The sequence below is a fragment of the Nicotiana tabacum genome, chromosome 17 (genome assembly GCF_000715075.1).
Source record: "Nicotiana tabacum cultivar K326 chromosome 17, ASM71507v2, whole genome shotgun sequence".
Classification (NCBI taxonomy): Eukaryota; Viridiplantae; Streptophyta; class Magnoliopsida; order Solanales; family Solanaceae; genus Nicotiana; species Nicotiana tabacum.
In genome coordinates this window covers 26,275,017-26,347,105 of record NC_134096.1, presented here as the reverse complement: position 1 = coordinate 26,347,105, position 72,089 = coordinate 26,275,017, and the positions used below count along the sequence as shown (strand labels likewise).

The following is a 72,089-nucleotide window of genomic DNA, read 5'->3' as shown; positions in this document are numbered from 1 at the left end:
CTGTACATATTGCTAGATTTCAAGTTTGAACTTTTATTTTGTTTTATTTTATTTTGTTTTTATTTTTTGATTTGAGAGACATGACATCTTGGAATTATGAGAGTTTTTATGTTGGTAATTCTACTTTTGATCCTCCTTATGCATATTGTGGAGGAAATCACCCATGGAAAAATTATCAAAATATTCCTGAGAGCGAGTTATCACTACTAGAAATTCGGCAAAATATGTGATGTGTGTGGTAGTCAAAATGGTCACTTTCATAGTTGTGCTTATATTTCTTATTCTCCCCCAATCCCTTACTATGGTGGTTCTTCTTTTTCTTGTGAAGTGAATAGGAACAAAGAACCCGAGGATGATGACCTTAAAGAGATCAAGGATATGCTAAGGTACCTTATGGGAAATAATAATGAGACACAAGTGCAAATACAAAGACAAGAGGCAACTATTCACAACTTGGAGGCCCAAGTGAGTCATCTAGTTGATGCTTTTAATGTTTAGCAAGTTAATATTATGAATAGTAGCCAGGAGCAGTGTGCAGTGTTGAGGTCAGTGTCATTATGGCTCTAGTATCATTATGGATAGTAGAACACCAACACTCTAACCGACTAGAAATTGATGATGTCAGTGTTGAAGAAATGATACTAGAGTCAGGCAAGGAAATTGAGGATACAAATTTAGTTGACTTCGGTATAATTTGTTTTTAGGAGGCCGAAATTCTTGAAGTTCAGGTATTTGAGCATGTCGGACCTTATTCCAAACACTTCTCTACATTATGTTTAGATGGTGAAATAAAAATTGATCATTATAAGCATAAAAAGAGTCAAGGGAAGAGGTAGATGAGCCTTATATTTTGAAATATTCAAGTTCGTCTAGGGGTTCAATTCATAAGCTCGAGGTGGAGGCAGAAAGTGGTTCATATCGTACCGCGATGTTAAATCAAATTCTTGTTGGGAGGCAACCTAACTTTACTGCTTTCTTTTATTTTTAGTTTTTTAAAAATTATTTTATTATTATTATTTTTGTAGTGCCGTTATTTATGTTTTAGGAGCACGGGAAGCAAAGCCATTGGAAGGATGCAACGACAAGCCAGATGGTTAGAACTAAGTGTGGGGTGCCTGCATAAAGTAAAATACCTGGGGAGAAGTGTGAGTACCCCATGAGCTGCTAGTGCTTCGGCCTTTGGCCTACCATAGAATTTCTTTTACCCTCTTATTATTTATGTTGTGCATTGGGGACAATGTCAAATTTTAAGTGTGGGGTGAGGAGATTGTCTAGTTGATATTCTATGCTATTTTAGTTGTGTTAGTTTAGTTGATGATTTTCTAGGGAAAAACTATTTGGACTATTCGCAACGATGGATCTCCTAGACAGTTTTCTTGAGATATTTAAAGTCTAAACAAAAAATATAAAAAAATGAGATAATAGAATAATTCAAAATCATGTCTTTTATTTTCCTAAGGTAGTAATAATCCCCCGTGATTTTTCTTCGTATCTCGGTTCTTTTCCATGGGATGTAACTTGAACCGGGTAGTAGATTATTTTATTTTATTTTTTTACTTTTAGAATAGAATGTAGGAAATAAAGGAGAAGAACTGATGTGATTTGCACCTTTTGACTTGTTTGATGATTGCATACTTAGGTTCTAGAATGTGTTTCACCTTCCCTTAGCTTTAAGTATATGATGATACCTTGGTAAAAATGAATAGCATGTGGTATAACTCTTATTTCTCGATTGCTTGACTTGTGTTTACTTTGTGCTTTATGCTTAATATATCTCTTGGATTTGTGAATACTTGTTTGATTGAGAGCCCGAATGAAACCGTCCTTAGGGAGTCACGTGCCATGTGTGAAGTGAAGTCTTTGCATAGTCCATGTTATTGAATTTGAGTCTAGAACTTACCCGGAATGTGAATCGAATCGAAATCATAGGTGTTTCTCGGTTTGAAAAGTGATGTTAGACTTTCTTTGATCTTTTTGAGTTTTGTTGTCTATCACAAATAAAATCATCCATAGTTACCCTTTTGAGCCTATAAGCCTTTCTTTTGCCACCCGCATTACAAGCCTATCCCAGTTTATTCTTAATTGTATCATTTCGAACCTTAGATCCCTTAAAGCACCTGAATTGTAAAGAGAGCGCTAGAAAGAAGTAATGAGAAAACATGGGGCATCTTTTGAGTGGAACCAATAGAAGGAAGAAATGTGCACTTGTGCTTTAAATAAAAATCCACTAGCGGCAAGGTAAAAAAGAAAAGAAGGAACGAAGAAATAAATAAATAAATAAATAAATAAAGGTTTCTTATTTTTGCTAGTGGATGTGATATGACCACAAAACGACATCCAAAATTGGCCCATTTTTCTGCTTCACTCTGCGGCAGATCTACGGTACGCAGATCAGTTCTGCGGTCGCATAATGGACCGCAGAAACTCCTTGTTCTGCAACAATTTTTCTGCAACTCCCCAATGCACTGTTCAACCCAAAACGTCTGCACCGCAGCGAGGAATTTCTACAATCATCAAACACATAAGCCTACTTTGGCATTATGAAACCCCGGGTTCTAGGTGAAACTTTACGGGGCCTTACACAAAACTGCCAAATGACACCAAAATGCTCCAGAATCATCCCAAAACCCACCTGAGCCCTAGGCTCCAATCCAACTGTACCAACAAGTCCTAATATATTATCCGAAGTTATCCAAATTCTCAAAATGCCACAATGAACAACAAAACTATGAATCGACGATCAAAATCCTTCTCTTAAGTTTCAAACATTCTAACCTTGCGACACCAATCGGATCCCCATAATATCAAAGTCAACTATCGGTCAAACCTACGAACTCTCCAATTTTCGAATTGCCAACTTTTGACAAATTGAGAAAAAACCTTCTAGAAACCTCCAAATCTAAATCCGAACATATGCTCAAGTCAAAATTCACCATACAAACCCATTGAAACCATCAAATTACCAATCTGAGGTTGTTTACTCAAAAGTCAAATCATGGTTAACTCTAGCAACATAAACTTCCAAAATAAGACTAAGTGTCCCAAATCACTCTCAACCCTTCTTGAAGCCAAACCAACTATTCCCGCTAGTCATAAAATAAAAAATACACATACGGTAAGCACCAAATAGGGAAACGAGGCTTAAAAAAGTTTAGAATCATAGCTGAAGTGCCAAAAATATGAGGATATCTGCTCCGCATATCATGCTCGGTACCCCAAGTAGCTTCCTCGACCGGTTGGCCTCTCCATTGAACCTTCACTAATGTAATTTCTTTTGATCTAAATTTTCGAACATGCCTATCCAAAATGGCCATCAATTCTTCGTCATAAGACATTCTCATCCAACTAGCCTGAACTGAAATCCAACACATGTGATTGATCCTTATGATACTTTCGAAGCATAGAAACATGGAAAATCGGATGAAAATACCGCCAAGTTTGGTGGCAAAGCAAGCCCATAAACCACCTCACCAACTCTCTCTAAAACCTTAAACTATAGTCTTTGTTTGTTCAGCTAACTAACTTGAGTCGATTGGGCTTTGTTCTGGGTAGTGCTTAGTCATATGAACCAATATACTGAGGGATCAACTTGCCCTTCTTCCCAAATCTCATCACACCCTTCATAGGCGAGACTCTAAGGAGAACCTTCCCACCTTACAAAAATTCCACATCTCGAACCTTCTTGTCTGCATAACTTTTCTATCTAGACTGAGCTATGCTAAGCCTCTCCTGAATCAACTTCATCTCTCCAAAGCATCACATAACAAATCTGTGCCCAACATCCTAGCCACACTTGGCTCAAACAAACCAATCAGAGAATGACATCACCTCCTATATAAGGCCTCACACGGAGCCATCTGGAACCTAGATTAGTAGATGATGTTGCATGCAAACTCCGTAAATGGTAAAAAGTGATCCAACTTGCCTCTAAAATCAATAATGCATGCTCTCAACATATCCTCGAGGATCTAAATGGTCCGCTGAGACTGTCCATCTGTCTGAGGGTGAAATGCAGTATTGAGCTTCACCCGTGTTCCCAACTCACTCTAAACTGCCCTCCAAAATTGCAATGTAAATTAGTGTGTCGTGGTCTGAAATGATAGACACAAGTACACCATGCAAGCGAACAATCTCTCTAATGTAGATATGAACTAACTTCTCTGAAGCATAAGAATTCATAACCGGAATGAAATGCCCCAATTTGGTCAATCGATCAATAATGGCCCATATGACATCAAACTTCCTCAAGGTCCATGGAAACCCTACCACAAAGTCCATAGTAATGCACCCCCACTTCCACTCTTGTATATCAACCCTTTGAAGCAAACCACCCCATTTATGATGCTCCTACTTGACCTGTTACCAGTTCAAACATCAAGAAACGTGCCCAACAATGTCATTCTTCATATTTCTCCACCAATAATGCTGCTTCAAATCAAGATAAATCTTAGTATCACCTGGGTGAATAGAATACCGTAAACTATGAGCCTCCTCAAGAATCAACTCTCTCAAGCCATCAACATTAGGAACACAAATCCAACCCTAAAGTCGCATAACCCCATCATCCTAGATAACCACCTTCTTAGCACCACCTCATTGCATCATGTCCTAAGTACCAACCAATGTGGATCATCATACTAGAGAGCCTTCATACGCTCAAACAAGGATGATTGTGCAACAACACAAGCAACAACTCTGGTAGTCTCAGAAATATCAATCTCACAAATCTGTTGGCCAAAGCCCGAACAACTATAGCAAAAGGTCTCTCCACTGTTGGAATAAGTGCCAAACTCCCCATACTCTTTGCCTTCCTACTCAAGGCATTTGCTACTACATTTGCCTTACCTAGATGATAAAATATAGTGATATCATAATCCTTCAATAGCTCCAATTACCTCTGATGCCTCAAATTCAATTCCTTCTATTTAAACAAATGTTGGAGACTCCGATGATTAGTGTAAACCGCATATGATACATTATATAAATAGTGTGTCAAAATCATAAGTTCATGCACAATCTCCGCAATTCTAAATCAGCTATCAGATAATTCTTCTCATGGGGCTTCAACTGGCGTGATGCATAGGAAACCACCCTACCATTCTGCATCAACACACTCCCAAGATCAACACACAAAGCATCACAATATACCATATACAACCCCGATCCTGAGGGCAATACCAAAACTGGACTTGTAGTCAAAATAATCTTGAGCTTCTGAATGATCTCCTTACACTTAACAGACCGTATGAATGGAGCGCCCTTCTGGGTCAACTTGGTCATTAGAGCTAAAATAGATGAGAACCCCTCCACAAAGCGATGATAGTAACCAGCCAAAATTAAGAAATGCTTGATATCAGTAGTTGTAGAATGTCTAGGAAAACTCTGAACAGCCTCAATCTTCTTTGAATCCACCTTGATCCCATCACTAGACACCACATGGGCCAATAATACCAATGAATCCAACCAAAACTCACACTTGGGGAACTTAGTATACAACTTCTTCTCCCTTAGAATCTGAAGTAAAATCCTCAAATGCTACTCGTGCTCCTCCCTACTATGGGAATATATTAAGATACCATCAATGAACAAAATAACAAAAGAGTCCAAATAAGGTTGGAATACACTGTTCATCAAATGCATGAAAGGTGCAGGGGCATTGGTCAAACCAAAAGACATTACCAAGAATTCATAATGCCCATAAGGAGTCCTGAAAGTCGTCGTAGGAATGTCTGAAGCCCTAATCCTCAACTGATGATTACCTAATCTCAAGTCAATTTTTGAGAACACCGTGGGAACATGAAGCTGATCAAACAAATCATCAATGTGAGGCAACAAATACTTTTTCTTGATTGTAACCTTTTTCAATTACATATAATTAATGCACATCCTTAGGGAACCATCCTTCTTCTTCACAAACAACATAGTGCACCCCAAGGAGAAACACTCAGCATGATGAATCCCTTATCCAACAACTCCTGTAATTGCTCCTTCAACTCAACTGGAGCCATGCGATATGGTGGGTTTGATATGGGCTGAGTTCCTGGCACTAGATCAATACAAAAATAAATATCCCTATCTATTGGCATGCCTGGTAGGTCTGCAGAAAACACATCTGGAAACTCTCTTACTATGGGAACCGAATCAACCGTAGGAGTATCAACACTAATATCTCTAACCGTAGGAGTATCATGGTCTTAGTGTGACAATTAAGAATAGCATGGTACGAAGATAGCCAATTCATACCCAAAATCACCTCAAAGTCGAACGTATTTAAGCAACAGAAGATCTACCCATGTCTCATAACCCCGAGTAGTAACCACACAAGACTGAGGCACACAATCTACCATAATAGAATCACCAACAAGTATAGACACATGAAAAATGATATCAATAGAACCAGGAGGCTTATCCAAATAAGGAGCAGAATTTGATGACACACAAGAATAAGTGGAACCAAAGTCAATAATATCAAATTATCACTTTGGCACACTGAAATAATACCCGTGATAATAGTATCTAAAGCAACTACCTTTGTCCTGCCCTGGAATGTATAACAATGGGAATATCCTCCAGCGTATTGACTTGCACCTACCTTAAACAGACTGGGATCCACCCTAGATGGCTATGCGGGTGGGGTAGCTGCTAGAACTGGAATCATGGACTGGGTTCCCTAATGTGGTACACTTCTCAAAAGTTTTGGACAATCTCTCATGAGATGATTCAAGTCTCCACACTCAAATAAATCCTTCATCTAGCAAGGCTGCTGGCTCTTTGAATGGCCTTGAGGAACTATATATTTCCCCAAAGAACCCTGAACTGAGGGAGCACTGTATGAGCTTTGTGCTGGTAGTGCAATGAAAGATGACTAGCCTGGGCGAGCACTGTATGAACCATGGTTGAGTGGAGAACCACAAGGAACATGATGGGCTGACTGAGCAAGCCTGAAAATACGGCCTCTACTGTAATCTCCATGGCCTCCATATGAGGCACCACTAAAACTACCTAAACCTCGAAGCCTCTTGGTGTCCCACTCTTATCTCTCCTACCCGCGGATGCACTCTAAGCACCTAGCAATCTCCATTGCCTGATGAAAAGTAGTATCAGTCTCGACCTCTCGGGCCATCCTATACCGAATACCAAAGTTGAGGCACTCAATGAACCTCCTAACCATGTCCCTCATAGTAGGGACCAAGAACACAGCATGACGTGCCAACTCTATGAACCACATCTTCTACTATGTCGCAGTCATACCCTCCTGGCATAGAGGCTCAAACTCACTCATCAGTGCAAGTATGTGGAATAAACTTTTCCAAGAAGAGAATTAAGAACCGAGACCAAGTGAGTGGTGCTACGCTAGATGGCCTACATAACTCATAGGTTTGACTCCATCTATAGGCTGGCACTGACAATTGGAAGGTAGTAAAGTCAACTCCATTTGAATCAACCAGACCCAAAATGCATAAAATCTGATGACACAAATCAAGAAAACTATGTGCATCCTCAGTAGGCTCTTCAGTGAAGTGGGGAGGATGAAGTCTCTAAAATATCTCTATCCTCTTCTCCTCCTCAGCAATCAGAGCTAGTCTACTCTCAGGCTGAACTACTATGACTAGTTGCACCAGTAGAACTCTTGGTGTCTAATAACTATGAACCAGCTGCTTTAGTGCACATGCAACGAGAGTCTAGGAGGCTCCCCAGAATGTGAAGTAGCTAAATAAACAAGGATCATACCTTCCTGAGTCAAACCCTCGAACATGATTAGAAAAAAAAGCCAAAGTCTCCTAGAGTTTAGGTGTAGCAATAGGTCCCTCAGGGCATGAGTTGGTACCACCGGCACATTATGATCAGGAATATGCTCCTCAACTAGAGCCACTTCTGGTTTCATAGTGGATGCTCTAGTAGGGCCCCTAACTACGACACGTGCTCCACCTCAGCCTCTACCTCGGCCCTGGCCTCTCACGGCTTTGGCCAGAAGTATTGGTGCATGCTCAGCTGCTCCAGAAGAACGTGTCCTCACCATCTATAATATAATAGAAGAGCAAAGATTCAAACTTCGGGATAAGCAAATCAATGCGATAGAGAATGAAAGAAAGAAAAGTTTTCCTAATAGTCATGAAGCCTCTAGAGGATAAGTACAGACGTCTCTATACCATCCGCAAGACTACTAGACATGCTCATGACTCATGAGTCCTAAGCAACCTAGTGCTCTGATACCAAGCTATCACAATCCAAAACCACCACCGGCCATGATTGCACCTAACACCACTTGCTAGGCAAGCCAATCATAAAATAATTGTGGAAAATAATAACTAATACAGAATAAATGAGTCTAAAAGTCGAATAATAATAGATAAATACCAAATCAATACAACAAATCCCTAGAAATTAGTAACACTGAGTCATGAGCTCTAATATATGAATACAAGTCTGCTAACACAGTATACTATCTAAAACAATAAAAGTATTGAAACATAGAAGAAGACTGCAGAGACTGCAACTCTACCTTGGGTTTGGACCACAACAACAAGAACCCTCAAAACTCAGCTGGGTCCAACTCCTGGATCTACACAATTAAGTGTATAGTATAGTATGATTACAATCGAGCCTATGTACTAAGTTATGTCACGACCTAAAATCCTACAAAATCACCGGGGCACCTAACTCAACCCGTTAAGTGTGCCAAACAACAAATAACACAACTTGAATGAAATCTCATAAATAATCAATGAATAAGATGGTTGAATTTCATACAATATCTCAAGGATTAGTAGTGCAAGTCATGAGTGACTAAGATTAAGAATACAACTCTGGTATGAAGAATAAATACAACACATGTTTAAAGTTTAAATAAACAAAATTATAAGTCCTAATATACCATGAACAAATTGTAGCTTGAATCTGGATTGCTAATACAACTTTAACGCTAGCCTTCATCATCCACAACATCTCAACTTCAAAATATACAAGCAAGGTGAAAAAGTGTAGTATTAGTACAACTGACCTCGTGTACTCATTAAGTATCAAGACTAACCTCGGTGAAGTAGTGATGAGGTTTTATGTCAAAAGATACTCATTTTACTTAACCCCTACTGCTCAATACATAAACATGTAGCAGCAACAGAACCAATGTCTAAGCATGAAATACAATTAAGTCAATCGATGCACATCAAGAATATATGCACAAGCATCGTAAACCAACTAATAGTTCAGCATATAGAGAAGATATAGATTTGATATCAAATAACTCATCAATAATTGCTTATAGAGAAGATATGCACATTTTTCGCACCATTTTAACAGTTATATTGGGAAGATATGCGCCTAACATAATTAGATCATCAACGGTTTCATATAGAGAAGATATGCATAAATAAGATAGCCAAGTTAACGAGGTTGACATATAGAGAAGATATGTACTGTGTATCAGTTCATCAAGCAAAGCAACATATAGAGAAAATATGCATAAAGGGCATGTATACATTCCAGAGCTAACATATAGAGAAGATACGCAAAGCCCAACCAAAGATCGATTACTCACAACATACGTTTACACCATCAAGAGAGAAACATGAGAAGGCGACCCTAAGGGAGTGGGTCTTTATCCACACGCTGCACAGACAACTCACGTGCAATAATCATAATCACCACATGAGCAACTCACGTGTTATAACCAAAACAAGTGCACGAACAACTCACGTGCCACAATAATAACCATTGCAAGGACAATTCATGTGCCATAATCAGAACAACCGCACGGACAACTCACGTGCCGTAATCAAAATAGCCGCACAGACAACTCACGTGCCATCAAACCAGTTCATATCAAAGAAACCACATACAATAATACATGTATACGAACAACAAATATCAAATCACATATTCATGGACTGACAAAATAGCTTGCTATGGTGTAGGCATGTGCGAAGTGTCCGACTAAAGTTCAGGTTAGCCGAGTACGACATACAATAACGAGCATCATATTTAACAAGAAATCAAGACTTACACATGATCTCTACCATGATTCAAGAAGTTTACGTAGTCATACAAACATATAAGATATGATACCAGGAAGAACAATATCCAAAACAAGGAATGATATAACCCAAAGACTACTCCGATAATAAATCATACACAGCACCCACATATACTCTTGTTACCTCGCATATGCATTTCTCCTCACATATTCATATTAGACAAATAAGGTCATATCCTAAGGGTTATTCCGTCAACAAGATTAAGCAAGATACTTACCTTGTCCGGGCTAGCCTTAAACCTCAAATTGTGTAGAAACCTCACTATATCTCTCGAATCACAAATATTCAAGAAAATTATCAACCAAGGAAGTGAAACAATGATATAGGAAGTGATCCCAATCAATAAAGCTTTGATATTGGAAGAATTCTCAAAAAGTCAACAAAAGTCAACTTGGGCCCGTGTGCTCGAAATCAAAAACCAATACCAAATCCCGATGACTCATAACTTGCCGAGTCCAAATATGTGATTAGATTCCAAAATCAAGTCCAAATCACTGCTCAAATTCCCAAAATACACTCTATTAAAGTGTAGGCAAAAGCCCAAAGGTTCATCTCAAAATTCCAAGTTTTAGGTGTAGAAATTCATGAGAAATCAAGATATATAACGAAATCCAAGTAACAATTACTTACCTCCAATGTAGTAGTGAAATTTCTCTTCAAAATCTCATCCTCTCGAAGTATATGGCTCAAAATATGAAAAATATAGGTGAAAGTCCCGAAATAACATCTTATATGGTCCACCCTGCACTACCCTTCTCGAACACGGTCCACGCTTTGCATTCGCGAAGCACAAAACTCAATTGCCAAAAATATCTCCTTCGCGATTGCAGAAGACCCTTCGCAATCGCGATGTACTGCCTAACCAAACTATGCAAACGCGACAAAACATATGTGAACGCGAAGACTTAACTGCCAGCCTACTCCACGAACGTGACTAATTCTTCGCAAACGTGAAGGCTTCCACCCAACTTCCAGTTCCTTCTTTGCGAACAAGGGAGACTCACTACGAATGCGAAGAGAAAAACTCTCCAACTCCAAAACCTTCATATCGAATGTGTGACTCCCCTCATGAACACGATGAACACCAGACACTAGCACAACCCATACATGCAAACTCATCCGAAGTGGTCCGAAACCACAATAGGGGTCTGATAACACCAAAGTCAACTCCCAGTCAAACGTATGAACTCTCTAATTCTTTAAATTGCCAACTTTCTACAAATAGGGCCAAAATCTTCGAGGAACATCCAAATTCGAATATGAACATACACCCAAGTCCAAATCCACAATACGAACCTATTAAAACCATCAATTCCAGATTCCAAGGTCGTTCACTCAAAAGTTAAACCTTGATAAACTCATCCAACTTAAAGCTTCCAGATTGAGAATCACTCTACCAATCAATCTCAAACCTCTTGAACATCAAAATCAACCATACACGCAAGTCATGGTGCATCATATGAAGCTATTCAACGTCTCAAAATGTCAAACAGAATGCTAAAGCTCAAAATGATCGGTCGGGTTGTTACAAGTAAGTATCATGACTAACCTCGGTGAGGTAGTGGCAAGAGTGGCCAATTATACTCACTTATCAAACCTGTATTATTCATGAATATACATGTACACAATAACAGCACAGAAATCAAAGCGTAAAGTACAGGTAAGGCTAATGGTGCACATAAAGAAGATATGGATATGGGCTCGCATGCCCGAAATTTGAAACCAATACCAAAATCCGATGACTCATAACCTGTCGAGTCCAAATATATGATTAGGTTCCAAAACTGAGTCCACATCGGTACTCAAATCCCAAAAATACACTCTCTCAATATGTAGGCAAAAATCCCAAGTTTTACCTTCACCATTCCATGATTAAAGTGTGTAAATCCATGGGAAATCAACATATATATTAAAATTGAACTAGAATTTACTTACCCATAAAGTACTAGTAAAAATCTCCTCTAAAATCGCCTACTACCTATAACGATCCGACCAATTATTTTACTTTCTAGATCCCCGTTCCCCTATTTAAGAGTTCCCGTATATGCTTTTACTATTTTATGACGTGAGGGGATGATTGGTTTGGTTTTGGAAGGGTTCGGGTTGAATTCGAAACACTTAGTTCCGTAATAGTGGCATAAGGTGGCCAAGTTTGACTTGAGTCAATACATTGAGTAAACGACCTCGAAATTAGGATTTTAAGGTTTTAATAGGTTCTTATGATGATTTTAGACTTGGGCTTATATTCTGATTGAGTATCGGGTGAACCGAGAGCATTTTAGCGCTTATTGTTTGGGGTTGGCACCTTGAAGGTTTTAGAGTTTCCTAAGTTTGATTTGAAGTAGACTTTGGTGTTGTCGATGTCCTTTTGGGATTATAATCCTTATAATATGTTCATATGGTGATTTTTGACTTGTGCGTAAAATTTGGCGTCATTTCGAGTTGTCTGTGTATGAATTGTCGCATTCAGAGCTAATTGAAGAAGCTTGAAGTTCATACGTTAGTTAATTTGATTTTGAGGTGCGATTCTTGGTTTCAATTTGTTTTAGGTATTCTGAGGCTTTGATCAGTTCTGGATCATGTTTATGAACTTGCTGGTACATTTAGACGGGGTCCCAGGTAGCCCAGGTGTGTTTCGTACCACCCGGAGTTAAGTCCAAAATGGAAGATTTTCTACTAGTGGTCTCCTTCTTCGCGAACGCGGAGGGAGTCTCGTGTTCGTGATGAAGGATTTGGGGATAAGGCATTTTTGTGTTTCGCATTCATGATTGTGTGGTCACATTCACAAAGGCTTGAGATTAGTGGCCTTTGCATTCGTGATTTGAGTTTCGGATTGCTCGGCATCAATTTGAGTCAATTAGTGAGGTTGGAGAGCCAAGTAGTGAACTTGGAAGCGAGATAAGTCTCTTTCCTAATCTTGAAAGAGGGAACTAATTTCCCAGTATGTGCTTACATTGTTATTTGCTACTAGTTATGGGTGTTACATACGCACGAGGTAATGAGAGTCCGTACATAGCTAAAATCATGTTTATGACTGGGTAGGCTTAGGACTTTTATCATGCAATATTGGTATTATTTAAACTCAACTAGTTAGTTTAATTACTTAAATTTATAATTGAAATTTTATTAGGGATTATGTTAGTCCAAGCTTCATTACTTTGAGTTTTGACGGAATACTTGATTGTTGATAAAAACTATGCTTTCTTTGTGTGCCATCCTTGAGTTGTGGTTGTTTGACCAGTATTTTGACATGCTTCTCTATATTTGTGGATTGGGCTGAATGTCTTGGATGTATATTTGAGATGTATCCATGGATCGAATGTACGACCTTGGTAGTGTATGTACGGGATTATTATGGAGCGGTCTTTATGACCTCGGCATAACTCGTACGTAAAATCGTTAGGAGTCACAATATATATGATAATTCCTACTTGACTTGAGCTTTGATATTTACTTGATGGTTCTTATTAGTTGAGATATCACATGATACTTGGGGATTTCATATTGTCATTATGTTAAAACAACATGTTATTTACCATTTCTCATTCCATTGTTACTGTTTTATTTCATGCCTAATTGTAGATCTTGTACTTTATTTAATGACCACTAGAAAGTATCGATGTCGACCCCTTGTCACTACTTCTTCGAGGTTATACTAGATACTTAATTGGTACACGTTGATTTACGTACTCATGCTGCACTTTTGCACTAATTGTGCAGGTACTGAGGCAGGTAGATCAGGTGGCCATTTGGGCGCGCATCCCCGTTATTCGGAGGCTTAGTGATGAGATGTTCACCATGCTCCAATCTGCAGCACCCAGAGTCTCCCTTTGTTGCATTACTATTTTTGTCTATTCATTTCAGGCAATAGTTATAGTGGTTTGTATATTCTACTAGATTGCTAGTGCACTTGTGACACAGGGTTTTGGGAATTTCTAGTAGATGATCATGGTTGTACCTGATATTATCATCACTTTGTTTCATGTTTCATTAACACTTAATATATTTAAGGTTTTCTTCACTTAATTTCATTTATTTAATAAAACCAATGATTTCAAAAAGTAATAAATTAATAATTAAGTTGATAGATCCATGTTGGCTTGCCTAACAGCGAAGTTGGGAATTGGATCAAGACAGCTTGGTATCAGAGCACTTGCTTCACATAGGTCTCACAAGTCATGATCAGGCCTAGTAGAGTCTTGCGGATTGATGCGGAGACGTCTGTACTTATCTTCGAGAGGCTATAGTGTGATAGGAAACTTCTCTTTCTTTATCTCCTATCGTGCAGCTGATGTTGTGCTAAGTATCTTTGTCGTATTCTCTCACAGACATTGAGAACACGCGCTATGACTATACCTGGCGGCAGAGGAGTTGCTCCCCTAGTTATTATAGGCTAAGGGAGGGCCACAACTCCTACTAAAGGACGAGGGCATCCAAGAGTTGCTCCTATTGTACCACCAGTGGAGGATCCTGTTATTGAGAAGACGGATGAGGCGTTTGCAGTTGAGCCAGCTCCGACGGATTTTATGACTACACCAGGATTTCAAGAGATCATGGGTCGTATGCTGTGGTTCATAAATTCTAGGACTCAGGCGGTGCTATTTCTGGAAGATCCAACTATATCTCAGGTGGTAGGGGGCACAGACCCCTATCGCTCATACTCCAGGGAACGCTACTGTTGTTTATCAGACCCGCGGTGTAATACCTGTGGGCGAGGTTCAATGGGCTACAACAGTTAGAGAAGAGTCCAGGGAGAGGCTGCATAACATGGGAGTAGTGGAGTCCAATGGGGTGGACTTCATCATATTTCAGTTGGAGGGCAAGGCTCGTAGATGGTAGAAATCTTATCTCTATAGTAGGTTAGTAGGTTCACCTCCCTTGACTTGGGACCAGTTCACACGTCTCGTTTTGGAGAGAGATATTCTACCCTCGTATAGGGAAGAGTTATGGGGTTAGTTCAAGCGGCTCCAGTAGGGTCAGATGTCTGTGCCCCATTATGAGGCTATCACGCTCCGACCTCGGGGAGCGTGACCGATGTTCAACCAAGAAAACCCGGTCAAGTAAGCCTGCTAGATGCTTTCTAACCGACCTTACCCATGAATAGAGTAAAGATGTATTCCATTAATTAGACAATGAGGAGGTTACATGAACAATACCAATTTCATTACCGTTAGAACTTCATTTAAGATTTCCCAAAACATTGCATAACACATTCATAGTTTAGAAGTGGAAACATGTGGTACAAATACAACATCTTTAGTTTGACTTTTCCAAAACCAAGTTACAACCCACACTATGTCTACCGAGCCTCTAACAGATACAAAAGAGTACTATGATAGTGTTGACAATAAGGCCCCGACTATACCTCAAAATATTATACATAAGGCACAAAAGATACAAGACCCCAAAATGAAGTGGGGCTCACCAAGTCAACTGGGAAGAGGGTGTACCGCTATCACTGATTGATGATGCCTGCTGTGGAACCACCTGCATCCATTAAAGATACAGCGCCCCCAGCAAAAGGGATGTTAGTACATATGGAAGAGTATTAATATGTAAGACTAAACACCCTCTCAATAGAACGAGTAACAGTACAATGAGAAAGAACATGGAATCAATGAGAGCCTCAAACAATATAACAATGCCAAGTTAAGAGAAAGATAAATTCCAAGTAAATAACAATGTTTTACGTTGGGAGATCTTTAGTAACGATACACCACCGTGTTTTTAGCATGGAGTTTGATCTCGGCTCGATCGGCTAAGCCGTCTTACCACAATGTCATGTGGGTCGACATCACTTTACGCTAGAATTCATCTCCTCCCAAATAAGTGGAATTATCTCAACACATCAATCCCATCCCATTTAAGGGGAAATAATCTTATAACATCAACACGGGGATTTATCCCTCAATCACTCCTACACTGACACATGTAGTTTCGGGGTTAGATTAATTCAACCTACCCTTCCTCGGTGACTAAATGATATTTCTAAAACATTTTTTATATAAAGAATTTATAGTTCATTTCATAGTCTTTCACACATTCTCTCGATTCCATCGGCACTAGTGGCCACAAGTGTAATTCTCATTCTTGGCATATTGGCCACGTTTTTATATCTCATATTCGCATCTTTCACTTTCAAGCATCATCATAGATTATCGACAACACGAGCATTTGGAACCAAGACTTTAAATATGTACATGACAAACATGAGACTTAAGGACATTGAGTTTTCATTCACAATTTGGCATAATAACTTTTATTTAAAACACGAATTGAAGTTATAACATTTTAACACACAAACCATACTTGAACACATTCCCAAAGGAGAGCATAATATGATAGGAGCAATTGAAACACATTTTGAGCAACAATTTCCGACACAACATTTATTTGGAATAATTGGATTTATTAGGACTAACTCGGAATGTGAGGAATAAGAACATGGGCCAATCACACTTGAGACTTACGAGAACATCATGGGATTCGATTCTACAAGAGAAATCTATCCAACTTACCTCGCCTTGAACTTTCCTTAAATCGCTACAATGTTCCGAAAATCTTAGCAACTTTAATCTATTTAGAGACATAAAAAAATTTAACCATAATTAGGAAGATATTCATGGGCTCAGCTCATTCAAACATTTCATCAAACACTAGGTGGGCATATTCGACTATAGGGTCCTATGGTGATGTTCCTTCACCCCACAAGCAATACCCCTTTCAATAGGTCACCCATACATACTCCACAACTTCCTTACCACCTTCATTGGAACAAGCATGCATCATTCACCAACTCTTATTCTCAAAACCATTTTCCCCATTACCTAGTCCCAACCCAAATTTAGAAATTGAAGGCTAGGGCTAAAACCTTTCTCTTTAGTTGACAATTTTGCAAGCTTTATTTGTGAACTGTCCAAGGCTTGAGCAAGGAATTGAAGTGGGAGGTGTTGGAGCTCCTCCTTCTCTCTCTACTTCCCCCCTCTCTCTTAAAATATCAGAATTCCCCTTCAAAAATGGTCCCTTAAATCTATTTTTTAAAATAGGGTCGGGTAAACTTTTCCCAAACTTAAGCATACTAAACTGGGTCTGTGGTCGCAGACCAGACCATAAAACAAGTATGCGGCATGCAAAGGGGACCGCAAAAATGTTCCCAGAACTGGCCTTAGCCTGGTCAAGTCTGCGACCGTTATGCGACCCGCAAAACATTTATGTGGTCGCAAAATGTGTCGTGAAGTCTCCCTCCAAAATTCATCTTGCTGGATATGCGACGGGTTGTGCATCCTGCAAAATAATTATGCGGCCGCTAATCGAGCACAAAATTCTCTTCAAAATTTGGCTTGGCCCCTGTTGCATTCTGGCGTATCTGCGGTCCGCAAAGTGATTCTACGGCCGCATAGTGGATAACCGAAATGCCCTGTTCTGCAAAAAAAGTTTCTTCCAACACCCCGACGCACTGTATAACCCAAAAAGTCTATACCGCGGAAAGCTAGCTCGCCGCAAAGAATTTTACAATCCTCAAACATATTAGCCTACCTCGGCACCATAAAACCCCAGGTTTTACGTGAAGTTTTACAGGGCCTTACAGAGGCGACATTCTCTTAGTTTTCTCGCCATGCACTTATGATACTCCCCATAGATACCGAGAAAGTACGAAGGTTTATTGCAGTCTTGCATTATGGTATCCAGGTTAGTATGGCCCGAGAGGTTGAGATGGGGACTCCTTACAATCAGGTTGTGGAGATAGCTCGGAGAATCGAGGGTATACGCAGCTAGAGCCAAGTGTATATGAAGGAGGATAAGCAGCATTGCCATTCTAGCAGATTCAGTGGTGCCCTGTCTAGGGGTAGAGGTCAGTTCATGAGGGACCAGTCTAGCAGGACCATGTATTCAACACCACCGTCTGTTCAGGGTGCTCTAGCGCAACCCTACTTTAGAGCCATTCCAGAGAGCACCTACTGCCCATGGCTATTCAGGGTTCCTCTAGTGGGTATTCAGGTCACCAGGGTCATACCTAAGGCCAGTAGTCATCCGCACCGAGTGGCTGCTACGAGTGCGTGGAGCTTGGTCATATAAGGAGGTTTTGCCCCAGGCTTCGGGGCAAGGCAGTACAGCAGGGCCATCAGCCTATGATCACCGTACCAGCTACCTCATCGCCCGTCCGTTTGGCCCTAGGCGGAGGGCAAGTGAGTAGGGGTCGCCCTAGAGGTAGAGGCCAGCCACGTGGCACTCCGGCTAGATTCTATACCTTTCCATCCATACCGATGCAGTAGCCTCAAACACCATGATTAGAGGTATTATTTCTATCTGCAATAGGGATGCTTTGATACTATTTGATTCATGGTCTACTTATTCATATGTATCTTCTCTATTTTCTCCTTATTTTGATGTCTCTCGTGAGTCCTTGGGTATTCATGTTTATGTGTCCACGCCAGTGGGTGATTCTATTGTTGTGGATTAGGTTTACTGGTCCTGGGTAGTGATTATGTAGTTATGAGACCAGAGCAGATCTTCTGTTGATTGATATGCCCAACTTTGAGGTCATCCTAGGCATGGACTATTTGTCTTTGTACCATGCCGTTCTTGATTGCCATGCTAAAACTGTTACCTTGGCAATGCCAGAGCTTCCTAGATTGGAGTGGAGGGGCTCATATATCAGTACATGTAGTCGGGTTATCTTTTTCTTGAAGGTTCGATATATGGTCAAGAAGAGGTTTTTGGCCTATCTAGCTTATGTTCGGGATACTATTATGGAGACTCATATGATTGATTCAGTGCCCGTGGTCCTGGAGTTCTCAGATTTATTTCCTTCTTATCTACCAGGCATGCCACCATATTGTGATATCTATTTCAGCATTGATTTGGCACCAAGATCCCGACCGATCTTTATTTCACCTTATCGCATGGCTTGAAAGGAGTTGAGGGAGTTGAAGGAATAACTTGAGGATTTTCTCGAGTAGGGTTTCATCAGGCCGAGTGTGTCACCTTGGGATGCACCAATATTGTTTGTGAATAAAAAGGATGGATGTATATGGATGTGCATTGATTACTACCGGTTGAACAAAGCCACTATCAAGAATAAGTATTCGTTGCCACACATTGATGATTTGTTTGATCAGCTACAGGGTGCTAGAGTGTTCTCTATGATCGACTTGAGGTCTAGGTATCATCAACTAAGGATTCATGCTTCGGATGTTCCGAAGATGGCTTTCTAGACTAAATATGGGCTTTATGAGTTTCTAGTGATGTCATTCAGCTTGGTTAATGCCCCGACGGCATTTATAGATTTGATGAATTGGGTGTTCAGACCATATCTTAACTCACTTGTCATTGTCTTCATTGATGAAATATTGATCTACTCTCATATTATGGAGGAGCACGAAAAACATTTGAGGATTGTGCTTCAGACCTTGCGGGAATAAAAGCTATATGTTAAGTTCTTCAAGTGCGAGTTCTGGTTGTATTCTGTCGCTTTCTTGGGGCATGTTGTATCAGATAAAGGTATTAAGGTGGATCCCAGGAAGATCAAGGAGGTTCTGAGTTGGCCTCATCTTACCATAGCGAACGAGATCAGGATTTGTCACGCCCCGACCTCGGGGAGCACGACCGTCGCTCAACCGAAATACCCCGGCTAAGCAAGCCTGCTAGATGCCTTCTACCCAACCTTGCCCATTAACAATATAAGAATCAGTACAAGTGATATACATTAGAAGAGTCAAGTGTTCTGCATTATTTTTCATTACTCAAATGATATTCATTTATGATTTCCAAAATATTAAAAGTTTATAGATACAAGGATAAACATGTTTGCCAAATACCAACACTTCTAATCCATTACCCAACATCGAACACTACCCACAACATGTCTACGGAGCCTCTAAGTACAATAGAAGAGTAGTATGGAAGTGTCGTCGATAAGTCTCCGACTATATCTCAAAACACAAGAAACAATGTCAACTGACATAAGGCTCGGAACAGAGTAGGGCTCACCAAAACCTACTGAATAGAGAGTAACTGCTAACGAGGATCAAAGTTGCCCACTGACAAACCACATGCATCCATTGAAGATGTAGCGTCCCAGAAAAAAGGGACGTTAGTACATGTGGAATAGTACTAGTATGTGGAGCTAAATGTCCTCTTTCAAAATAGAACTCCAATATAAGAAGGTAATAATCATGAAAGCAGCAAGTAACAATCAATGATACCCAAATGCCAAGTTAAAACATAACAATTTTCAAAACATGAAAATAACATTATTTTTGGTTGGGACATCATTAGCACTAATATACCATTGTATTTTTAGCACGGAGTCCGATCTCGGTCCGATCGGCTAAGCCGTCTCACCACGAACAATGTGAATTGACATGTGATGCGAAAAAAGAAAGGTGTTACCAAGAGTAGGAACCACCATGCGCACAACATGGCATCCGATAACCACCCGATGGGTCATCTCCCCACATATGTCGTGTGAGTCGACATCAAATCCATGGCTATTAACAATCTCATCCCAATCAAGGGAAATAATCTCAACATATCAATCTCATCCCAAATAAGGGGAATAATCACAATCCACTCCTACACCAGCACGTGTAGTTTCGGGTGTGTAGTTTAATTAGTGCTTTCAACCATTCACAACATCATTATTTCCTTGGCTCTCTTGGCCACACGTATGATTCTTTATTCATGACACGTTCGACTTATTTAATATTCCACACTTTCAGGTATTTACTTTCAAGTATCATCGTCATAAACATCAACACGTAAAATATTCCGGAAATCATAACCTTAAGTTCATCATCAATGAAGCCTTTAAACACAATAGATTTCTTTCCAAAGTACGAAGCAAAATGACTTGCAATCGCAACACAAGTTAAAAATCATAAATGAGTATTACACCGTTTCTTTTGAAATACTCCTCTATAGGATATGACCTTATTTGTCTAATTGGAATGTGTGAGAAGCGACGTATATGCAAGGTGAAGAGCGTATATACTGGTGCTATGTATGATTCATGATCAGGGTAGTCTTTAGGTTGTATCATGCCTTATTTTGGATATTATGTTTCCTGCTATCTTGTTTAATATTTTTGTATAACTACATGAACTTCTCGTATCACGTCAAAGATCATGTGTAGGACTTAATTTCTAGCTTGAACATGATACTCGTTATTGTAAGACATACTCGCTTAACCTGAGCTATAGTTGTACACTTTACACATTCATACACCTTAGAATGCTATTTTATCAGTCCATGAGTAGATGATTTGATATTTGTTGTTTGAATATATGTATTATTCTATATGCTTTCAATGCAATGGACTGGATTGAAAGCATGTGAGTTATCTTTGTGGTTGTTATGATTATGGCACGTGAGTTTTTTGTGTGGTAATAAGATTATGGCACGTGAGTTATTCGTGCATCGCATGGATAAGGATCCATCCCCCTAGGGTAGTCCTCTCATGTTTCTCTTTGATGACATACACACGGGTTACAGAAAACTTATTAGTGGTTGGATTTTGTGTATCATCTTGTCACGACCCAAAATCACAACCCGTCGTGATAGCGCCTAACACACTTGTTAGGAAAGCCAGATATAACAATAAAGAACCAAAATAGCGAAATTACTATAATAACATTAGTCTGATACCTCAATATAATAAAACAATGCTAATACATGATAAATCCCCCAGAACTTGTAAATATAGAGTCATGATCTCTAATACAGAAATACAAGTCTGAAATGACCAAGTACAATATTGTCTGAAATAAAGACAACAGTACACAAGAAAGAGATGCCGAGACTGCGGTCAAAAATGTAGTTCTACCTCGTCTCTCAACAACCAGCTCTACTACTAGCCTTGGCTACTAATGACTGTGTCCGACACATGGATCTGCACAATTAAGTACAGAGTGTAGCGTGAGTACAACGGATCCAATGCACTCATCAAGTATCATAACTAACCTTGGCGAGGTAAAATAAGCAAGAACTATAAATGATACTTGCTATAACCTATACAGTTTCATAAATTCAACAAGTACAAAACAGAAATGTGATCAAGTATAAAGCACAGAAAAGAACTATTTGTGTGTGCGCGCAAAGTTACTGAAGTACTCTTCTCAGTTAATTATACGGCATATAAGAACGATATGCAAATGAATCAGGTAAGTAATCACGGAAATTGCAAGTAAAGATCAAATGCAAAATCCAAAGCAAATGTTGGCCAGATTTTCCTCAGTAATTCCATATTCGAACCAAACCATTGATCCGCTTCCTCAAATCTGTGTGTACACCATCAAGAGAGAAACATGAGAGGGTGACCTTAGGGGGATAGATCCATATCCACACGTTGCATGGATAACTCACGTGCTAATAACATCAACTGCACGGATAACTCACGTTTTGCACGGACAATTCACGTATTGCATGGACAACTCACGTGCTAATAATATCAGTATATGGATCCTCACAGATAACTCACGTGCCAATAATCACAATCCGCCTAGCGTGGTCACGTGCTACCAGTCCAGATCATAACACACAAAAAGCAAATATACGATATTTCATGTACATAATCAATAATTATCAAGTTTCATACACCTGGACTGGTATAAATAACATGCTATAGCGTAGGCATGTGTAATGTGTGCTATAACCGCTAGAACAGATAATTTCATCATGAAAAATCAATATATTAGGTTCAATCGGGATAATAACCTCAACAAAATCTCAAATGTGGTACAATTAACTCACAGAGGGGTACAAATAGGAGAGACATCACAGCTTGAAACTTAGTAGTCAATTCTAAGCATATCATAGAGTAAGCACTACCCCGAGCATGAAAATAGTACCCAGGTGCACGCATATGGGCTCAACCCCTCACATATGCGTCACTCATAGCACGTAGCTATCACATATAATCCACGCAACTAGTGCCTCAACCAAGTTTATGTAAGATGCTTACCTCAAGCAAGCCAAATCACTCCTCTAACAAAACCTTCTCGCGGGTATCAACCTCTGGACGATCCGAATCTAGCAAAATTAACTTAATATAACCAATAAAAGCCATAGGAATAGAATCCAAATGATAAAGCTAAGATTTTTAACCAAAATCAAATAGTCAACCCAAAAAGTCAACCTTGGACTCACACCTCGGAACCCGGCAAAATTCACAAATTTAGAATACCCATTCAATTACGAGTCCTGCCATACCAAAATCATCCAATTCAGATCTTAAATCGACCTTCGAATCCCCATTTTATACTTTAGGAAAGTTTTTACTAAAATCTCTAATTTTTCCAATTCAAATCACCAATTAAATGATAAAAAAAAGATGGAATCATGAATAATGGACAAATCCAAGTCAAATACACTTACCCTAATCAAAATCGTGAAACTCCCCTACAAAATCACCCAAATCTGAGCTCCACAACTCAAAATATATTAAAATGAACAAAACCCTCGAAATAGAGTACTATATAGTCTACCTAGGTATTAAACATCGCGATAGCGAAGAACAAATAATCATAGCCCTCAAAATAGCCTACGCGAACACGAAGACTCAGTCACAAATGCAATGCTTACCAATCGTGCCACTTTGGGAACACGGTCTCCTCTACGCGATTGCATAGGCTTAAAGCTTGATGCCCCAGCTGAACACCTCTTCTATGCGAACACATGACCACACTCGCGATCGCGCTGACCTGCCTCTCAAAGCTTCGCGAACGCGAAGAACAAATTTCACTTGCCAGCAAAATGCCTTCCACGATCGCGACATCCTCTTCGCAATCGCGAAGAAGGAAACCAAAACCTCAGAAGCAGCAGTCCAACAATGAAGAAAATGGTCTGAAACCCATCTAGAACACACCCGAGGCCCTGACCAATCGCACCAACAATTTTCAAAACACAATACGAACTTACTCGAAGCTCAAATCACATCAATCAACACCAAAACCCCAAATCGCACCCCAATTCAAGCCTAATGAAACTCATTACTTTCAACTTCTAAAACTCATGAAGAACCATATCAAATTAACTCCGAATGACCTTAAATTTTTCACTCTAGTCCCAAATGACACAACATGCCTATTACAACTCCCGGAACCAAAATTCGAACCCAATATCAACAAATTCAACTCTCAGTCAAACCTCTTAACCGTCCAAACCTTTAATTTTAAAACTTTTGCCAAAAAGCATCAAATCAACCAACGGACCTCCAAATCAACATCCGTACATACGCCTAAGTCCAAATCACCATACAAAGCTACTGGAACCATTGAAACTTCATTCCGGATCCGTCTACACAAAAGTCAAACTCTGATCAACTCTTTCAACTTAAGCCTTCAACCTTGGGACTAAGTGTCCCAATTCACTCTGAAACACCTTCGAAACCAAATCAACCACCCCAGCAAGTCACATAATCACAAATGAACATAGAAAAAGAAGTGAATAGGGGAACGAGGATATAATACACAAAACAAACGATCGGGTCGTTACACTTCTCTATATGCAAACTCCACGGATATATACATGATTTTTTCTGCGTATCTTCTCTATATGCTAGTTCTGGAATGTATACATGCCCTTCATGCTTATATTCTCTATATGTTGCTTTACTTGATGAAAAGATTCATGGTACCTATCTTCTATATGTGTTAAATTGTGTAAATTGACTTATTTATTCATGCATATTCCTCAATATGCAACTATTGACGGTTATTTAACATTCCATGCATATATCCTCTATACGCAGCTAGTGATAGTTATTTGATACTTCATGCATATTTTTACTATATGCTGCTTTGGTTAAAGAATTGAGTTACAGTACATATCTTCTCTATATGACAACATGTGTAACTTGTCTTGTTCATATATCTTCTCCATATACAATTGTTGATGATTTAATGATTTTAGATATATATCTTCTCTATATGTGGAACTATTAGTTTGGTTTACGATGCTTGTGTATATTTTCTCTATGTGCACTGATGGGCTTATCTATACTTCACGCTTAGATTTCGGTACTGCTATTGTGCACATATTTATGCTATTGAGTTGTACAGGTCAAGTAATGTGAGTATCTTATGACTTAAAAATATTGCTACAATTTTACCGAGGTTAATGTTGATACTTACTGAGTATATATGGTCAATTGTATTCATGCTACACTTCTGCACCTTGTGTGCAGACCTTGGAGCTGAGATGTTGTGCATGATGAAGGTCAGCATTAAAGTTGTACCAGCGATTCTGATTCAAGCTATCACTTGTTCACAGTATTTTAGGACTTATGTTTTTGCTTATGTTAAATTCATACAGATGTTGTATTTATTCTTTGTACCAGAATTGTATTCTTAAACCTAGTTGCTCATGACTTGTACTACCAATCCTTGGGTTAGTTGTATGGATTTCATTCATTTTATTCATTTTTTATTGATGATCTTTCATTCGAGTTATGTTATTTGTTGTTTGGCTTATCTAGAATGTTAGTATTAGGTGCCATCAAAACTTGGTGGAATATAGGGTAATGACACTATGCTTAGAAGTAAATTTAATGTAAGTGTGAAAGTCTATGAATAAAGAAATATTTCAATTTATGCGAGGAATTCTCTTTCATGTGCGACTTGGTGTATACTGGATAAAAAGATAAGACATATATACATGTTATGATATGTGTTGCTACATAGAGTAACTGGTGTTGGAAACGAGCGAAGTGCAGGTATGTAATTATTTAAAGTTGTAAAATTTATATCGATGCACTTCTAGTATATGTGCGGTCGTCTGGGGCCTATAGAGTTTGTTATTTTGCATTGAGGATGTATGCACGACCATGTGGAGCCTAGACATTATACTGTCTTATAGATATTTGGTGATTGAACTTTATTGATGTTGGTTCCCGTATGGGGGCTTGTTCTAGACTGATTAAAACTTTTGGATAGTCCCAGTTACATAGGATAATCTACCAAAACTTTTAAGAATTTGGAGAGTTGGCCAAACATTGGGACCTTATATAAGTTGAAATTTTTGAAGATTGTTTAAGATCCATATGAAGTCAGGAATGATTAAGGATGATGGTTAAGGTAAAAGGAGGATACTCTATGCCTAAGAACGACTTTCAGACATTTGAGGATGAATGTTCTTAAGTGGGGGAGAATGTAACACTTCAAAAGAAATTTGAAGTGTTTAAAGGACATTTTAGAGATCAACATGTGCAAATAACATAAATTTGTATATAATCAAGATTAATGATATTAATTATATCACTTGAATATGATAATATGTGTACAAGGTGCATTATAAATTATTTATAGTCTAAGAAAATCCCTAAGGTTAAGTCAAGTTGAAAACTATATGATGAGCTAAAATTTCAAATGAATTTTCACAAGACCCGACTTTGAATGAGAAAAACTATCAATATGTGAAGATTTATGTGATTAACGACCTATTAGATGAGACGTATATGAGTCTAGTTTCCAATGCTTCAAACCGTTCATCATTTTGACATTCCTGCAAGAAGTTAAAACCTTTTTACTAAAGTGTAGCAGCGCAGCCAACTGAGCGGAGTCAAACTGTGGTGTCAACCGTGTCTCACGGTTCAAACTTGACAAAATCCAAAAGGGTTGGGAAAGTTAGGGCTAGTGGAACCAGGCCAATTGTGGCCAATGGTTGGCAAACTGTGTCACACGGTTGGCCAAACTGTGTCCAAAGGTTACCTCAATGGTTGCTTTGGAGCCTTTAAAATATGGACGAAGTGAGAGAAAGAAACATAGGTTTTGGGAAAGTTTTGGGATTCTAGAGAAAAGGAAGATCATCTCTCTTATCAATATTCTTCTAGGTGAGTTTTTATTCATAATTTGTGTTAATTATTATTGATTGATACTAGTATTAACAAGATTCAACCATGGGAATTTGTTAGATTCTTCCAAATCTTTTAAGAACACCTAAAGGAGAAAAATTGAAATTCTTCCTCAAAGAGGTTATCCTTTTACTTGGGCTTTATATTTTTATATATATTGAAGTAAGGGTAGCATGTTTTTGAAGTTTACTTGAAGTTGTATTAGAGTATTACATGAACCCTAGGAGTGGATCTTGAAAATCGTATTTTGTATTTTAAAAAAAGGAGGTGAATGTGTTGGGTTGATACAAATGGAGTTATTTTGAGTTTTTAATGATTCCATAGAACTTAATTGATGAATTAATTGAAGTGCAATAACCATTTAGTTGATATATAATACAATTTCTTGAAATGGGTATTTATGAACTAAGGTTTGTTGGGGAAGATAATGAATAGTGACTTGGTGATGTTGGGCAGTTAATGTAATATCAATAGTGACTTCAAATGAGTATTTGATGATAAGAATGAATTTGAATAGGCTAATGCGTGAACCTATTTGACGATTTGAGTTGTAGGAGGCTTGTAGCAAATTTGTGAGCCCTAAATGATTGATAAATATTTTAAATTATGTTTTAATGTATTTGGGATAACTAATTGTATATATTGAATAGTTGGTGGCATTTGAACATTTTAATCTTTTGGAGCATCGTAGTACTATTTGGAGCTTGATGCTCGATGTCAGTTAATTAAAACTTATTCTTCTTGAAGAATGTTTTCTAAAATCATACTTTGAGTAAATACATAAGATTGTTTGTAAATGTGCATCCCCACTTGTGCGGACAATCAAGGGAGGATGTCACCATGTGTTTGAGTTGTGTTGCATATAAAAGATCTTGTTATTTTATAAAACATAAATATATATTTTTCAAAGACATGATGGCAAGTGAACCTTGAGAAAAATGCTATAAGTTTTGTATTGGAAAGAATATAAAATATTTGAGTGCAAAAGATGTGTTTTCATGAAAAGTATTTCTTTTGAAACTTGATTAATAGATATCATTTGTCGTATCTTTAAAAGATAGATGTTAAATTGATAAAAGCTTTAACATGAAAAAGATTATGTTTAGTTTGTCCATGATCTATGATTTTATAAAAATAGATCCTTTGAGACTACTGCGATATAAATATTTTTTGAATATCAAATATTTGAGAGGTACTTGTGTTCATCGAGATTGGCTTCGTGTAACGACCTGGCCAATTATTTTGAGTATTTTAGCCATATTCCCCTATTTATTGTCTCCTCTATGTTATATTATAGTTATGTGACTTGTCGGGGTGGTTGGTTTGGTTTCAGGTGAGTTTCGGAGTAAAATGGGACACTTAGTCTCAAAGTTGGAAGCTTAAGTTAAAAGAGTTGACCTTTTGTGTAGACGACTCCGAAATGGAGTTTTGACAGTCAGATAGCTTCGTATGGCAATTTTGGACTTAGGAGGGTGTCCGAATATTGATTTGGAGGTCTGTCGGTCGTTTTTGTTTGAATTGGCAAAAGTTAAAAAGTTGAAGGTTTGGAAGGTTGAGAAGTTTGACCGGGAGTTGAATTTATTGACATCGGGGTAGGATCCCGATTCCAGGAGTTGGAGTAGGTCTGTTACATCATTTATGACTTGTGTGCAAAATTTGAGGTCAATCGGAGTCGGTTTGGTATGACTTGGCGTAGTTTTGGAAGTTGAATGTTCATGGATTCAATAGGTTTAAATTGGGGTGCGATTCATAGATTCGATGTTGTTTGATATGATTATTGTCCTTGAGTAGGTTTGATATATGTTTTGGGATGAGTTGATATGTTTGGATGGGGCCCCGGGGACCTCAGGAATGATTCGGATGCATATCGAATTGATGTTGGACTTAAGGAAATTGCTAAAGCTTGAAGCTTCCAGTGTAATCGCACATGTGTGGTTTTAGCTGCAGGTGCGAGACCGCAGAAGCAATTTGGCAATTAGTGGGTTGTGACCACAGTTGCGGAGTCCACACACAGGTGCGTGAACGCAAATGCAGATTTTCCTCCGCAGAAGTGGAGTTTGGTCTACTGCCTCAGGACCGCAGATGCAGTCAGGAAACAACAGAAGCCGGATTACAGAGGCAAGATTTGGTCCGCAGAAGCAGGACCACATGCGCGGATTTGGTCTATAGGAGCAGAGGTCTCTGGGCCTTAGTGGTGGCCACACCTACGATGACTTTTCCGCAGGTGCGACAAATTGGCCGCAGAAGCGCTAATCATTGGGCAGAAATAGAGAAATCGAGGGTTTTATTTCACTATCCATATTTTGAGTTAGAGAGCTCAATTTTGGGTGATTTTGAGAGATATTTTCAAGGAGTTGATCGGGATAAGTGATTCTAACTCAGATTTGACTATTATACATGAATTCATCATTGTTTTTATCATTTAATTAGTGTTTTGAGTTGAAAAATAAGGGGAATTTTTGAAAACTTCATAAGCTATATTTTGAGTATTTGAAGGTTGATTTGAGGTCGAAATTGAATAATTTTAGTATGATTGGACTCGTTATTGAATGGGTGTTCGGATTTTGTGAGTTTGGCTTGGTTCCGAGACCCGAGCCTAGGGTTGACCTTTTGAGTTGACTTTTTAATTTTCTTTAAAGATTACAACTTTATTATCCAGAATAATTTCCTATGATTTGTATTTATGGTATAAAGTTATTTTGGCTAGATTCGAGTCGTTCAGAGTCGGATATTTGCAGAAAAAGGCTTACTATTAGATTGAGTTAACTTGTTTGAGGTAAGTATCTTGCCTAACTTTGTGTGGGAGAATTACCCCTTAGGATTGGAGTTGTTCTGTCATTTTGGTATGTGAAAGTCGTGTATGCAAGGTGACGAGTGGGTAGATGGGCTATATGTGGCAATTGACTGGTTTAAGCTATGTAGATTATTTTCATGCCTTTAATCAAATTTTCATAACATATTATATCCATCATCGTTAATACATCCTTACATGCTTTATTTGACATAGTTAATCCTTGTCCCATCTCTTACTTGTTATTTGCCTTTACATGCTTAGTTGAGGTTACTGTTTTCCTTATTGCCTTGTTAATTATTTGACTGTTGAGTTACCTTACTTGAAGTTGTTAATTCTAGGAATATTTTATTGCTGAGTTTTGGTGTTAAAGTTGTAAAAGCTGCGATCACATTGAGACAAAGTTGTAAATTGTTGAAATACCATTCTTGTTGAGCTATACACTTTCAGTTGTTATTGTTGAGAATCTTGTACACATTGTGGTTCATCCATGAGCTATTTATTGTGGTAACATTATTATTGTTAATTCTTTTGGCATGTTGTGGTATTGGGCACTTGAGGTGCGAGTTATTATATGTTGTGATATTGATACGCAAGCGGTGATATAAGGATAGAGGTTAATATGCATGCGGTGAGATTAGGTAAGCTTAATACACGTGTTGCTAGTAGGGGAACTACTTAAAGTCACGTAATGTGATACGGTGGGCTAAAACGTGGGTAGCTATTTCGGGAACAATGATCTTTCAAAACTTAATGTAAGGCTCCCACGGTAAGATAAGGAAAGATTTTTATTGTGATTGTGGAATGAGATACGAGGCGGTACCTTGGACTTGATTCTTGTTGTTATCTTTCATTTACATCACTTGTGTTTGTCTACATCATTCCTTGGTGTTCTTATTATGTGTTTCTCCCATAATTCCTTTATTGCCTTAATGTCAGTGTAGTTTATTTGTTGTATTCCTTCATTGTATCATTTCCTTGTTTCCATTATTATATTGTACCATACATGTTCAGCTTCTTTATTTATTCCAGTAGGTGTCTTGACCTGACCTCGTCACTACTCTACCGAGGTTAGGCTTGATACTTACTGGGTACCATTGTGGTGCACTCATAGTACACCTCTGCACATCTTTTTGTGCAGATCCAAGTACTTCATACTAGGCTAGGCACCAGTGAGTTGAGATTTCGGACCAGAGACTTCAAGGTATATCTGTCGGCGTTAGCAGGCCTCAGAGTCACCCTTTGTCCTTGTTTCTCTTCTACTGCTTACTCTTTACTTAGACACTGATTTATTAGGGATTGGTTAATGTAACGATCAGGCTGGTCATTTTGAATATTTTAGCCCCATTCCCCTATTTATTATCTCCTCTATGTTATATTTTGGTTATATGACTTGTCGAGGTGGTTGGTTTTGGTTTCGGGTGAGTTTCGGAGTGATATGGGACGCTTAGTCCTAAAGTTGGAAACTTAAGTTGAAAGAGTTGATCGGAGTTTGACTTTTGTGTAGACGAATATAGAATAGAGTTTTGACGGTTCCGATAGCTCCATATGGTGATTTTAGAATTAGGAGTGTGTCTGAGTATTGATTTGAAGGTCCGTAGGTTGTTTCGGCTTGAATTGGCAAAAGTTAGAAAGTCGAAGGTTTGGAAGGTTGAGAAGTTTGACCGGAAGTTGACATTATTGATATCGGGTCTGGATTTTAGTTCCACAAGTTAGAATAGGTTCGTTGTGTAATTTATGACTTTTGTGCAAAATTTTAGTCCAATTGGAGTTGATTTGGTATGTTTCGGCATTCGTTTTAGAAGTTAGAAGTTCATAAGTTCTTTAGGCTTGAATCAATGTGTGATTTTGTGGTTTAATTGTTGTTTAATGAGATTTGAGGCTTCAAGAGAATTTTTATCATGTTTTAGGACTTGTTGGTATGTTCAGACTAGGTCCGGAGGACCCCGGGCGCGTTTCGGATTGAGTTCGGACCATTTGTTCTTGAAATAGGACTGCTAGTTTTTCTATTCTGGTTTCCTTCTATGCGTTCGCGAAGGTTTTTCCGCGATCGCGTAGAGTCCTTAAGGACTAGTGAATTTTTTACTCTTCGCGTTCGTGAAGTCTGGGAAGTGATCCGGTAAGTTGGGGTGCTTGTTCATCGCGAACGCGAGATTAGGAACGCGTTCATATATAAGGAAGGAGAGGCAGTGGGGAAGCACGCGATGTTCTTCGCATTCGCGTGGCCTGGAACGCAATCGCGTAAGCTGAGGAAGTTGGCCATCGTGTTCGCGACTGAGTTCACGCGATCGCGAAGGAGGTTTTGTGAGCTGGGAGAATTGGTTCTCCGCGATCGCGAGTATGTTTCCGCGATCGGGAAAGGCAATGACTAGGCACCGGTATTTAATTTCAAAATCAAGGGTTTTGTTCCATTTTTAATCTTTTGAGCTAGAGACCTCGGTTTTGGGCGATATTTGAAGAGATATTTAAGGAGTTGATTGGGGTAAGTGATTCTAACTCGAATTTGATCATTTTACATGAACCCATCATTGTGTTTACCATTTAATTAGTCTTTTGGGTTAGAAAAGTTGGGGATAATTGTGAAAACTTCATAGACTATATTTTGAGAATTTGACTGTCGATTTGAGATCGGAATTGAGTAATTTTAGTATGGTTGGACTCGTTATCGAATGGGTGTTCGGATTTTGTATGTTTGGTCTGGTTCAAAGAAACGAGCCTAGTGTCGACTTTTTGATTTTCTTTAAAGATTGCAACTTTATTATTTGGAATAGTTTCCTATGGTTTGTAATTATGGTATAAAGTTATTTTGGTTAGATTCGATCGTTCAGATTTGGATAATCGCGGAAAATTCTTACTAGCGGATTGAGTTAGCGTGTTTTGAGGTATGTGTCTTGCCTAACTTTGTGTGGAGGAATTACCCCTTATGATTGGTGTTGTTTTGTGTTCATTGTGGTATATGAAGGCCGTTTAAGTAAGGTGACGAATAGGTATACGGGCTAAATGTGGTAATTGACCGGTTAAAGTTATGTAGATTCTTTTCATGCCTTTAATTGAATTGTCATAACATGTTATCTTCATCTAATCTATCCTTATGTGATTTACTTGACATCGTAAATACTTGTCTCATCTCTTACTTGTTATTTGCCCTTACATGCTTGGTTGAAGTTATTGTTCGCTCATTGCCTTATTTAATATTTAACTATTGAGTTACCTTACTTGAAGTTGTTATTTCTTGGAATATCTTATTGTTGAGTTTTTGTGTTGAAGTTGTAAAGGTCGTGATTCATATTGAAACAAAGTTGTAAATTGTTGAAATATCATTCTTGTTGAGATATTCACTTTCGGTTGTTGTTGTTGAGACTTGTACACATTGTGGTTGAGCCATTGGCTACTTATTGTGGAAACATTATTATTGTTGACTTCTTTGGCAAGTTGTGGTATTGGGAACTTGAGGTGCGATTTGTGTTATGTTGTGATATTAATACGCATGTGGTGATATAAGGATAGGGGTTGATACGCATGCGGTGAGATAAGGTGGGCTTGACACACGTGTTGCTAGTATGGGAACTACTTGAAGCCACGTGGTATGATAAGATGGGCTAAAATGTGGGTAGCTATTTCGGGAAAATGATTTTCAATATTAAAAGCAAGGCTCCTGCGGTGGTTTAAGGAAACACTGTGAATTTGATTTGTGAAACGAGACTACGAGGCAGTACCTCGGTAGTGATTCTTGTTGTTATCTTTCATTTACATCAATTGTATTGTTCTGCATCGTTTCCTTGGCATTCTTATTATGTGTTTCTTTTGTGATGTCTTAATTGCCTTAATTTCAAGATAGGTATTCTTGTTATATTTCCTCATTGTATCATTTCCATTGTTTCCATTATTATACTGTACTATACATGTTCAATATCTTTATTTATTCCAGTAGGTGTCTTGACCTGACCTCGTCACTACTTTACCGAGGTTAGGCTTGATACTTACTAGGTAACGTTGTGGTGTACTCATACTACGCTTCTGCATATCTTTTTGTGCAGATCCAGGTACTTCGTACCAGCGTAGGTATCTGTGAGTTGAGCTTGGATCAGAGAATTAAAGGTATACTTGCCGGCATTCACAGGCCTCGGAGTCACCCTCTATCTAGTTCCTACTTCAATATCCTTTTTATAGATATTGTTGTATGGGGATGTTCAGTATACTCGTGTAGACTTGTGACTTGGTCTCACCAGATTTTGGGTGTTATATTCAGTTGTATTGTGGAGTCCTTTTATGATAGATGTTGCTTTAAATAGGAGTTTTATTATTATTTCTGTCAAATCTTCATGTATGTTACGCTTACCTAGTCTTAGAGACTAGGTGCCATCATGACATCCTATGGAGCGAGATAGGGGTCGTGTCAGTTCAGTTTATTCATGTAGAGCTTATGACTCAGTCTTTCCAAATTTTTGGGAGTTATTGTCAGTTGTATTATGGAGTTCTTTTATGATAGCTGATTGGTTTAAATTTGAGGTTCTATTATTTTTTCATGTATGTTAGGCTTACCTAGTCTTAGAGACTAGGTGCCATCACTATATCCTATGACATGAAATTGGGGTCGTAACAAGTTGGTATAAGAGTTCTAGGTTCATAAGTGTTACGAGTCCTAAGAAGATTTAGTAGAGTCTTGCGGATCAGTACGGAGAAGTCTGTATTTATCTTCGAGAGGCTATGGAACTGTTAGGAAACTCCACTTCTTTGATTCCTTATCGTGCAAATTCGACTTCGAAATTCTGAATCTTTGTCTTACTATTCTCTCACAGATGATGAGGACATGCACCATTGGATCCGACAATCAGACACCTGCACCCCCTGCTAGAGCTGCGAGAGGCTGGGGCAGGGGCAGAGGCCGAGGAGAGGCACGTGGTGCAGCTAGAGCACCTGCCCAAGCTACGACAGAGGAGCCACCAATAGCTCCAGTTGGGGGACAGATTCCGCCCCTGCACTTCAAGAGACCCTCGCACAGTTCCAGAGCATGTTTGGTACTCTAGCTCAGGTGGGGTTGATTCCACTTGCACCAGCCATATCTCAGGCTGGGGGAGGAGCTTAAACTCCTGCGGCCCGTACCCTAGAGCAGTGGGTCCATATTGACCAGGTCTTAGAGGTTATACCAGTGCAGCCGGTTGTTCCAGTTCAGCCTGAGGTTATGGCAGCAATATTTGAGGAGGAGGAGCTTAGACTTGAGAGGTACAAGAAGTACCACCCTCCTACTTTCAACGGCCTAGCTACAGAGGATGCACAGGGTTTTCTAGAGAAGTGCCACTATATTCTCCGCACCATAGGCATTGTGGAGACGAGTGGGGTTTCTTTTACTACGTTCTAGCTATCGTGACCAGCGTATTAGTGGTGGCGGGCCTATGAAGAGGGTAGCCCAGTTGATTCAGCTTCACTCACATGGGCTCAATTTTCATAGAAGTTCTTGAGAGAGCCCCTAGAGCCTTCGGGATGCATGGCGTGTGGAATTTGAGGAACTGCGCCAAGGTAGCATGACAATGTCAGAGTATGCTATCAGACTCAGTGAGTTGTCCAGACATGCACCTACCTTGGTTTCTACAGTTAGAGAGCGGGTCTGTTGATTTATCGAGGGGTTCAACTATGGTATTAGATTTAACATGACTCGAGAATTAGAGACAAATACCACATACCAACAAGTGGTAGAGATCACACGGAGGTTGGAGAGTATGCAGGGCTGTGAGAGGGAGGACAGGGAGGCCAAGAGGCCTCGAGATTCTGGCGGATATAGTGGTGCATGTGCCCTAGTTGCCGCCCATCATGGCAGAGGCTATGTGAGTTGTCCAGTTCATTTAGCACTTCCAAATTATAGTGGTACTCTGGCTACATCCAGGTTTTAGGTTGCCCATTATGCACCGCCACTGTCTAGTGCACTTTCTACACAGAGTGCTTTCAGTAGTCAGTCTAGTCGAACAGGCCCGAGCCAATTTCAGCTGCCACGTCCTCCGAGAGGTTGTTTTGAGTATGGTGATACCTTCATATAGTGAGGGACTGCCCCAGACTCAGGAGGGGTGTACCTCTACTAACTTTTCAATCTCCATGTATTCCACAAGGTCCCTAGACTTCTCAGGCCATGGTTACTTCTCCAGTTGCCGCTCCGCCTGCACAGCCAGCTAGGGGTGGAGTCCAAGTGGATAGGGTTGCCCTAGAGGGGGAGGCCAGGCCATGCTATATATTATGTTTTTTCAGGTAGGACGAAGTCGGTTGCATCAGACACAATTATCACAAGTATTGTTCTGGTTTTTCATAGAGATGCATCAGTTTTATTTGACCGAGGCTCCACTTATTCATATGTATCATATTACTTTGCTCTGTATTTGGGTATATCTAGTAATTCTTTTAGTTCTCCTATTTATTTGTCCACGCTTGTGGGAGATTCTATGTTATTGACCGTGTGTATCGATCCTGTTTAGTTGTTATTGGTGGTTTTGAGACTAGAATTGATCTATTGTTGCTTAGTGTGGTAGACTTTGATGTTATCTTGGGCATGGACTGTTGTCGCCCTATCATGTTATTCTTGATTGTCACGCTAAGATGGTGACATTGGCTATGCCAAGTTTACCGCGGTTGGAGTGGAGGGGTACTTTGGATTATATTCCTAGCAGGGTTATGTCCTTCCTTAAGGCACAACGGTTGGTTGGGAAGGGGTGTGATACATACCTAGCCTTTGTGAGAGATGTCAGTGTCGATACTCCTACCGTTGAGTCAGTTCCGGCAGTGAGAGACTATCCAGATGTATTTTCGGTAGACCTTCCGGGCATGCCGCCCGATAGAGATATTGATTTTGGTATTGACTTGTTGTCGGTCACTCAGCCCATTTCTATTCCACCATATCGTATGGCCCCAACGAATTTGAAGGAGTGAAATGAGCAGTTGCAAGAGTTGCTTGACAAGGGTTTCATTCGGCCTAGTGTGTCACCTTGGGGTGCTCTGATTTTGTTCGTGAAGAAGAAAGATGGTTCTATGCACATGTATATTGATAATCGGCTGCTGAACAAGGTAACAGTGAAGAACATGTACCCATTGCCACGCATTAATGACTTATTTGATCAGCTACAGGGTGAAAGAGTGTTCTCAAAGATTGATTTGCTCAGGGTATCATCAGTTGAAGGTTCGGGATCCAGATATCCCGAAGATCGCTTTTAAGACTCTGTATGGTCACTACGAGTTCCTTGTGATGTCATTTGGGTTGACCAACGCCCAAACAACATTCATGCACCCGATGAACAGTGTATTCCAGCCCTATCTTGATTCATTCGGCATTATGTTTATTGATGACATCTTGGTATATTCCCATAACCAGGAGGATCATGATCAATATTTGAGGATTGTGCTCCAGGCCTTGAGGGAAAAGAAGGTGTACGAAAAATTTTCAAAGTGTGAATTCTGGCTTGACTCGATGGCGTTTTTAGACCACAGCCAGGAGGATCCGGAGTTTTTTTGGTTTGGTCGGGTATTACCACCATTTCGTATAGGGTTCTCATACATTGTTGCACCTATGACCGGGTTAAACCAGAAGGGTGCTCTTTTCAGATGCTCCGAGGAGTTTGAGAAGAGCTTTCAAAAGCTCAAGACTGCTTTGACTACATCCCCAATGTTGGTGTTGTCTACGAGTTTAGGGTCTTACACTGTGTACTGTGATGCATCACGTACTGGCCTTAGCTTGGTATTGATGCAAGACGATACGGTGATTGCCTACGCATCTAGGCATCTAAAGGTTCATAAGAAAAATTATCATGTCCACGACTTGGAGTTAGAAGCTATTGTTCATGACTTGAAGATTTGGCGGCACTATTTGTACGGTATCCCTTGTGAGGTCTATACAGACCACTAGAGTCTCCAACATCTATTCAAATAGAAGGATCTTAACCGGTGGTAGCGGAGATGGTTAGAGTTGCTTAAAGACTATGATATCACCATTATATATCATCCCAGAAGGCCAATGTTATGGTCGATGCCTTGAGTTAAAAGGCGGAGAGATTGGGCAGTTTAGCATATCTACCGACATCGGAGAGGCCATTAGCATTGGATGTTTAGGCCTTGGCCAACCAGTTTGTTAGATTGGATGTTTTGGAGCCCCGTCGGGTTCTGTCTTATGTGGTTTCTTGTTCTTCTGTATATGATCGCATCAGAGAGCGTCAATATGACGACCCCCATTTTGCTTGTCCTTAAGGACATGGTGCAGCATGGCGATGCCATGGAGGTTTCTACTGGAGATAAAGGTGCGTTGAGGATGCAGGGTAGATTATATGTGCCCAATATGGATGGGTTGCGTACGTTGATTCTTTAGGAGGCCCGCAGTTTGCGGTACTCCATTCATCCGAGTGCTGCTAAGATGTATTAGGATTTGAGGCAGCACTATTAGTACAAGATAATGAAGAAGGACATAGTGGAGTATGTAGCTCGGTGCCTAAATTGTCAGCAGGTGAAGTATGACCGCAAGAGGCCAGGAGGTCTGCTTTAGAGACTTGAAATTCCTGAGTGGAAAGGGGAGCGTGTTACCATGGACTTCGTTGTTGGGCTCCCACAGACTCAGAAGAAATTTGACGCAGTATGGGTGATTGTGGATAGGCTGACTAAGTCGGCTCATTTCATTCCGATGGTGACTACCTATTCTTTAGAGCAGCTGACTAAGGCATATATCCGTGAGATTGTCCGACTTCATGGCATGCTGGTATCCATCATCTCTGATCGGGGCACGCAGTTTACATCGTGCTTCTAGAGAGTCGTACAACATGATTAGGTATACGAGTTGAGTTTATTACAACATTCCACCCCCAGACAGACAGACAGTTCGAGCGCACAATTCAGATATTAGAGGATATGCTTTGTGCATGTGTTATGGAATTCAAGGATTCTTGGGATCCGTTCTTTCCACTTGCGGAGTTTGCCTATAACAACAGCTACCAATCGAGTATTCATATGGCACCTTATGAGGCCCTATATGGGAGACGGTGTCTTTCCACACTTTGTTGGTTTGAGCCGGGAGAGGCTAAGATGTTAGGCACAGATTTTGTTCGATATGACTTGGAGAGGGTCAAGTTGATTCAGGATCGACTTAGTACATCCCAATCTAGACAGAAGATTTATGAGGATCGAAAGGTTCATGATGTTGCATTCATGGTTTGAGAGCGAATCTTTCACCCGTGACGGGTGTGATGAGATTCGGGAAAAAGGGCGAGTTGATCCCTGGGTATATCGAACCTTTTGAGATTCTTGAGAGGATTGGTGAGGTGTCTTACGAGCTTGCATTTCCACCTAGTCTATATGAAGTTTATCCGGTGTTCCACGATTCCATGCTCCGGAAATATCACGATGATCCGTCCATGTGTTAGATTTCAACTCAGTCCAATTGGACAAGGATTTGGTCTTATGTTGAAGAGCCGGTAGCCATCTAAGATAGGCAGGTCCAAAAGTTGAGGTCAAAGAACATTGCTTCAGTGAAGGTTCAGTGGAGGGGTCAACCAGTCAAAGAGACAACTTGGGAGACATAGCATGATATGTGTAGCCGTTATACTCATCTTTTCACCACTTCAGGTATGTCTCTATACTCGTTCAAGGACGAGCGTTTGTTTTAAAAGGGGGAGGATGTAACGACCCGGAGGTTGTTTTGGGTATTTTAGCCTCGTTCCCCTATTTATTGACTCCTCTATGTTATATTGTGGTTATGTGACTTTCCAGGGTGGTTGGTTTTGGTTTCGGATGAGTTTCAAAGTGAAATGGGACACTTAGTCCCAAAGTTGGAAGCTTAAGTTGAAAGAGTTTACTGGAGTTTGACTTTTGTTTAGACGACTCCGAAATGGAGTTTCAAAGTGATTTGGACGTCCGTAGGTTGTTTTCTCTTGAATTGGCAAAAGTTAGAAAGTTGAAGGTTTTTAAGGTTGAAAAGTTTGACCAGGAGTTGATTTTATTGATATCGGGATCAGATCCCAATTTCGGGAACTGGAGTAGATCCGTTGTGTCATTTATTACTTATGTGCAAAGTTTGAGGTCAATCGGAGTCGGTTTGGTATGAATCGACGTAGGTTTGGAAGTTGAATGTTCATGGATTCAATAGGTTTGAATTGGGGTGCGATCTGTGACTAGCTCAAAACACACACCTAAATATGCTTGATAGTCAAAGATAGTATAGAAAATTATCATATCCTCAAGGATTGGAGTTAAACAGTATTTTCGTAGCTTGTAGCTAGATTGCTATCCAAGATGATCAACAGTTGAGATTATATGATTAAGAACTAAATTTAACTAAGACTCTAGATCTAATTGAGTAATGACAATTGAACAAAATTAAGCAAAGAAGATATCAATAGGAGAAAATAGGGGTTGATTGGATAGGTGCAAGATAATTGTCTGAGATTTAAATCTCGTTAATTCACTTCTAACGTTCGAGTGAGTCTCTCGAATTCACTCAATTATTAGTTCAAACGTTTAGTAGAAACTCCTCTCTCGATTAAGTCTCAACCTCACAATATGAGCCAATTTATGCTCGGTGAAGATATGCACGAATTCGTTGTGGACTGGTCTTTAGGAGAACCTCTTTTGATTATCCTAATAACTAGGTCTAAACAATAATTCAACTAGCCTCTTTCAATTACTAAGAAGAATCAATGAATTCAACTAACAAGATGATCCAAAAACATCACAAGTTATGCCTCTCTCGATTACGTGAACATGTGATTATAGATGCAATAATTAATTCACCCAAAACAATTCAATACATAAAAAACTAGAGTTAACATCCACAAATAATCATCAAAACACCAAATCCATAAATCCCTAAAGAGAACTACACCATAGATATGGAGTAATTCATCACAAATATAAAGAAAAGCATTAAACGATCCAAACTTTTATCTTGAGTGAGGATTGAATGATGAATTCCTTGTGCTTTGTCTTCTCCGCTTTCTCTCTGGCCTCCTTAGGTCTTATATATGTCAAAAGTCCAGAAAATATAATTTTTCCATGTATTTATACCAAGTAGGGTCGGGCCCAAACGAAATCACCCTTTCCTAGCCGAAATAGGAAAACTTTCAAACTTATTGTATTTTATGCATCGCACTGTGCGTAGCAGGGTGCGTAGCATTAGTTCTTTTTCCTGACAGACCCCAAAAACCCAGTCTCTGAAGTTATCTATTTTCTGACAGATTTTTACACTGATGAGTTGCACTGTGCGTCGCCCAGTGCGCCGCAGTAGTGCATTTTTTCAGCAGATTATTCTTCCTTGAATTTTGACGCCCAGAAGTGATCCTCAACCCCCGAACACAAATTCGGCTTATTCCTTTGGGCTTTTACTCAGACTTCAAAGCTCCAATTCGCTCGAATTAGTTCCATAACATTTACATAGCTCGGAATCACTCCTACAAGGCATAAAACACACAATTAGTGCAAAACACTAGTAATTAACGCTCAAACTCAATTAAAGTGCAGTAAATTTGAATGTAGTAAGAGACTAAAACACAAGATTATAGCCTACCATCAACACCCTACACTTAAACCATTGCTCGTCCTCGAGCAATCACACACACTTTATATAGACACAACCTTACTAAGAAACTCTCCTAACTCATTACACCAAAGAATATTTAAAATAGACTAAGCACAATAGTGTAACATCTTCACCTCAAGAATTGACTCACAAACACCACGCATTATTCACAACTTACTCACTTACTCTAACATAGAGGTCAATGACATTATCTTTCCTTCATGAATCAAGTGCCCTCACACAATAAATGAGAGTAGTTCCACACACAATAAAAATTAAGAATAATTAGGAACTCAAGATAGAAAGAATTCACTCACTCTCAGAAAAACATTTATATGCCACAAAAGATGAACCATAGGCTTGCCCGTAGTGTATTACTCTACTAATTCAAGATTATTCAGTCAAGGATCAAGTAAAACTTTAATTGGTTGTAATGTAGGCTGCGGGACGGGTAGGATACATTTAGATATAAGAGTGACTACACCTCCCTAAGTACTTTAATACATACAATTTCATTAAAAATCCCACATTTATGTCAGACCAATACTCCACCTTCACATCAATATACATTAACTCCCAACTTCTTTAAGCACAAATACATCAAGAGTTACCACTTATCAAAGATCATTTTTCACAATCATACAACTACAAAAAAAAAAAAAAACTTTTTCAATTCAAGTGGCTCTTACTTTTTAAAACAATGCACCTCCTTCTTTGTTTCAATATTTCCACTCAAAAGCCAAACCAACCATCCCACACTTCAACTTTTACAAAGTTCATACCAATTCAAGTGCTCACAAGAGGTAAATAGTTCAAATATATGGTCAATTCAAACAAATGGGTAAGGCTTGTAATGTGGTTGCCAAAAGAAACAAGATTACAGGCTCAACGAGGTTAACTAAGATACATAACAATTATATGGGTAAAAGCATATAACTAGCTCAACAAAGAAATGCCTATATCACTTTCCAGACTGAACAAAACTACTATTTCGCTTTGCAAACACACGGGGCAAGTTTTAGACATCAAGTGAAATGCACAGAATAACACAAAAACCTCACACACACATGGCACATAACTCACTCAAGATTGGATGATCAAGACTCTCTAGTCAAAGAAATTAAGCAAAGTTAAACTTATACAATTTAAGGTGCTTATGCAAGAGTCAAAAACTGAGCCTAAGCGTCACAACTAACGCACTCACTATTCTCAAGGCATAATAAAGTCAAGAGACATTGCCTCCAATTCAAATCATAGCACAAGGTTTCCTACTTCTAAAAACAAAGACTGACTACAGCCGATTCAAACAAAACCCTTGGAAAAGAACCGCGGCACAAAGAAAAACAAAGAAGGGATTATTACACTACCTAACAAAAGAAACTCTTTTTGTCTTTTTCTTTCAACTTAAATCCCTCAACAAACCTGTCAAATAATATCCATCGTCGGGAAAATTAGAAATTTTTAAAAAGAATTATGTTTTTTTTCAATTCTACAAAACTAAAACTAAAACTAACATACATACAACATATAACATATAATTATCCCCTACCCCACACTTTAAGTTGTGGCATGTACCCATGACACACAATTAAAAAGCATAAGGTAAAGGAAGCTTCTTTGAATTTTCAGTCGGGGTCTGAGTCAAAGTCGAGCTCCATTCCACGGGCCAGAACTAGTGCACACATCCACGCATACAACTTTTTCTCAGACTTCTTGGGGTATACCCCACACTTGTCTTTCACAATCACTAGGACCTTATATTTTAAGCCTTTAACTCTCCATTTTATACTCACAGTTGGCTTCTCCTTTCTCACCCCCATCTCCACGTCCATCTCAAAAGTCATCGTCTCCTCACCCACTATAAGCATGAGTTTTCTATCATGTATATCCAGTATTGCTCTACCCGTTGCTAAAAATGGTCTTACTAGGATTAGGGGGACCTCCTTGTTCTCCTCCATATTCACCACTATGAAATATACAGGAAATACGAACTTATCCACCCGCACCAAAACATCTTCTTCTATCCCCTCGGGTGTTATAGTTGTTTGGTCTGCCAGCTGCAAAGATATCGGCACCGACCTTATCTCTCCAATCTCCTTCTCCAGTTTCCTGTAAATAGATAATGGCATTATATTAATTGAGGTATCAGAGTCACATAAAGAATTATCAAAGTTAAGAGTGCCTAAAGAGTAAGGTATCGTAAAACTCCCTGGATCTCCACACTTTTGTGGGAGTTTGTTTTGCAATATTGCACTGCAATGCTCTGTAATTTTAACCACGGAGGTCTCTTCTATCTTCCTCTTCTTTGTAAGGATCTCCTTCAAGAACTTTGCGTAAGCTGGTATTTGTGAGAGAACTTCCGTGAATGGCAAATTTACATTAACCTGTCTCAGCATATCTAGAAATCTCTCAAACTACTTATCCAGTTTTTCTCTATAAAGCTTTTATGGAAAAGGTAAAGCAAGAATGTGCTTGCTCTCTTCATTGGATTCCTCCCTTCTTGAAGTTTCTCCTTTTTCTTTTTCTCAGCTCCCTTCTTGCCTTTATTCTTCTCGGTCTTTTTATCATCTTATTCAATTTTCAGCTCATTCCCACTTTCTTTTTCAGGCGCAGCTTCTTTGTGAATTGGAGTGCGATCTTTTAACACTTGCCAGCTTCTCAAGGTCACAGCATTTACCATTTCTTTGGGATTCTTTTCAGTATCAGCTGGCAGAGTACCTGGGATTCTCACAGATAATATAGTTATAATTTGTCCCACTTGTCTCTCCAAAGTTTGCAAACATGTCCCAAGTTCTTTAATAGCTGCACCATGAGAATCTAATCTCTCGTCTGTCTTGACAATGAATAACTTCATTAGATCTTCTAACCCAGACTGAATTGGCTGTTGAGGCTGAAACTGCGGCCTTTGCTGATTCACAAAACCATGATCTCCTTGAAATCTGGAGTAATTTTGTTGCCATGCCTTTGCTGTACCCCCAGGTGAACTCCATGAAAAAACAGGGTGCTTCTGACTCATTGCATTGAAGTTGTAATTACCAACAGCATTAACTTCCTCGATCGAGGCTTGATACTCATGAGTAGGGTGTCCTCTTCCACATATGTCACATCCTGCAGAAGGATCACTATGTATTGAAGCTAAAGTTAGCTTCCTTATTTCCTTTGCCATGGCATCAAACTGTACCTACACAGATGTGTTAGCGTCAACTTGGTGAACACCAATCATTCTTCTTCTTTCACCAACTTCAGAGGGCCACTGATTTACATCCTCAGACAACTCATCTAGAATAGTGGCTATCTCCTCTGGAGTCCTTTTCATCAACGGACCTCCAGCTGCATTGCTCAATGTTCTGCGTGAAGTTGGTGTCAATCCATCCCAAAAATCCTGGAGTTGCATCCAGAGTTCTATTCCACTATGCCGACACTTACGGGCTATTTCTTTGAACCTCTCCCAAGCTTCAAACACCGTTTCAGCCTCATTCTGATAGAAGTTGTGGATTTCCCTTATAAACTTGCCCGTCTTAGCTAGTGAGAAATATTTGTCAAGAAATTTTCTGGTCATCTCATCCCATTTTCTAATCGATCCATTAGGTAAGCTTCGAAGCCATTGCTTTACATCGTCTTTGAGAGTGAAGGGGAATGCCCTTAAGTAGACTGCATCTTGTGACACACCATTTTATTAGAAGGTGTTCATAATCTCCTTGAAGCCTATCATATGATTGTTTGGATCTTTGTTCATCTTTCCTCTAAAGACACAGCTGTTTTGGAGGGTTTGAAGTAATTCCTACTTTAACTCAAAATTATTAGCTGCAATAGGAGGTGGTCTCACACTCGATAAGCCTTGGTTGTAGACCGGTCTACAATAACCACTAAGTAGTCTCCCGACACCGGGAGCTATATTTCCGAATTGGTCTGCACCCATAGGTCGATTCTATGCAATTCTTCGAGCACTCTCCTCCTCGAAGACAAGTTGTGCATTTCGAAGAGTTGTCTCCTCCGCATCTCGTGCAGCTTTTTTTCTTTGATGGGCTGCCTCTCTTGCAACCAAATTAACATTATCCTCATCTCCCACCATAACTTCTTTGGTTGAGGATTGCCCAACCTTCTCTGTATTCGCGGGGAGATTTATTTCTTTCCTTAGCTATCGCAGTTGCTTTTCAATGTCCGGTTCATATAGTTGCAATTCCTTCCCAGAAGATTGAGTCATGCACCAATCTAACTTGTAGCCTACGCACATCCAAGGAACACCAAACGTAAAAAAATAAAAACAAAATTAAAAAAATCCTGAATTAGCACTACAAACTATTTCCAACACTATTGATTGCCAATCCCTGGCAACAGCGCCAAAATTTGACGAGCTCAAAACACATACCTAAATATGCTTGCTAGTCAAAGATAGTATAGAAACTTTTCGTATCCTCAAGGATTGGAGTTAAATAGTATTTTCGTAGCTTGTAGCTAGATTGCTATCCAAGATGATCAACAATTGAGATTATATGATTAAGAACTTAAATTAACTAAGACTCTAGATCTAATTGACTGACAATTGAACAAAACTAAGAAAAGAAGATATCAATAAGAGAAAATAAGGGTTGATTGGATAGGTGCAAGATAATTGTCTGGGATTTAACTCTCGTTAATTCACTTCTAATGTTCAAGTGAGTCTTTCGAATTCACTCAATTATTAATTCAAACGTTTAGTAGAAACTCCTCTCATTAAGTCTCAACCTCACAATATGAACCAATTTATACTCGGTGAAGATATGCACGAATTCGTAGTGGACTGGTCTTTAGGAAAACCTCTTTCGATTATCCTCCTAACTAGGTCTAAACAATAATTCAACTAGTCTCTTTCGATTACTAAGAAAAATCAATGAATTCAACCAACAAGATGATGCAAAAAACATCACAAGTTATGCCTCTCTCGATTACATGAACATGTGAATATAGATGAAATAATTAATTCACCCAAAATAATTCAATATATAAAAACTAGAGTTAACATCCATAAACAGTAATCAAAACACCAAATCCATAAATCCCTAAAGAGAACTACTCCATAAATATGGACTAATGCATCACAAATATAAAGAAAAGCATTAAATGATCCAAACTCTTGTCTTGAGTGAGGATTGAATGATGCATTCCTTGTGCTTTGGCTTCTCCACCTTCTCTCTAGCCTCTTTAGGTCTTAGATGTGTCAAAAGTCCATAAAATACCATTTTTCATGTATTTATACCAAGTAGGGTTGGGCCCAAATGAAGTCACTCGTTCCTAGCCGAAATAGGAAAACTTGCAAACTTATTGTATTTCATGCATCTCACTGTGCGTAGCAGGGTGCGTAGCATTAGTGTTTTTTTCCTGACAGACCCCAAAAACCCAATCTCTGAAGTTATCTATTTTTTGACATATTTTTACACTGATGTGTTGCACTGTGCGTCGCCCAGTGCGCCGCACCTGTGCATTTTTTCAGCAGATTATTCCTCCTTGAATTTTGACGCCCAGAAGTGATCCTCGACCCCCGAACACGATTCCGGCTTATTCCATTGGGCTTTTACTCAGACTTCAAAGCTCAAATTAGTTCGAATTAGTTCCATAACATATACATAGCTCGGAATCACTCCTACAAGGCATAAAACACATAATTAGTGCAAAACACTAGCAATTAAGGCTCAAACTCAATTAAAGTACAGTAAATTGGAATGTAATAAGCGAGTAAAATACAAGAATATAGTGTACCATCACGTAGATTCGATGTTGTTTGATATGATTTTTGTCCTTGAGTAGGTTCTTTATGTGTTTTGGGATGTGTTAGTATGTTTTAATGGGGCCCTAGGGGCCTCAGGTATGATTCGGATGCATATCGGATTGAGTTTGGACTTAAGGAAATCGCTGAAGCTTGAAGCTTCTAGTGTAATCGCACCTGCGTGGTTTTGACCGTTGGTGCGAGACCGCAGAAGTGGCCATGGGACTACGGAAGCGGTTTGGGCATTAGTGGGATGTGACCGCAGGTGCAGAGTCCACGTGCAGGTGTGCGAACACAGATGTGGATTTTCCTATGCAGGAGCAGAATTTGGTCTACTGCCTCAGGACCGCAGATGCGGTCAGGCAACCGTAGAAGCAAGATCACAGAGGCGAGATTTGGTCCGCAGAAGTGGGACCGTAGGAGAGGATTTGATCTCTTGGCCTTAGTGGTGGTCGCACTTGCGATAACCTTTTCAGAGGTGCGAAGTCGCAAGTGCGGAGTTGCAGGTGCGACAGATTGGCCGCAAAAGCGATAATTGCTGGGCAGAAATAGAGAAATCGAGGGTTTTATTTCATTATACTTATTTTGAGTAAGAGAGTTCAGTTTTGGGCGATTTTCAGAGAGATTTTCAAGGAGTTGATCGGGGTAAGTGATATTAAGTCGGATTTGACTATTATACATGAATCCATCATTTTTTTTATCATTTAGTTAGTGTTTTGAGTTGAAAAATTGGGGAAATTTGTGAAAACTTCATAAGCTAAATTTTGAGGATTTGAAGGTCGATTTGAGGTCAGAACTGAATAATTTTAGTATAGTTGGACTCATTATTGAATGGGTGTTCGGATTTTATAAGTTTGGTTGGGTTCCGAGATGCAAGCCCAGGGTTGACTTTTTAATTTTCTTTAATGATTACAACTTTATTATCCGGAATATTTTCCTATGGTTTGTATTTATAGTATAAAGTTATTTTGGCTGACTTCGAGCCGTTCGGAGTCGGATATTCGAGAAAATAGGCTTACTAGTGGATTGAGTTAACATGTTTGAGGTAAGTATCTTGCCTAACTTTGTGTGAGGGAATTATCCCTTAGGATTTGAGTTGTTCTGTGTCATTTATGGTGCGTGAAAGGCGTGTACGCAAGGTGATGAGTGGGTACACGGTCTATATGTGGTAATTGACCGGTTTAAGCTATGTAGATTCTTTTCATGCCTTTAATCGAATTATCACAACATGTTATATCCATCATCGTTAATCCATCCTTACATGCTTTATTTGACATTGTTCATTCTTGTCCCATCTCTTACTTGTTATTTTCCTTTACATGTTTAGTTGAGGTTATTATTTTCCTTATTGCCTTGTTAATTATTTTACTGTTGAGTTACCTTACTTGAAGTTGTAAATTCTGGGAATATCGTATTGCTGAGGTTTGGTGTTGAAGTTGTAAAAGCCATGATCACATTGAGGCAAAGTTGTAAATTGTTGAAATAGCATTCTTATTGAGCTATTCACTTTCAGTTGCTATTGTTGAAACTCGTGTACACATTATGGTTGAGACATATGGTATTTATTGTGGAAACATTGTTATTGTTGATTCCTTTGGCGAGTTGTGGTATTGGGCACTTGAGGTGCGAGTTTTGATATATTGTGATATTGATACACATGTTGTGGTATAAGGATAGGGGATGATATGCATGCGGTGAGATAAGGTGGGTTTGATATGCGTGTTGCTAGTAGGGGAACTACTTGAAGCCACGCGGTGTGATAAGGTGGGCTAAAACGCGGGTAGCTATTTCGGGAAAAATGATCTTTCAAAACTAAATGTAAGGCTCCCACAGTGAGATAAGGAATTATTGTGATTGTGATTGGGGAATGATATACGAGGCGGTACCTCATACGTGATTCTTGTTGTTATCTTTTATTTACATCACTTGTGTTTATCTACATCGTTTCCTTGGTGTTCTTATTATGTGTTTCTCCCATGATGCCTTTATTGCCTTAATTTCAGTATAGTTTATTTGTTGTATTCCTTCATTGTATCATTTCCTTCTTTCTATTGTTATATTGTACCATACATGTTTGGCTTCTTTATTTATTCTTGTAGGCATCTTAACCTGACCTCGTCACTACTCTACCGAGCCTAGGCTTAATATTTACTAAGTATCGTTGTGATGTACTCATACTACGCTTCTGCATATCTTTTTGTGTAGATCCAGGTACTTCATACTAGGCTAGACACCAGTAAGTTAAGCTTTAGAACTGGAGACTTCAATGTATACTTGTCATCGTTCGCAGGCCTCGGAGTCACCCTCTGTCCTTGTTTCTTTTCTACTGCTTACTCTTTACTTAGACACCGATGTATTAGGGATTGGTTCAGTTTATTCGTGTAGAGATTATGACTCAATCTCACCAGATTTTTGGGAGTTATTGTCAGTTGTATTGTGGAGTTCTTTTATGATAGTTGATTGGTTTAAATTTGAAGTTCTATTATTATTTTCGTTATTCCTTCATGTATGTTATGCTTACCTAGTCTTAGAGACTAGGTGTCATCACGACATCCTACGGAGGGAGATTGGGGTCGTGATACTTCTAATATATTATATTCGTCGTCATGAAACTACACGTGCCAATGTAGGCGTAGATGGCTACCTTCTGGCATGGACTACGATAGAGTGCTCTCCTTCGAGAAGGTACTACTTTGTGCTATGATTAGCATGGTTGAGTCGATTCATACGGCACTACAATTAGACGACCTGAGTAAGTAGGGTATATGATACTTGACGCTAGGTACATAACCTAATTGCCTTCTTGTGTCAGTGTTGTATAGTACTCCCAGTGAAAGATAAAAATAATTTTCTTATGTTAAGGCCTAAGGAGCCAAAAGTTAGTTTAATGACCTAATGCAATTGAAATAATTTTATATAATTTTTATTAAGATCATGAATTGATATAAATATTTTAGAAGTTTATATCATGGGTTACATTTCCCTCGTCGTCTCATTTAAAATGTTAAAGAACATGAATTGATATAACTGTTGTTGTTTTATATCAAATGTTAATTGCATTATGTTTGTAAAGTCTTATCCCAGGAACTTGAGTTAGAGAGTCATGACACTTATTGAGTACCACAGTGGTATACTCAGCCCTCAGGGGCCCTTTTCTAGGGTCTCGTTTACTTTACATATTTCAGGATGAGGTATGATACATAACATGCAGACAGGGCTAGGATGAGTCTCTCCCCGATGTATATAGTGAGGCACCGCTTCAATTTCGTGGTAGCTATCATGTTGTTTTTTTATTTTATGTTTGTCAAGCATTTGCCCAAGTATTTAGTTGTATTCCTTGGTATAAAGGCTCCATAGATAATTGTGATGAGTTGTAATAATCGAGTGGTACACGACATATATGAAAAGATATTTGTTTTACTTTGTCTTAGTATGATTATTAAAAGCTTAATGTATGATTTTGAATTGGAAAAATGTTCCATCATTTAACTTGAAAATATATATGATTTTCAAGAAGCTTCAGCATTTAAAATGATTTTTATGTATAGGGTGGGGTGCATCATATGAGTTGGTTCGCTTGAGTCGGGTAGTGTGTCAGGTGCCGATCACGTGAATATGGGTCGTGACAATTAATGCCATGATGCAACTCCACTTCTTTCCAAAAACTTTTAGCGATTGTGCACTCAAGAAAAATGTGTTTGATTATTTCATCTCCCACATGTAATGAGCCGACCAGTCATTTTGTGAATTTGAGCTCCATTTCCCCTTTAAGACTTCCCGTATGTGTATTTATGGTTTTATGACCTGCGGGGATGGTTAGTTTAGTTTCGGGGAGGTTTTGGAATGATTTGGATCCTTTAGTTCTTGGTTTAGAAGCTTAAGTTGGAAATATTTATCGAGGTTTGACTTTTGTGAAAACGACCCTGGAATGGTATTTTGATAGCTTCAATAGGTTCGTATAGTGATTTTGGACTTAGGTGTATGCCCAGAAGTGAATTCGGAGATTCCTATGTTGATTTGACTTGTTTTGCCGAGATGGCAATTTTAAGGTTTAGAAATTCCTTAAATTTGACTGTAGGTTGACTTTAAGGCTATCGGGTTCAGATTCTGATTTTGGGACTTGGAATAAGTTCATTTTGTCATTTGAAACTTGTCTGCAGAGTTTGGTGTCATTCCGAGTTGGTTTGATAGTAATCGGACGCATAATTGTGTTTCTGGCGATTCTTAAGTTTTCTTTTAAATTTCATATGTTTTGGTATCTGATTCGTAGATCCGGATGTTATTTTGGTGTTTCGATTATGCAAGCTAGTTCGCATGATATTTTTAGACTTGTGTTGATATTTGATATGGAGCCCCGAGGGCTCGGGTGAGTTTCGGACGTATTTCGAATTGGTTTGAAATTGTTCCAGGTTGCTGGTGATGCAGTTATCGCAATTGCAAGCACCAACATCGCAATTGTGAAGTTGGCAGAGGAATCGCAATTGCAAAGGTTTTGCCTTTGGATGGGTAGCTCACATTTGCAACCAACATGCCGCATTTGCGAAAGGGATTGAAATTGCAAATGCGAAGTCAGTGTCTTTTCTTGGGCTTGTCAGTGCCGCATTTGCGATGGAATATCCGTAATTTCGAGGTCGCTTTTGCGACTTTTGCACCTAAGCAAAAGAGCTAAAATACGAGACTTAGCTTCATTTATCACATTTTAGGACCCTGTTTGGTTTTTGAGGAGGGATTTTCACATACAACTATTGGGTAAGTGATTTTGAACCAATTTCAATTATATTACATGATTATTTATGAGATTTAATCTCTAATACATGGATTTTGAAAAGACATTTTGGGGGATTTTGTCTATATTTTGAAAGACGGAAATTTGAGATTTAAGAGTCGAATTGGACTCAAATTTGAAAACAAAATACATATATGGACTCATGGGGTTATGGATAGTCGAGATCTACCCTTGGACTCAAGTTTTGCCAAGGTGATCCCCGGGTTGACAGTTGTTGACTTTTGGGGAATTAGGTAAAGATCATATTTTTATCAATCGAAACTGAATTCTCTTGCATTGTTTAATGATATTAAGTCATTTTTTGTTAGATTTGAGCCGTGCGGAGGTAAATTATAAAGGAAAATCCATTTTTGAGTGTTGATTTGGCCTAGTTGAGATAAGTATCTTCCCTAACTTTGTGTGGGGGAACTACCCCGTATGAAATGGTTTAATAGCACTATTTGAATTATGTGAAAGACGTGTACATGAGGTGACGAGTGTATACACAGGCTTATATGTGGAAATTAACATGTTTAGACTCTTAGATTACTTACATGGATTTAATTGAGGTTGTTATTGCATGTTATATCTTTCATTGTCGAGTTTATTCTTATATGCATTTAATTGAAGTTGTTATTACATGTTATATCTTTCATTGTCGAGTTTATTCTTATATGCGTTCAATTGAAGTTGTTATTACATGGAATATCTTTCATTGTTGAGTTTATTCTTCCATTTCGTTGTGTTGTTGATATTCTTGTAGACAATGTTATTGGGTTGTGGGCAATGCATTGTTGTGGCATTGGTATTGTTGTTTTGGCAATATTGAGGCATATGGGAACATGTGGTGTTCATGCGACTCTTTCTAAGAAGAAGAAGAAAGCTCCAACCCCTGTGCACCCAGAGATGATTATTGTGTTGTGATGAGATGCGCATGCGGCGGCATAAGGATGGTGATATCGATGTGCATGCAGCGAGATAAGGGGGATTTATATGCGCGTTACTAGTAAGGGAAATTACTTCATTTGAAGCAAACGCGGCGAGATAAGGGGTCTAAAGCACATGAAGCTATTTCAGGAAAAATATTTTTAACTCACGCGGCGATATAAGAAAGATTTGTGATTTGTAACTTGTGAAATTGATTATGAGGTGTTACCTCGGGGTGATTCTTGTTGCACATCTATGTTGGAATGGCTTATTGATTTGAACGGTTATTGTTTCCTTTGATTTATTTCACTTGTATTTTTAACTTTTTTTATTATTTGTTGTACTTAGAATATGTTAACTCTTTATTGTCATTTATTGCTTTTACATTTCGTGGTTTGCCTTATATTAATATTCTACCTTGTCATTTATTGCTTTTACTTTCAGTTGTTAGCTTTATATGAATATTATGCACAGGTTTCCATGTCTAGTGAGTGTCTTGACTTGACCTCGTTACTACTCCACCGAGGTTAGTCTTGATACTTACTAGGTACCGTTTTGGTGTACTCATACTACGTTTCTACAAATTTTTGTACAGATCCAGGTACATTTGCCCGTGTCGGACGCTAGTGACTTGATTTAGACATCGCGGAGACTTCAAGGTATACCTGCTTGACGCTCAAAGGCCTCAGAGTCACCTTCTAGTGATCATATGCTACTGTTTCATTTATTTTCAAACAGTATTGTACTTGAGGTTTCTAATGAACTCGTAGTAGAGCTTATAACTCTGTACTACCGGTTTTGGGATTGTATGACTGTTGTTCCGTTTGGGCTTTTATTATGTCATTTATTAGTTTAAATTAATAGCTAAATTATTTATTTCTCTTAAATTCTCAACTTATACTCGGCTTGCCTAGTCTTAGAAACTAGGTTCCATCACGATCCTAAAGGTGGAATTCTGGGATCGTGATAAGTTGATATCAGAGCCCTAGGTTCATAGGTGCTACTAGTCATAAGCAAGTTTAGTAGATTCTTGTGGATCGGTACGGAGACGTCTAAATTTATCTTCGAGAGGCTACGGAACTATTAGGAAATTATACTTCTTTCATTCCTTATCGTGCGGATTTGTTGATTTCGGAATCTGAGCTTTTGTCTTTCTATTCTGTCACAGATGGTGAAGACATGCACTATAGGATCAACTAAGCCAGCACCCTCGCCCCTTACTAGAACAGTGAGAGGCGCCCGAGCCGAGGTAGACGCCGAGGAGGGGCGCGTGCCACAACTACAGCATCTGCCAAAGCAGCGACTGAGAAGCCACCAATAGCTCCAATTGGGGGGGCAGGCACCCGAGGCGCTTGTTGCTACCCCTGGACTCCAAGAGACCTTGGCACCTTTTCCTAGAATGTTCGATATTTTAGCTCATGCAAGATTGATCCCAGTTGCACCAGCTATATCTCAGGCTGAGGAAGGAGCTTAGAATCTCGCGACCCGTACTCCAGAGTAGTGGGACCATATTGATCATGTTCTGGGTGCTATTCCAGCATAGCCTATCATCGTGGTTCAGCCTAAGGTTAGACCAGTGGCATTAGAGGAGGCTTGAGAGGTTCAATAAGTATGATCCTCCTACTTTCAGTGGCGTAGTTACCGAGGATGTATAGGGTTTTCTAGACTAGTGTCACCGTATTCTGCGCACCATGGGCATTGTGGAGGTGAGTGGGGTCTCCTTTACTACATTCTAGTTGATGAGGACGGCATATAGGTGGTGGCAGGCTTATGAGGAGGGTAGGCTAGTTGATGCAGCGCCACTCACTTGAGCTCAATTTTCAGATCAATTTTGAAGGAGTTTGTTCCTCAGACCCTCTGGAATGCGTGGCGCACAGAGTTAGAATGATTGCATGAGGGGACTATGACTGTGTCAGAGTATGCCATGAGGTTCAGTGAGTTCTCCCATCATGCACCTACTTTGGCTTCTACAATCAGAGAGCAAGTCCGCATATTTATCAAGGGGCTCAGTTATGGACCTAGATTCAGTATGGAACGAGAGTTGGATATGGAGACTTCGCCTCAGCAGGTTGTGGAGATCACTCGGAGGATGGAGCGTATGCGTGACCATGAGAGAGAGGATAGGGAGGGCAAGAAGCCTCGATATTTTGGAGGATTTAATGGTTCCCGCGTTGTAGTTTCAGCTCGTCATGGCATAGGTTATGTTAATCGACCGGTTGATTCTGTGCTTTCGGCTACTCGCAGTACTCTAACTATTCCAAGGTCTCAGATCGCCCATTATGCACAGCAAATTTGCAGTGTACCTCCCGCATAGGGTGCCTTTAGCGGTCATTCTAGCCGATCGGGTAAGACTTAGTTCCAGCAGCCATGCCCACAGAGAGGTTATTTCGAGTGTGGTGATACTAAGCATATGGTGAGGGGCTGTCCCAGACATAGGAAGGGTGCACCTCCACAGGGTCCGCAGGCTCCACAAGGTTCACAAGCTATGGTTGCTACTCCAGTTGCCACTCCACCTGCACCACCAGCTAGGGGTGGAGGTCAGGCGGGTAGAGGTCATCCTAGAGGGGGAGGCCAGGCATGTTGCTATGCTTTTCCGGGAAGGACCGATGCTTTTGCATTAGATGTTGTCATCACAAGTATTGTTCTGGTCTGTCATAGGGATGCATCAGTTTTATTTGATTCGGGTTCCATGTATTTGTATGTGTCATCTTACTTTGCTTCATATTTGGGTATATCTCGTGATGCTTTGAGTGCCTCTATATATGTGTCTACGCCTGTTTGGGATTCTATTATGGTAGACCGTGTCTATTAGTCATGTTTGGTCACTATCAAGAGTTATGAGACTAGGGTTAACCTTCAGCTACTTAGTATATTATGCTATTCTAGATTGTCACGCCAAGACTATGACATTGGCTATGTCGGGTTTTCCGCGGTAGGAGTGGAGAGGTACATTGGATTATGTTCCAAGCATGGTGGTGTCCTTTCTTAAGGAGCAATGAATGATTGAGAAGGAGTACTTAGCATATCTTGCCTTTGTGAGGGATGTCAGTGTTGATACTCCTACCGTTAAATCAATTCTAGTAGTGAGAGATTTCCCATATGTGTTTTCAGTAGACTTATCGAGCATACTGCCCGATAGGGATATCGATTTTGGTATTGACCTGGTGCCGAGCACTCAGCCCATTTCTATTCCACCATATCGCATGGCACCATCTGAGTTGAAGCAATTAAAGGAACGGCTTCAGGAGTTGCTTGATAAGGGTTTATCCGACCGAGTGTCTCGCCTTGGGGTGCTCCAGTTCTATTTGTGAAGAAGAAAGATGGCTCTATGAGGATGTATTGATTATAGGCAGCTGAACAAGGTTAAAGCCAAGAACAAGTACCAACTACCGCGTATTGATGATTTGTTCGATCAGCTTCAGGGTGCTCTAGTATTGTCGAAGATTGACTTGAGGTCGGGCTATTATCAACTGAAGATCCAGGCTTCAAACATTCTGAAGATGGCTTTCAGGACTGGCTACGGGCACTATGAGTTTTTTGTGATGTCATTTGGGCTGACCAATTCCCCAGCAGCATTTATGCACTTGATAAACAGTGTATTCCAGTCATATCATGATTCTTTTGTCATCGTGTTCATTGACGACATATTGGTGTATTCTCGCAGTCGGGAGGATCATGAGCAGCACCTTAGGATCGTGCTTCATACCTTGAGGAAGAAGAAGTTATAAGCTAAATTCTCCAAGTGTGAGTTTTTCCTTGATTCGATGGCATTTTTTGTCCATGTGGTGTCTAGTGAGGGGATTAAGGTGGATCTGAAGAAGGTAGAGGCAGTTCAGAGTTGGCCCAAACCATCTTCTGCTATCGAGATCCGGAGTTTTCTAGGCTTGGCTGGTTATTATCATCGTTTCGTGGATGGTTTTTTATCCATCACAACTCCCTTGACCAGGTTGACTCAAAAGGGTGCCCATTTAGATGGTCTGACGAGTGTGAGGAGAGCTTTCAAAAGCTCAAGACTACCTTGACCACAGTTTCAATTATGGTTTTACCTTCAGCATCGGGTTCTTATACATTTTATTATGATGCTTTGCAGATTGGCGTTCGGTGTGTATTGATGCAGGAGGGTAGAGTGATTGCTTATACTTTGTGTCAGTTGAAGTCCCATGAGAAGAACTACCCAGTAAATGATTTAGAGTTGGCAACCATTGTTCACGTGTTGAAGATTAGGAGGCACTATCTCTAAGGCATGTCTTTTGAGGTATTCACAGATCACATGAGTCTATAGCACTTATTTAAGCAAAATGATCTGAACTTCAGGCAATGGAAGTGGTTAGAGCAATTAAAGGACTATGATATCATAATTCTCTATCATCCCGGGAAGGCCAATGTGGTGGATGATGCTTTGAGTAGGAAGGTTGAGAGCATGGCGAGTCTTTCTTATATTCCAGTTGGGGAGAGATCGTTAGCTTTGGATGTTCAGGCATTGGCCAACAGGTTCGTGAGATTGAATGTTTTAGAGCCTAGCCGGATTCTTGCTTGCGTGGTTTCTTGACCTTCTTTGTTTGAGCGCATCAAAGCACGTCAGTATGATGATCCCCACTTGCTTGTCCTTAAGGACACAATGCAGCACGGTGATGCCAAGGAGGTTTCTATTGGAGATGATGGGATGTTGCGGATGCATGACCGGATTTGTGTGCCAAATATGGATGGGTTGCATGAGTTGATTCTTGAGGAAACCCACAGTTCGCGGTATTCCATTCATCCGGTACCGCGAAGATGTACCAGGATTTGAGGTAGCACTACTGGTGGAGAAGAATGAAGAAGGATATTGTGGAGTATGTTGCTCGGTTTTTGAACTGTTAGCAGGTGAAGTACGAGCATCATAGATCGGGTGGTTTGCTTCAGAGGCTTGATATTCCAAGGTGGAAGTGGGAGCGCATCACCATGGATTTTGTAGTTGGACTTCCAAGGACCTTGAGGAAATTCGACGCAGTGTGGGTAATTGTGGACAAGCTGACCAAGTCTGCACATTTCATTCTAGTCATGACTACCTACTCTTTAGAGCAGCTGGCTCGGATTTATATTGGTGAGATTGTTCGTCTTCATAGTGTGCTTGTGTCTATTATCTCTGATCGAGGCACGGAGTTCACATCGTATTTCTGGAGAGCTGTGTATGGTGAGTTAGGCACATAGGTCGAATTGAGCACGCCATTTCATCCCTAGACGGACAGACAGTTCAAGCGACTAATCAGATATTGGAAGACATGTTACGTGCATGTGTTGTTGATTTCGGGGGTTCAAGGGATCAGTTCCTACCGCTATCATAGTTCGCCTACAATAACAGCTACCAGTCGAGAATCTATATGGCTCCTTATGAGGCCTTATATGGGAGGTGGTGTCGTTCCAGTTGGTTGGTTCGATCCTGGGGAGGCTAGGTTATTGGGCACTGATTTGGTTAGAGGTGTCTTGGAAAAAGTGAAGTTGATTCAGGATCGACTTCGTACAACACAGTCTAGGCAGAAGAGTTATGTTGATCAGAGGGCTTGTGATGTTGCGTTCATGGTGAGAGAGAGGGTTCTTCTTAGAGTTTTACCAATGAAAGGTGTGTGAGGTTCAGAAAGAAGGTCAAGTTGGACCCTCGGTATATTGGTACTTTTGAGATCCTTGAGAGAGTTAGTGAGGTGGCCTACAGACTTGCATTTCCACCCATCTTATCGGGAGTTCACCCAGTGTTCCCTATTTCCATGCTCCGAAAGTATTATGGTGATCCTTCACATGTATTAGATTTCATCTCAGTCCAATTGGACAAGGATTTGACTTATGTTGAGGAACCAATGGCTATCATGGAAAGACAGGTCCGGAAGTTGAGGTCAAAGAACAATTCATTAATAATGGTACAATGGATGGGTTAACCAGTTGAGAAGGCGACCTGGGAGACCAGGCACGACATGCAAAGTCCTTATCCTCACCTTTTTGGCACTTCATGTATGTCTCTATGCACGTTCGAGGACGAACATTTGCTTTAAGAGGGGGAAATGTAACGATCCGATCGTTCGTTTTGTGTATTTGAGCCCTATTTCCTCTTTTGGGACTTCCCTTATGTGTATTTGTAGTTTTATGACTTGCGGGGATGGTTCGTTTTGTTTCGGGAAGGTTTTGGAATGATTTGGATCCTTTAATTCTTGGTTTAGAAGCTTAAGTTGGAAATGTTGATCGAGGTTTGACTCTTGTGAAGACGACCCTAGAACGGTGTTTTGATAGCTCCAATAGGTTTGTATAGTGATTTTGTACTTAGGTGTATGCCTGAAAGTGAATTCGGAAGTTCCTAGGTTGATTTGACTTGTTTTGCCGAAAGTTGGCAATTTGAAAGTTTAGACATTCCTTAAGTTGGACCGTAGGTTGACTTTATGGCTATCGGGTTCGGATTCTAGTTTCGAGACTTGGAATAGATCCGTTTTGTTATTTGAAACTTGTCTGCAAAGTTTGGTGTCATTCCGAATTGGTTTAATAGTAATCTGCTGCATGGTTGTGTTTCTAGCGATTCTTGAGTTTCCTATTAATTTTCATGTGTTTTGGTGTTCGATTCGTAGATCCGAATGTTATTTTGGTGTTTTGATCATGTGTACGAGTTTGTATGATATTTTTAGACTTGTGTGGATGTTTGGTGTGGAGCTCCGAAGGCTCAGGTGAGTTTCAGATGTGTTTGGGATTGGTTTGAACTTGTTCCAGGTTGCTGGAGTGTTGGTGTTGCAGTTATCGTAATTGTGAGCACTAGCATCGCATTTGCGAAGTTGGCAGGGCAATCTGAGATATCGCAATTACAACATCTTGATCGCAATTGCGAAGGTTGGCCTTTGATTGGGTAGCTCGCATTTGCGAAAGGGACAAACATCGCAAATGCGAAGTCAGTGTCGCATTTGCAACTTTCCTTGGGCTTGTCAGGTGTCACATTTACGATGGAATATCCTCATCTGCGAGGGTTCACAATTGTCGCTTTTGCAACTTCTTCACCTAAAACAAAAGATCTGAAATACGGGACCTAGCTTCAGTTATCACATTTTAGAACCCTAGACTCGGTAGGATGCGATTTTGAGGATGGGTTTTCACATACAACTATTGGGTAAGTGATTTTGAACCAATTTTAATTATATTACATGATTATATATGAGATTTAACCTCTAATCCATGGAATTTGAAAGGTAATATTGGGGAATTTTGTCTATGTTTTGAAAAATAAAAATTTGAGATTTGAGAGTCGAATTGGACTCGAATTTGAAAATAATACACATATGTGGACTCGTGGGGTTATGGGTAGTCGAGCTCTACCCTTGGATTCAGATTTCGAGCGGGCGAACCCGGGGTTAACTTTTGTTGACTTTTGGAAAATTGTGTGAAAATCTTAACTTTATCCATAGAAATTGGTTTCTCTTGCATTGTTTGATGATATTAAGTTATTTTTTGTTAGATTTGAGTCGTGCGAAGGCGAAATTTAAAGGAAAATCTATTTTTAAGTGTTGATTTGTCCTAGTTGAGATAAGTATCTTCCCTAACTTTGTGGGGGGGAACTACCCCGTAGGATTTGGTTTAATTGTATTATTTGAATTATGTGGAAGACGTGTACATGAGGTTACGAGTGTGTACACGGGCTTATATGTGGAAATTGATCGGTTTAGACTCTTAGGTTACTTATATGGATTTAATTGAGGTTGTTATTGTATGTTATATCTTTCATTGTCGAGTTTATTCTTATATGCATTTAATTGAAGTTGTTATTATATGTTATATCTTTCATTGTCGAGTTTATTCTTATATGCATTCAATTGAAGTTGTTATTACATGGAATTTCTTTCATTGTTGAGTTTATTCTTCCTTTTCATTGTGTTATTATTGAGATTTTTGTATACAGTGTTGTTGAGCCGCGGGCTATGCATTGTTGTGGTATTGGTATTGTTGTTTTGACAATGTTGAAGCATATGGGCACGTGTGGTTCGAGTTGATTATTGTGTTGTGATTAGATGCGCATGCGGCGGCATAAGGGTGGTGATATTGATGTGCATGCGGCAAGATAAGAGGAATTTATGTGTGTGTTGCTAGTAAGGGAAATTACTTCATTTGAAGCACATGCGGCGAGATAAGGGGACTAAAGCGCGTGAAGCTATTTTGGAAAAAATATTTTTAAAATAAATACAAGGCTCACGCGGAGATACATGGAAGATTTGTGATTTGTGGCTTGTGAAATGTGATTATGAGGTGTGGTATCTCGGGGTGATTTTTGTTGTACATTCTATGTTGGAACAGCCATTTTATTTGAATGGTTATTGTTTCCTTTGATTTATGTTTAATTATTTTTTTATTATTTGTTATTTTTAGCATATGTTAACTCTTTGTTGTCATTTATTGCTTTTACTTTTTGTGGTTAGCCTTATATTAATATTCTGCCTTGTTATCATTTATTGCTTTTACTTTCTGTTGTTAGCTTTGTATTTACATTCTACACAAGTTTATATGTCTAGTGAGTGTATTGACTTGACCTCGCCACTACTCCACTGATGTTAGTCTTGATACTTACTGGGTACCGTTGTGGTATATTCATTCTATGCTTCTACATATTTTTGTGCAGATTCAGGTACCTCTGCCCATGTCGGACACTAATGTGTTGATTCAGACATTGCGGAGACTTCAAGGTATACTTGCTTGACGCTCGCAAGCCTATGAGGCACCTTCTAGTGATCATATGCTAATGTTTCTTTTATTTCCGAACAATATTGTACCAGAGGTTTCTAGTGAACCCGCAGTAAAGCTTATGACTATGTATTACCGGTTTTGGGATTGTATGACTGTTGTTCTGTTTGGGCTTTTATTATGTCATTTATGAGTTTAAATTAATATCTTAGTCGTTTATTTTTATTAAATTCTCAACATGTGCTAGGTTTACCTAGTATTAGAGACTAGGTGTCATCACGATCCTAAAAGTAAGATTCGGGAGCATTACCATATATTGGGCAATGTAACTTCTAAATCCATATGAAGTTTTTCTCAGTAGCTTGACAATTTAAAGCATTATTTAGTGGTGAAGATGCCATTTTTATTAGGAGATTAGGACTCTAGAGAGGCATGTCACAAACATTTTTATGAATAGGAAGAGTAAGGGTGTTAATTCTGTCAGTTATTTCTTTTGGTAGTTCAAATGAGAGCTTCGAAAGATCTCATGTGTTGTTATAGGAGAGATCCTTTATTTTAATTAGATAATCATTCTTATTTAGGGGACCCTCGATACAATTCCTAAGAGCAGGGAGGAAAGGAATTCCATCTGAAGTGCCAGATGTCCAATTTAGAGTTTCGACTAGGGGACCATAAAATTCCTTTAGCACACAAATTTCAGCCTATTAAAATGCTCTTCCACACAAAGAAAGTAGTTAACATAGACTTCCAAGAGACATACTTAGTAATAAGGGCATTTGCCCAGGGAGCTATGGAATGACTAAGGAGTATGGTATTCTTAGCTTTAATAGTTCTTAATCCCAGCCCTCCTTCTTCTTTAGGCTTAGTAATGGTATTCCAACCAATAAGGTGTAGGCGCTTAGCTTCATCAGTGTCTCCCGAAATAAAATCTCTTTGAATTTTATCAATTTGTTTGAATAATGTTTTGCGGGAAAGACGTATATTGCATGTAATGACTAGGAATTGCATTAAAGGTGGAAAGTGCCAATGTAGCCTTGCCAGCTATATTTAAGAATTTAGTTTTCCAGTTTGCTAGTCTAGTGTGCATTCTATCAATAATAAACTGGAAGTCCGACGCCTTGGGTTTCCTAGGCAAGATAGGGAAACCCAAATATTTGCCAAAGGAGTTACTAACATTAATACCTAATAGATTTGCTACCTCTTTTGCAACTTGAGAGCAACATTTATTAGAGAAGAGGATTTCTGATTTATCTATAAGACATAGACAGGCTACTAAAAATAGTTTAACAGCTCTTCATATTCACTTTTCATATAAGAGTGAGGTCATATGCTAAGAAAATATGGGAGATGGATAGAGACATAGGATATCCCTGTCGAATACCTCTGCTAGGGTTGAAGTATCTACTGATATTCCCACTAACCAGTACTAATATTCTACTTGAGCTAATGCAGTTCATGATAAGTTTCGTTAGCATGGGAAGAAACTAAAAATAGTGAAGGATACGATAAATGAAGGACCATTCTAGACGATCAAAAGCCTTTTCAAAATTTATTTTTAAAATCTTATCTGCTTTAGAACCGTTCCTTTTCCAAAATTTGGAGATAATTTCCTGAACAACAATGGTCTCAAGCTCTCTTATCCTTAATAAAAGTTGACTGCAAGGGACTGATAATGGTGTTGAGAAAGGAGCAGATTTTATTTGCAATGATTTTTGTTATGATCTTATAAACAGTGTTATATAAACCAATACGCCTAAAGTTCTTTAAATTATTAGCATTAGGCATCTTTGGAATTAGACAAACATGGTGTTGAGTATTAAAAACATTTCTGCAAATTGAATAGCAGAAAGTCCTACAATATGCCAGTAGTTTTTATTAAATAAAAGGTGAAGTCCATGGGCCCAAGAGCTTTAAAGGGTTGGGCTAAGTTCACATTTAGCCGGCGGTGAAAATAAATGGCATTCGGTAGCCATAAATTAAATTAGACAATTCATACCCCCAAACAAATTATAATGCTGACAAAAAATCGCTCTTTTATAATGGGCTCGAGTTTATCTTCTTTGTACTATTATATTCCGTTTGTTTTGTCTTTTATTTGAGTTGTTCTTTTAATTCTAGTTCCAAGCTACAAGGATAACATGTTTCATAACATTCCCTTTTATTTGAAAGTGTACCCAATCCAACATTAATTTTCATTTGTTTGTTTGTTCTTTTATAATATGTTTAAATCTAATCAAACCGGCAAAAGTTTCTTTGTTTTAACAGAGTTTTAATTCTTTCATACTATATCCAACCGAATAAATACACAAATTTCTTTTTAATGTTTTGATAAGCTTTTCTTTTTACTGGTCAATTATTGGGCTATATAAACTGCTAATGACCCAAGCTTATAAATTGGCTAGTTTGGATTTGCTCAAATTGACCCGCCAATAAAAGTATGTGATATTGTATATGCAAAAATATCCATAATATAAAAAGAAGAAGAAGAAGAAGAAGAAGGTGATGTATGCATTGTACACTCTGTACACACGTTCTACATTATGTATATTTTTTATACATAATAGAATTTTATATATATATATCGTAGAACAGTATATACAATACACAAAACACTCGGGATACATTAATGATATATTAGGAATACACTGCAAAATGCATGAGATACTTTATATACAAACTTTATACAATGTATAATAGTGTATATACAATCTTTATATATCGTAGAATAATATATACATTTTATACATCGTTGAACAATCTATATACTTTGGATACATAAAAGTGCTCAGAATACATTAACAATACATTAGGGATACACTGCAAAATTTAATTTACACTTTATATAAAAAAATTATAAAATGTATAATAGTGTATATATAAATTTTATACACTATATAACAGTCTATATATAATAGTTATACACATTGTTATACATAATGCAATGTATATACATATAACAATGTATATATAAAACTTTTATATGAAATTATAGTTGTATCTTCCAACCACAATTAAAAGAGAAGATAATGACAGGACACTGAGGGTTTAGGTACAAGACTAACGAATGTCCTCGACTTTGTTAGGTTAGCTCTTTTAATCCTACAAATAGACAAATTTTCAACGTATGATTGATATTGATTTTGGAACAATGGCCGCACAATTTTCTTCTTTTGCGGCCATTATACTTTTCTGAGAAATGTGGCCACTCATCTACAAATAATGGTCGCGTGGTATTTGTGTATTTATTATTATTTACGTCTCCCTTTTTTTATCATTCTGTCTTCTTCTTCTTCTTCGTGTTCTCATACGATACTATCTTAAAACAAAGAAAACCTGAGAAAGAGGGTTTTTACATAGAGGGATTGATAGAAATTAAAAAATTATGGCCACTTCAACTAGTACAACCCCTTATATTTTCTTCATTTGCGAAATAGTAAAAAACAAAATTATTTATACTATAATAACTTATATAGTGAGTGTGTGAATTGATCGAATTTTTTCTTGGGGGAGGGGATGAGGGGCTACATACTTAATAAATCGCTTCAAATACATATAAAAAAAAAGGAAATAGTTTGTTACTATTCCACAATTGAATAACTCTTACCCCTATTTATTCATTGATCATTAGATTGAGTTCAATTTAATGAGCTATTGGCGGCCCAAGAGGAGGAAAATCTATGCATTCAAAATAGTGACTATAACTTGTCAATAAATTGGACTTAAAGGCCATTTCGGGTCAATAGGAAAAACATAGGCTAATAAAAAAAATTGGGGGCCATAGGGCGTCGTTTGCTCTAAAGGGTTTGAAGGAGAAAATAGCTTTTATGACTTCTCCTGCTTCTAAAGGTTTACACCATTTGGTCATAGTTGTTTCGTCTTTTCTATTCGAAATCACTCCTATAAATGCTCTCTGCATTACATGCTTTAGGTGAAAAATTGTACTCGTGCTTTTTGAAGACAAAGTAAAATTGTACTTGTACTATTTGGCTATCATTGTTCCTTCTTTAGATATGTAATACTGTTTGTATATGTTAATTCTTGCATCAATTAATTTAGAACACAGCTTTCTGTGTTTCAATATGATATTAGTAGCAATTTTGCCATCATGTTTCTGCCTTTATGTTAAGCTTTAGTGCAACACTTAGTCATTGTAGTTTTCATTATGACAAAATAGAACACTCAATTTATAAAGAAAGACTTTTCCTATTAAATATACAGAAGATATGGGATATGAGATTGTCTCAGTTAAAACATGTGACTACTCAACAAAGGTGTGAATGCCAAGGTCCATAGCCTTAGCCCTTAGGAAAGCCACTTGTTGTCTCACCTTCATGTATATGCTCAATGAGACCCATGGGAGTGTCCCTCATTGACCTTCTTTGTGTTAAAAAAGGTAATGTGGGAACAATGAGAGTTAGCCTACCTTTGTCATACAAAATCGATACATGGAACTCATGTTCATAAGTGTGTAGTGATTTTCGTATATATGCTATTTGTTAAACTATATGTGCACTCCAGAAAGAGATCGCACATTTTCATGCTCCATCACTTTCTCATCCCCTCACCCATTACTAAAGAACTTCTCCCCGCTGCATTGAGCTAGGGGGGCGGAGAGTAGGGGTACCCTAGAAAGAAACAAAGAACGACACTAGTCCAAGATGATAACTTGATATTCTAAACTATAATGTAAAGGAGGTAGATCTAAGGTAAAAACTTATACTAATAACCAAGGATAACAAATATTTTTTACAAACAAAAATTCAATAAATGACTGACCAGATATTCGAAAGATGAAAATTCAATAAATGACTGACCTGATATTCGAAAGAAGAAAACACTTCCACACTTCCAGAAAGATCTCCTTCAAACCAAAACACATCAACTTGGAGAAATTAAGAGCAGAAGCAACATTGGATAAAGAAATGAATAAATCAGTAATCAAATGATACCTTTTTTATAAGGAAAGAAAAAATAATCAAATTATACCTTGTATATCCACCAATATGAACTTTTCCATTGCAAAACTCCAAGATGAGTACAATTTGCTTCTCAGAAGACCACAAATGGAAAAGCCATTTATATATGTAAGGTACTGCCTTAAAATATCCCTAGCAAGCAACTTTAAGAGGTCAAACACCCTGCTATAGTGTTGTTATAGGGAGTTGGAAATTCCAGGGACAGAGATGACACATAAAGTGAAACTTTACAGCAATATGTTAATACTGTCAACTACTTATATGATCGGGCAACCAGGAATCTAAAACAGCCCCATCAAATTGACACCATTCTGAGTTTTCAAATGTCTTGCCTCAGCCTGCTACCTTTTTGGAGTCAATAAACTGTAAACTTTTTTAAAATGCCAAAGGTTCTTTCATCACACTCCACGATGTTATATTTAAATCAAAACCTAAATAAGGAATTTAAGACAACAGTTCAGGTCATGTAAAAGAAAATCACACACATTCTTCAAACAAACCCGTATTTGATGGGGTGTAGAAAATATTAATAGATAGGATTAAATGAGGGCTTCCTGGAGACAGCTACATAAAGGATCCTGCAGCTAGCTTATTACCAATGGATGGTACGCCAGAGATATACTGTCTTTAAGAGAAGAGCAAACTAAAATTCCAATGGATTTACAGGATTGAGATCCCTTTTCGAAACATAGAACTAGAAGCCCATCAACTAGAATGACAAAGAGGACTGCTAGCTTTTAAGTCCAGGAACCAGTATCAGCCGACATACAGACGCTAGCTTTGAAATCCATACAATAGGATTAGCCAACATACAAATGCTATATTTGAAATACATGCAAGAACATTAGCCAATATTGAGAGAAGCATTAAATAAGCAGTGTGTACCGTTAATATAGCAGGAAAAACATGACTCTGAAGTGGTGTTCCTTCTGCCCTAAAAAAAGGAAAATTCGATGCACACACTAGTTCCTCAATGATAGAGCTATGTTTGATAGTGTGTAAGAAACATCAGCAGATAAAACTAATGAGGACTTCCTAGAACCAGCTCTGAAGAGGACCCTGCAACAAGCATATCATTTTTAGACGGTAAGCAAGACATATACAGTCATTAAGAGAAAGGACAAACTAAAACCCAAGAGAGTTACAGGATTGATCTCTTATCAAAATATACAATCAGAAGCCATCAACCAAGTTTACAAGGATAACTGCTAGCTCTAGAATACATGCAAGAGCATTAGCCGACATTGGGCAACGCAGTAATTTGCAGTTTGTACAGTTAATATCATAAAAAGACCTGATTCTGAGGTGGTTTTCCTTCTTCCCTAAGAAATGTAAACTTTGATGCACACTCCCTGATACAGCTAAGCATTCGCAACTGCAACAGCCTAAACATTGTCAGCAAGCATTTCCTTTCGCTTCAACTCCAATGCCATACATTCATTCTCAAGTTTAATCCTCTCATTTTCCATTCTCATCATTTCCAATTCAATGTCCTTTTTCCTGCTAAATCTTTTCCAATTGAAACGCTCTTTCTCCAATTCCAACATTTGCGCCTGAATTTGTAGCTTCTGTTCTTCTAGCTGAAACGAACGATGATCCATCCACTGTTTCTGCAGAATATCAGCTTTGTTGCCTTCGGAAAACATTTGATTGGCATCAGTGTTTGCCTTCTGAGGTTGAGAACTGAAAGTCCTATTACCATCGAGAGTAGTCAAGGAATTACCAAAAGTAACAATTTCATGACCCTGGCATTGTTTTATCCTCTTTGAAAAACCTCCTGACATCCCATGTAACCTGTGCTCCCTAGGCAAGCTATGACTCTCTTCATACTCATCTTGATCCTCCACCATGTCAGTTTCGTGATCATCTTCATCATTGTCATCTTGCAGGTGCTTCCTAACATCATTGTCATCATGCTCATCTCTACTTGTAAGAGCCAAGCGTAATGAACGCTGCAGTTCAAGGTCTGGGGGCAGATGTAAGCGGTTCCCATTATGGTAGGAACACATCTCTTCATAATGCAGATGCTTTGAACTTAAGATTTTCCTAACTTCCTCCTTTCCTTTCTCTGATACGTGATCCAGCAAATCCAAAAGAACAGGATTCTCAACTACCTCACAGGAAGTTCCTCTGCCAAGGATCTCATTGAGTCTTTTGTACCTCTTGTTTAGGTCATTGAATTTATCCTCGCACTGTTGAGGTGAAACAAAATGACCCCTTTCAGCCATGACTTTTGACACTGACTTCCATTTCCCTTTCTTATGCAAATTAGAGCATTTTCTTCTTCCACCATACTCTGCAGCAGTCTCTTCGCCTATGTAAGAAACAGCAGTTATCAACAGCCTCACCATCTGATCGGTCCATTTCACACGCTGCCATGGGGTTGCCTTTTTTCCCCTATTCAGGTCATTGAGACCATCTTCAGTAAAACTTGGTTCATCTTCATCACTTGCAGACTTACCCCTCTCGCCTTTACTATGATCAGCTAAAGAAATATTCTGGTTGCAGTCCTGCTGCATACTACCTATAGTGAGGGGGAAATTTGCATTAATTGCCCCTTGTTTCGAATGAGACTGATAATGCTGAAGCTGTTGATGATTAGCCCTCATGGAGCCTTGCAAATCAAAACAACTATTCCCTGGCATCATATTTCCTGATCATAAATTAATTGCTTTCCATTACTTAAAAGTAACAATTAAATACAAAATTCAGAACTGGAATTAACATACAAAACCCTTTCCCAAAAACCACTTCAAGACAAACAAAAGCACCAAATAATGAACGATATCACCTATGCAAAGTAACACCTTCACAAACAGGCAAAAAGAAAAGAGATCCAAAACTGAAGAATGAAGATCTGTTCTCACTTTCAGATAAAATCTAATATTCTTACACAAATAAAGAACTGGTAATTTCTAAAAGTGAAGAACTTACACAATGCTGACGATCTGTCGAACCCTATTACAACTTCCAGCACTTCAAACCAAATTCAAAAGATATGGAAAAGCCTTTTTCAGTACTGCGAGAAAAGACAAGAAAGGTACACTTGTAGGGAGTTTTTTACATATTAAAGACATAACAGCCAATTCCCGGTGTTGTAGATACAACGTATCGAGGATCTACGGGGCCCCTTTCGCCATCTTTTCCGTGACACACACACGTAGCTGAATAAGCACCTCCGCGAGATAGGTATTGGTTTTTTTTTCTTTTTTTTTAATAAGTTAAATAGTTAATGCCTGCAAACTAAAGAATAACATGTAGGAGCGGGGGTTGGACAGTTTGGATCGAATATAAAAATTTCAATTTGGATTTTCGTTTTTTTAGATTGAAGAAACGACCATTCAAATATTAATCCAAATAAGCTCGTATAACGATCGTTTTGAGTTCTAGCATTTCGTTCTTTGATTTGCGACTGTGAGCAACCTCACACAGTTTATTATGACTTGCGCGCATGGTTAGTTTTGACTTTCGAGTGGTTCAGGATGTATTTGATAGAGTGATTCTCAATTTGGAAGTTTTAAATTGCAAGAATTGACCAACGGTTGATTTTCAGTAATCGCCCTTAGATTGGTAATTTGATGAATCCTTCGTATGATGATTTTGAACTGGGGCGCATGTTGGGATTTGAATTTGAATGTTCCTAGAAGGTTTTGGCTTTATTTGTCAAAAGTTGGCAATTTGAAAAATTGGAGAGTTCATAGGTTTTACCAGGAGTTGACTTTGGTATTATCAAACTCTTATTGTGGCTTTGAGACATTTTATTAGGTTTATCTAGTTGATTGGAACTTGTGTGCAAAGTTTGGTTGTGATCTGGAAAGTCTAAAGTTTGGTTGTGATCTGGAATGTCTAAGTGTGTTTCGGACGCGTTCGACAAATTTGCAGGTTTAAAAGTTAAAAGAACGATTTTGATCTTCGATTCTTGGTTTTGATGTATTTATAATGTTTCGAGCCTTCGAATAAGTTTGGATGATGTATTTAGACTTGTTGGTATGATCGGATGGGGTCCCGTGGGGCCTCGAGTGTGATTCGGGGTGGTTTCGGACCATTTTGGTGATGGTTGGAGTTGCTAGTTTTTAGCAGGTGTTAGTGTGCTTCTTGTTCACGGTCAAAGCGATGCGTTCACGAAGTGCATGTTTGGTGCTAGGTTTGTTGCTCTTTGTGTTCGCGAGAAAGTGTCGCGTTCGCATAGTGCTGGTTCCAGGGGTATCACGTTCGCGAGTGGTTGTCGCATTCGCGAGGAGTTAAAGCAAGCAGGGGAGAATTTTGCCTTCACGTTCGCGAAGGTGGGGGGCTATTGGCTATCGCGATCGTGAGGTTGATGTTGCGATCGTGAGGTTAATACCACGACCGCGAAGTGAATTTGGTCAGTAGCTTTGGTTTGTGCTTTGCGAACGCAAAGCAAAGGTCGCGTTCGCGAAGGGTACTACTGGGCAGTGTATTTAGGATGTTATTTCTAGATTTTGAATCATTTCTCTTACATTTTGAGCTCTAGACTTGGAGAGGGGCGATTTTGCTTGGAGATTTTCATACAAGACTTTGGGGTAAGTAATTTCTATTTATTTTTTGTATTATTTCAAAAATCTACATGAATTATTAACACCCAAAATATAGAATTTTGAGATAAAATTTGGGGTTTTGACTATACTTTAAGTGAGTGTATTTTGGGGATTTGAGAATCGATGTGGACTCAGTTTTGGATCTAATCGTATATTTGGACTCGGCAGATTATGGTCATCGAATTCCGATATTAATTCTGGATTTCGGGCACTCGACCCCGTGTTGACTTTTTGGAATTTTTCAAAAATCAAAGCTTTAAGGATTGAGATCGCTTTCTATAACATTGTTTGACTTCCTTGGTTGATGAATGGCTTGAATTTACGTGATTGGAGGGCTAGAGCAAGATTTCTACGCGATTTGTGGTTGAAGGCTAGCTGGACGAGGTAAGTATCTTGCCTAATCTTGTTGAGGGAATAACCCTTAGGATATGACATTGTTTGCCTAATTGAAAAGTGTGAAAGTCAACATATATGTGAGGTGACGAGCGTATATACGAGTGTTATGTATGATTCATGACTGGAATAGTCTTTAGGTTGTGCTATTCCTTGATTTGGATATTGTGTTTCTTGCTATCATGATTTATATGTTTGTATGACTACATAAACTCTATGAATCATGCTAGAGATCATATGTAAGTGTTGATTCCCTATTTGAGCATGATATTTGCTATTATATGGCGCATACGCCTGATCTCAGATGTAGTTATACACTCGCACATGCATATACCTTAGCATGTTATCTTCTTCAGTCTATGAGTATGCGATTTGATATCCATTAATTGTATACATTTATGCGACTATACGATAGGTCGTTCTGAGTAATCGCCTTAATTTTACTATTTAGAGACCCCCCATAGATTCATTTGATGTTTATTAATTTGTGTATGTGGTCCGTGTCGCTTTTCAGAAAGCTTTTGTGTGAAATTTGAAAGAAAATATGATATTTGACTTAAAATGAGGCTAGAGTTGACCACGGTCAATATTTTTGATAAAAGACCTCGGATCGGTGTTTTGACAATTCTAGTAGGTTTGTATGATATTTTTGAACTTGTACGCACATTTGGTTGGAGTTTGGGGTAACCGAACGCATAGCGCATTATGTGAAAGATTGTGAAAATTGAAATTCTTGAGTTTTGTTGATCGATTCTTGTTATTTGATATTATTTTGATGATTTGAGGTAGCGAGAAAGTTTGTAGGATGTTATTACACTTAGGTGCATGTTCGGTTTTGAGCCT

The 72,089-nt window shown here is 38.9% G+C and overlaps 1 protein-coding gene across 9 annotated transcripts; it reads right to left on the bottom strand.

Annotated features, from left to right (window-relative positions):
* Nucleotides 1–46,263: 46,263 nt before the first annotated feature.
* LOC107784772 (uncharacterized) lies at nt 46,264–69,496 on the bottom strand. 9 transcript variants are annotated; one of them, XR_012701113.1, is made up of 5 exons: nt 69,232–69,496; nt 67,592–68,950; nt 66,308–67,356; nt 66,136–66,182; nt 46,268–46,827 (listed from the first exon to the last, which is right to left on the bottom strand). XR_012701113.1 is itself a non-coding variant. In XM_016605951.2 (2 exons), the coding sequence occupies exon 2, from the start codon at nt 68,943–68,945 to the stop codon at nt 67,683–67,685; it is 1,263 nt and encodes a 420-aa protein (XP_016461437.2). In that variant the 5' UTR covers nt 68,946–68,950; nt 69,232–69,496; the 3' UTR covers nt 67,424–67,682. The 9 variants fall into 9 exon arrangements, 2 of the variants coding, with proteins under 2 accessions (XP_016461437.2, XP_016461438.2); XR_012701114.1 differs by lacking the exon at nt 46,268–46,827 and adding an exon at nt 64,312–65,946; XR_012701111.1 differs by having other exon boundaries at nt 46,264–46,827; nt 66,136–67,356.
* Nucleotides 69,497–72,089: the final 2,593 nt, after the last annotated feature.

What these genes read in the sequence shown, in the direction of transcription:
- LOC107784772 (XM_016605951.2), bottom strand. Translation starts at nt 68,945, where the DNA reads ATGATGCCAGGGAATAGTTGTTTTGATTTGCAAGGCTCCATGAGGGCT.